Raw genomic sequence first — 64391 nt, forward strand, 5'->3', positions numbered from 1 at the left:
GCGTAGGTGTCATCTACCGATCATGGTGCTCCATTCTATCCTAGCAGACGTCGTGGTGAGCTGATGCGCCTGTCAGCATTCGTACAAGGGTTAGGCAGAACAGCACCAGCATGCCCGACATTGTTCTTGATGTGAATCCTCAGGTATGGCTCGTCATGGCCATGGGTTATGTCGGGGCGTGCTAGTCTCTTCTTTGGTGTTAGAGTTTTGACCTAGGCCCATACGCTTGGACCTGGAGTGGTTGGTGGCGGTATGGGTCTTTGTCGGGTGAGACGAAGCCCACACCCAAGGGGTCTGGCGAGGTAGGAGCCCATGGTCTTGGGGTCGGATGAGGCAAAGCACAAACCCAAGGGTCAGGCTAGGTAGAGAACACAGCCTCAGAGTCAGGCGAGGCGGAGATCATGGCCTCAGGGTCGGGTGAGGCAGAGCCCGCCCCTAGAGGTCAGCGCGAGGCAAAAATTGCGGGCTTAGGGTCAGGCGAGGCAGAGCCCGGCCCTAGAGGTCGGGTGAGACGGAGATCATGGCCTTAGGGTTGGGTGAGGTGAAGCCCGTCCCAAGAGGTCGAGCGAGGAGGAGATCATGGCCTCAGGGTTGGGTGAGGCGGAGCCCGGCCCTATAGGTCGGGTGAGATGGAGATCGCGACCTTAGGGTCGGGCGAGGCGGAGATCGTGGCCTCGGGGTCAGGCGAGGTGGAGCTCGCCCTTGGATGTCAGGAGAGGCAGAGCACATGCACCTAGGGGTTAGTTGGAGCTATAGGTGTGCTCTTGACTGCTCGGTTGAATCAATGTTGATGACCATTAACTCCTCCTCTTTGGGTACCCTAGTATTGGTCCCTGACAGTAGCCTCCAAGCCTATGGAGGAGTAGAATACTCCTTTAGAGACTTTTCTAAATGAGGGACTCTAAGGGCCTTGGCCTTTTCTTATCGCCCACGGCGTGTCCTAGGGACGGTGATTCCCTTTCATCATGATCAGGCCTCTCAGGGGTATAGCCATGAGATTTGGTGGGTCAGAAAAGGTCTTTCCTGATTTTGACCCCTACGTGGGTCTATCATTATGTGACCATGTGTTTAGTCTCCTTACGAGTCCAACTTTCCTTGATCCCCCACACGTAGCAGGGGTTCGGTCGAGGGTCGGCTCGTCTTCATTATCGTCTTCCCTCAAGCATTTTTTTTGATAAAAACGGAGGGGCTAAGCCGTGCCATGATTTTCCTCTATGGATGAGCCATGGTGCTCGGTGAGTTGTTAACAGGCTAGTTCAAGTGGGCCCCCCGACATTGAAAGGTCCTTTGTGTGGTTTTGGTAATTGAGTGACAACCTAGGTGGACTAATTGTGTTTATGTGAGATACACAGGTGATTAGTCCATAGTTACATGTGTGTAAGCAACATATGCCATGAAGGTGGAAATGGCTCGGAGATGTTGCAAAGCTCACACATGTGATGATGAAGGAGCTCATTGCACATGAGACATGACATTGAGCCATGTGATCAAGGTGGAGAAGAACAAGACATGACTTGGCTTTATGGACCAGTTGTAAGTGTGAAGGACAAGTAGGAGGCTTTGGAGCGATGGATCGCGTGGCGGTGAAGCTTGAGCAAGAATTGGCATCGATGGATGAAGGCAACGGTGAAAAGCAAGTGAAGTCAAGATCGATGAACCAATAAGATCATGTGATGATATAAAGTGGATCATATCATTGTTGGTCGTGTTGGTGCATGTGTTGCATCAACATTAGAGAAGATAGAATGGAATACGAAAGGTAAAGGTATAACCTAGGGCATTTCATTTCACCGGTCATAGGTGTGTAGAGAAATTGATGACCAAGTTTAGGATAAATGTCTATACTATCAAGAGGGACAAACTTGTTTACATATCGGTCATCTAGTGCCACTCGAGTGATCTAACTTTGCATCGTCGCTAGGATCGAGTGGCATGGCAAGTTGAGTGGATAATCCTTTGAAAAATGATTATGAAAATGCTAACACACATACACATGGTGGTGTTGGCACATTTACAAAGGAGAAGAAGTTAGAGTTGAAATAGATCAACTCGGTGAAGAAATAGAGACGAAAGGAGGTCACTGTGAGTGACCAGACGTTGGCCTCGGTAGGACCGGCGTGTCCGGTCAGTGGTAGCAGTGAACATGCGGTCTTGGTCGTGTGACCAGATGCTCAGGGTCTGCATCCGGTCAATGCTGACGTACGCTGATGTGGTGGCATGAGGAACAACAGTGATGTGTGGCATTCGGAGAATGACCAGACGCTGATGCTACGTCCGATCGTGACCGATCAGACACGTTTGGTCACAAAATAGAGGCTCGAAGAGCTCTCTAGAAATGACTGGACTCTGGTGTAGGGTCGAGATGGCGACTAGAGGGGGTGTGAATAGTCATTTCTAAAACTTAATTGTGTCAGCTAACCGAAACAAGTGTGGAATTAAAACTATTGTTCTAGCCAAGATTACACCCCTCTATCTATGTTCTTTAGCATCTTGTAAAGATCCTAATTAAGCAACAAAGGTGTCGGGCTAATTAGAGCTCACCTAACCAATTCTAGGAGCAAGGTCACACAAACCTATGCCACTAGTATTTTAAGCAATGAGAGAGCTCCAACACATGCTAGTAAGCAAAAAACCAATGCCAAATGAGAGAGCGCAAATACTTAGCTACACAAACTAAGCAAAGTGACTAATAAGGTTACACAAACCAAATTAGCCACGCAAGGGAGCTACTTCTATGCTACACAAGCAAGAAGGTAACTAGTGAGCTACACAAGCTAACTAATTATAAGAGAAACTACACAAGCACAATGTATATAAAAGTAATCACAAGCTTGTGTAAGGGGATTGCAAACCAACGGAAAGAACAAGGTTGACATGATGATTTCTCCCGAGGTTCACATGCTCAGCCGAACTCCGCCTTTTCTGCTTCACACCGAACACGTCTGGTGTGGCGACCAGACACGTCCGGTCGCTGAGTACGTCGCCAAATACTAGACGTGTCCGGTCACCATACCGGACGCGTTCGGTCACTTTGTAACCGACGCGACTCACTCGTTTTCATCACCAACTTCTTCTCCTTTGTAAATGTGCCAACACCACCAAGTGTACACCACCATGTGTATGTATGTTAGCATTTTTACAATCATTTTTCAAAGGATTAGCCACTCAACTTGCCACGCCACTCGAACCTAGCGATGATGCAAAGTTAGATCACTCGAGTGGCACTAGATGACCGATATGCAAACAAGTTTGCCCCTCTTGATAGTACGGCCATCTATCCTAAACCTGGTCATAAACTTCTCTATGCACCTTTGACCGGTGAAATGAAATGCCCTAGGTTATACCTTTGCCTTGCGCATTCCATTCCATCTCCTCCAATGTTGATGCAACACATGCACCAACATGATCAACAATGATATGATCCACTTCATATCATCACATGATTATATTGGTTCATCGATCTTGACTTTACTTGCTCTTCACCGTTGCCATCGTCCATCGGCACCAAGTCTTGCTCAAGCTTCATCGCCATGCGGTCCATCACTCCAAAGCCTTTGACTTGCCCTTCACGCTTGCAACCGTCCATCAAGCCAAGTCTTATCTTGATCTTCTCCACCTTGATCACATGACTCAATGTCATGTCTCATGTGCATTTAAGCTCCTTCATCATCACATGTGTGAGCTTTGCAACATCTCCAAGCTATTTTCTCCTTCATGGCATATGTTGCTCACACACATGTACCTATGGACTAATCACCTGTGTATCTCACATAAACACAATTAGTCCACCTAAGTTGTCACTCCATTACCAAAACCAAACAAGGACCTTTTAGTCTCTCCCTTTTTGGTAATTGATGACAACTCTATAAAAATATTGAAATTAAGCTCTTTTAGATTCATTTTTTTTGCCCAAGCAATTTTACCATGTGAAAATGATTTTGGACAAGTACCACAAACCCGATATGGTAGTATTAGCTCCCCCTACATATGTGCTAGAGTGTTTGACTTTAAGTTCGCACATATGCATAGATTTAAATTATAGGAGAGTAATTACTACCGAATGATGCTAAGGTGTATAGAATAAACCTTTGAAGCGTGTACCAATCGGAGTTGCATCTTTAAGTTCATCCTTAGCACCATGGTTAGCTAGATATCACTTGGCAATAAAAAACACTAGATACCTTGTGAGATCAACATTAAAAGCACGGTACTAGCATTACTTGAACAACATACCAAGTGTCTAGCTATCATCCTATGCATGCTAGTTATCAAATCATCATTTAAGTTCTACAACTGGCATACACCACACAAGCATGCATATTGAATTTGAAAACTTATGCAATGCAAGCAAGCACATGAATATGCACATATCAAGTGCAATCAATCAAAGTTCATGAGCTTGCTCCCCCTACTTGTGTGCTTCTTCTTTTGTCCAAGAATTTTGATCCATCTTTTTTCTCCAATATTGCTCCCTCTTTGTCTATGTCCATGTCCAACCTCTATTTCTTTTATATCTCATCTCTCCCCTTGTACAATCTTAATCTCTCCCCTATTCAATCAAGCTTTCATATGTTTGTACAATCTCTCCCCCTTTGTCATCAATTTCCATAAAAGGTATGCTTCTTATTGATGCAAAGGTATGCACTTTGGGGTAGATGGTTGAGACAAGAATTTTGCATTTTTGATGGACATTACTTGAATATTGGAATGACACCACATGTAGATACCATTTAAAAAAATGTGACTTGTACTACTTGTATCTTATCATTCTTATGCATGAGTCATCCATTTTATACACTTAAGCTCTTGTAGATGAGGGATGCATTCTTTATTTTATGATCACTTAAAGTTGAGGATCACTTGTGGAACCATCATTTTTTATGATTGATACCAATTGTAGGATACCAATTGAAAGGTGTGATATCATTTTAAATAATTTTCTATTTTGGAACCACTAGTTGGATTTATCAATTTTGATCGTTTTCTTGAACATTTGCTATCTTTATGAGTACCACTTATAGGATATCACTTGTGGGTTGATCTAGACATTACTTATGAATTTTTGATAAAATACTTGAGTCTAGATACCACTTGAAACATTCAAATTAGATATCCATTTGCATTGTTTGTCTTATGCTTGTACTCTTATCATTATCATGAGCTTCTTATGTGTTTTGAACTAAATTGATTTGCTTAAGCTTTTAAGTCCGGTTTGAACCAATGACAAGCTTTTTCACACCTCATGTAAGGGTTATCTTGCCAATGTTGTACTTGTTACTTGTTTAGCAATTCAAATTAAGTCAAGTACTTAGGTTTACTAGCTCATGAACAAATTCATATACTAACCACTAGATCAATTAACCATTTAAGCAATAGTGGTAGGCTATGAATTTAAACATTTCATTTGTTATGCATGATCCTATGAAGCATGTACTATATGCACTAACCGCATACTAGTAAGGGATGAAATGATCATGCACATTACAATGATACCTTTGCAATGTTGGAGTATAGGATAGTCATATAGATTCCAATTCATTACTCCAATAACAATGTGAAGTCCAATTTATAAGCTTGGTGAAGACCAATAGATACCAATTTGAATTTCATTCTTCACCCATATGACATGAATACCACTTATGATCAAGTGCACTTTCTTGTTGTGGTTGACTTACTTTATCTTTTGATCTTTGCTTGCATGAGAGCATCAATTTGATAATACCACTTGAAATATCATGATTAGCTCTCTTTTGGGTGTTGCTTGCTTTTCTTGATCAACCCTTTTGATTGCTTCAACTAAGCATCTCAAATATTTATCGGATCACCACTTCCATGTTAGCCTTCCAAGTACCACACTTGGTTTACCTACACATAGGCGGCAAGCCCCTACACTCGGAAGAAGTGACCTCTCTCTAAGAATCATTCTTGATACTCACTTGAAATGACTTGATTGATTGATCCAAGTGATGGACTTAGCTTGGTGAGTAACCTTGATTACTTCTTTAAGTCCTTTTCTTTCTTCTTGTTTAAGTCCTTTTCTTTCTACCAAATGATTTCCAATAGTCACTAGAACTTAAACTTCAACTTCATCTTGAGTTTGATCTTGATCTTCCTATTTGAGTACCAAATTTATGCAAAATACACTATACAATCAAATGGCCTTGTACTCTTTTCTTGTCATGCTTTTAGATCATCTCAAAACCAAACTTAGGTACATTAAACACTTATAAACATGTTTCCAACTTGAGGACCTTTCAATCAAAGTAACTCTAGATCAATCCAACACTTGTCACTTTTCTGACAGATTTTGTATCCTTCAAAGAAATAAGCATATCTTCCAAAGTACAAATCCAAATACCACAAAATTTGGTGGAGATGTTCTTTACTAAGTTATCTAGCAGCTGTAAAAATTTGAGCTTTATTTGACTTCTAGATTGCTATCAGATTTCAATTCTTCCACCACTGCTACATGCTAAAAACAGCTGCACTATAGCTGACAAGATCCACTCCAAAACCGAAGCATTTCTTATCCAATTCTCATGAAAATTATACAGCATCTTATACCATAAGTCCAGATCATGTACACCAATTTTTATGCCAATCCAATAAGTGTTGATTTCTCAAACATGGCTAAGATCATAGCTCACTCAGATTTTCAATATAGGACAGATTTCAATCACTTGAGCTATACTTCATCAAATATGAATCAAACTTGAAACTAACTCGTTTGAATACTTTCACAAGATATAAATCCATTCAATTCACTTACTAAATGTCATATTATGAACTTATCCAACACAAATCAATCCAAACTTGACTACTAATCAATTATCCGTTCAATCATCTCATAGCAAGCAACATTACATATTTATCCAATTCAATCAACTCGCATGCACCCAAATGAAATAATCAATAAGAAATATACCTTAGTTAGCTCATGATCATCCAACTAGCAAGCTTCAACTCAATTATTTGCAAGTCATCAAATATATTCCAATGAATTACCAACAACCTTAAATATGACACTTGTATGTTGATAGCATTTGGACTTCACTCAATTTGTCATGGCATTGGGATAATGATGTGCACTAAGCTTTATAACTTGATTCAACATATGATGAACAATGTGAGATCAATTGAATCAAGTCTCCAATGCCGATGGTACCTACAAACAATCATCCACTTTTTGATGGTATCCAAACAACTTTGGGTCCTCTCAAGTTAGGAGTAACATACTTAGGCATAGCCTTAGTATGAATAGTGGAATTTTTTTCAATTGCAACCAATGAGGTACCATTGCCATCCTTCCTAAGTATAGAATCATCATCAATTGAAATAGGCTTAGGAGTATTACCTAGGGGACATGAATATGCCATGTGTCCCTTTTCCTGACATGAATAGCACTTTCTCTTTGATTGAGTCTTTTCTTCTTTGCACATGTGGTGCTTCTTATTGCCTTGCCTCTCATAGATTGCTTGAGCCCTCTTCTCAAGCTTGGTAGGACACTTAGAGGCAAAGTGTCCCACACTTCCACACTTGAAGCACTTGATGTGAGCATAATCTTTCTTCTCATCTTCATTCTTGCTCATCATCTTGGCATCTTGAGTTTGCATTGGATGCCTTGCCTTTCCACCCCTTCTTATTTTCTTCTTCTTTATCATCAAATCATCACCATCTTCATGGTTGATCTTGATTTGCTCTTGGGGTGTCTTCTCTTGCTCAACTTGTGGCTTTGGTTGAGGCTTCACTTGTTGCTTCACCAATTGCTTGGTTGGACACATTAAGGTAAGATGACCCCAAGTGCGGCACTTGAAGCACTTCACATGCCTTAGCCTATCTTCTTCTTTCTTCAACTTGAGCTTTTCTTCATTAGGGCAACCATTTGCAAGATGTCTCACTTCATGGCACTTGAAGCACATGAAATGAGAGAGCTTCTCTTGTTCTTGCTTCTTCATCTCTCTTTCATATCTTCTCTTGCCCCATCTTTTGCCCTTGATCTTGCTCTTGTTGAAGCCAATGCCACTTATGTCATTGCGGCTTTCTTGATGACTGACTTTGCTAGTCTTGAAGCCGACTCCACTCTTGTCACCAAAGTTTCTTTGAGTCTTCAACATATGCTCAAAGGTGACTTGAGAGTTATAGCACCTCTCTAACTTGTTGCTCAATTTCTTCACTTCACTTTTGAGCTCAATGTTCTCCTTCAAAATGTTAGTCTCACAAGACATAGAAGTAGAAAAGCATTTAATTGTGAAGAACATGGCATATCTAATAAATCATCACAAGAGGTGGATACATGCTTCTTGCCTACATCACAAGGGTTAGCAACATTTTGCAATTTATCATTTGATCCATGTGATGAGCTCTCATTATTTTTAAGTTTCTTTGTAAACATTTTAATGAGAGAAGCATGTTGTTCTAATAATTCATCATGAGATGCAAGTAGTGTCTCATGATTCAATTTAAGCTCATCAAGTGAAGATTTATATGCATCAAGTAATTTCTTATGTTCTTCACAAGAGTTCTTTAGAAATGAGTTTTTATTTTCTAATTTCAATGTTTTAGCTTTCTCATTTTCTAAAGACATGGTCATGCTAGCAAGTCTACTAACAAGCTCATCATATGAATCAACATGATCAACCACATCATCATTTGATACCTTAGTGTCACCTTGTGACATGAGACAATGTGGTGTGGTGGTTGGGCTTGTAGTAGCATCATCATGGCTTGAGCATGAACCATCATCACCATCAAGTGTGCATGGGGTAGCATCATCACTTGCAACACTTGTGGCATCATCATCAACGTTGTCAAGTGAACTTGTAGTAGATCGATCATCATCACTTGACCGTGAGGTGGAGCAATCTTTCACAATCACCAAATTGTGATCATGCTCGACACCCTCATGCACCTCCTTCTTAGGCTCATCCTCCTTCTTGAATTTGCCATCATCCCATGTGGAGGAATCACCGAAGGTTTCCTTGATGGACTCCCATATCTCACGAGTGGTCCCCTTGTAGTTTACTTGCTTCATCAAATCAAAATGTAAAGCATCCAATAGAAAACAACAAGCATGTGCATCAAATTCATAGAGGACTCTTTGAGCTTTGGTTAGAGTTCTATGATCCACATGGGTGAGACCACTAGTGACAACCCACCAAAATTTAGATCCCTTTGCACGAAAATGATCAAGCATGTGATTTTTCCAAAGTGCAAAGTTTGTGCCATAAAAAATGTGTGCCTCACAAACATTTAGCCCATTAGACGCCATCCTCTCGGGTCGGTGAAGACCACAAATGAGAGACCGGGCTCTGATACCACTTGAAGGGTCGAGATGGCAGACTAGAGGAGGGGTAAATAGTCTTTTCTAAAATTAATCATATCGGCTAACTGAAACAAGTGTGGAATTATAACTATCGGTTTAGCCAAGACTACACCCCTCTATCTATGTTCTCTAGCACCTTCCAAAGATACTAATCAAGCAACAAAGGTGCCGGGCTAGCTAGAGCTCACCTTACCAATGCTAGGAGCAAGGTCACACTAACCTATGCCTCTAGTACTTTAAGCAATAAGGGAGCTCCTACACATGCTAGTAAGCAAAAGCACAAAGTCAACTAAGCTCACTAGCAATGCTCAATAACAAGGCAACCAATGCCAAATTAGAGAGCACAAATACTTAACTACACAAACTAAGTAATGTGACTAACAAGGTTACACAAACCAAATTAGCCACGCACGGGAGCTACTTCTATGCTACACAAGCAAGAAGGTAACTAGTAAGCTACACAAGCTAACTAATTTCAAGAGCAACAACACAAGCTTAATGTATATGAAAATAATCGCAAGCTTGTATAACAGGGATGCAAACCAACAGGAAGAACAAGGTTGACATGCTGCTTTTTCTCCCGAGGTTCACGTGTTTGCCAACACGCTAGTCCCCGTTGTGTCGACCGCTCACTTGGTGGTTTGGCGGCTAATTGGCATCACCCGCCAAGCCCGCACGTCGGCCACCACAAGAACCTACCCCGAAGGTGAGGGTAGCTCAATGACACGCTTTACTAAAGTTGCTCTTTGTGACTCCCGTGGGGCGAGCATAATGCCCCTCACAAGCTCTTCTCTGGAGCTCCACACAAACTTCTTGCGGGCTTCGACGGAGACCACCACCAAGCCATCTAGGAGGTGGCAACCTCTAAGAGTAACAAGCACCACCGGCTTACAACTCGATCACCTAGTGCCACTCGATGCAACCTCACGATGCAATCATACTAGAATCGCTCACTCACACAATCGGATGATCACTATCAAGTGTGTGTGAGATGGAGGGCTCCCAAGCACTCTCAAGCATGGACATAAAGTCCCCCAAGGTGCTCAGCTTCTGGCCCAAGGCCGACCATGGCTTCTATTTATAACCCCACGAACAAATAGAGCCGTTATCCCTTCACTGGGTGTTTTTTGGGCCGATCGGACGCAGCACCGGACGCTGCACCGGACGCATCGATCGTGCATACCGGACGCGTCCGGTCGCTATACCGGACATGTCTGGTAGCTGCCTGACCGCCATGTGTCCGACCGTTGCCTCTAATGGCTCTCTGACACATCGACCGGACGCTTAGCATGAAACGACCGGACGCTCACCTGCTGCGTCCGGTCGAGTCCAGTAAGCCACCATGGCCGACCGAACACGACTATTAAGAATCAACCGGACGTTGAGCCTCAGCGTCCGGTTGAGTCCAGTAAGCATCCTCTATCGACCGGATACGTCCGGTCACACTAGACCAGATGCTGCCAGTGTCCGATCGACTGCTCAGCCGAACTCCACCTTTTCTGCTTCACACCGGACGTGTCCGGTGTGGCGACCGGACACGTCCGGTCGCTGAGTACGCCGCCAAATACCGGACATATCCGGTCACCATACCGAACGCGTTTGGTCACTCTGTAATCGACGTGACTCACTTATTTTCATCACCAACTTCTTCTCCTTTGTAAATGTGCCAACACCACCAAGTGTACACCACCATGTGTATGTGTGTTAGCATTTTCACAATCATTTTCAAAGGATTAGCCACTCAACTTGCCACGCCACTCGAACCTAGCGATGATGCAAAGTTAGATCACTCGAGTGGCACTAGATGACCGATATGCAAACAAGTTTGCCCCTCTTGATAGTATGGCCATCTATCCTAAACCCGGTCATAAACTTCTCTACTCACCTATGACAGGTGAAATGAAATGCCCTAGGTTATACCTTTGCCTTGCGCATTCCATTCCATCTCCTCCAATGTTGATGCAACACATGCACCAACATGATCAATAATGATATGATCCACTTCATATCATCACATGATCATATTGGTTCATTGATCTTGACTTTACTTGCTCTACACCGTTGCCATCGTCCATCGGCACCAAGTCTTGCTCAAGCTTCACCGCCACGTGGTCCATCACTCCAAAGCCTTCGACTTGCCCTTCACGCTTGCAACCAGTCCATCAAGCCAAGTCTTGTCTTGATCTTCTCCACCTTGATCATATGACTCAATGTCATGTCTCATGTGCATTTAAGCTCCTTCATCATCACATGTGTGAGCTTTACAACATCTCCAAGCCATTTTCTCCTTCATGGCATATGTTGCTCACACACATGTACCTATGGACGTATCACCTGTGTATCTCACATAAACACAATTAGTTCACCTAAGTTGTCACTCCATTACCAAAACCAAATAAGGACCTTTTAGATGGCTCCACATTGTGGCCCTGTCCGTCACTGGCGCCATGCGTAGGCATCATCTGCCGATCATGGCGCTCCATTCTATCCTAGCAGACATCGTGGTGAGCTGATGCGCCTGTCAGCGTTCGTACAAGGGTTAGGCAGAATAGCACCAGCATGCCCGACATTATTCTTAATGTGAATCCTCAGGTATGGCCCATCATGGCCACGGGTTATGTTGGGGTGTGCCAGTCTCTTCCTTGGTGTCAGAGTTTTGACCTAGGCCCATATGCTTGGACCTGGAGTAGTTGGTGGTGGTATGGGTCTTCGTCGGGTGAGACGAAGCCCACACCTAAGGGGTCTGGCGAGGCGGGAGCCCGTGGTCTTGGGGTCAGGTGAGGCAAAGCACAAACCCAAGGGTCAGGCTAGGTAGAGAACATAGCCTCAGAGTCAGGCGAGGTGGAGCTCATGGCCTCGGGGTCAGGTGAGGTGGAGCCCACCCCTAAAGGTCAACGTGAGGTGGAAATCATGGGCTCAGGGTTGGGCGAGGCGGAGCCCGGCCCCAGAGGTCAGGTGAGACAGAGATCGTGGCCTCAGGGTCGGGCAAGGCGAAGCCCGTCCCAAGAGGTCGAGCGAGGAGGAGATCATGGCCTCAGGGTTGGGTGAGGCAGAGCCCGGCCCTAGAGGTCGGGTGAGACGAAGATCGTGACCTCAGGGTCGGGCGAGGTGGAGATCGTGGCCTCGGGGTTAGGCGAGGTGGAGCTTGCCCTCGGATGTCAGGAGAGGTAGAGCACATGCACCTAGGGGTTGGTTGGAGCTATAGGCGTGCTCTTGACTGCTCGGTTGAATCAATGTTGATGACCATTAACTCATCCTCTTCGGGTACCCTAGTATTGGTCCCTGATAGTAGCCTCCAAGCCTGTGGAGGAGTAGAATACTCCTTCAGAGGCTTTTCTGAATGGGGGACTCTAAGGGCCTTGGCCTTTTCTTGTCGCCCACAGTGTGTCCTAGGGACGGTGATTCCCTTTCATCATGATCGGGCCTCTCAGGGGTATAGCCATGAGATTTGGTGGGTCAGAAAAGGTCTTTCCTGATTTCAACCCCTACGTGGGTCTATCATTCTGTGACCATGCGTTTAGTCTCCTTACGAGTCCAACTTTCCTTGATCCCCCACACGTAGCAGGGTTCGGTCAAGGGTCGGCTCGTCTTCATTATCGTCTTCCCTCGAGCATTTTTTCCGATAAAAACGGAGGGGCTGAGCCGTGCCATGATTTTCCTCTATGGATGAGCCATGGTGCTCGGTGAGTTGTTAACAGGCTAGTTCGAGTGGGCCCCCCCGACATTGAAAGGTTCTTGTGTGGTTTTGGTAATTGAGTGACAACCTAGGTGGACTAATTGTGTTTATGTGAGATACACAGGTGATTAGTCCATAGGTATATGTGTGTGAGCAACATATGCCATGAAGATGGAAATGGCTCGGAGATGTTGCAAAGCTCACACATGTGATGATGAAGAAGCTCATTGCACATGAGACATGACATTGAGCCATGTGATCAAGGTGGAGAAGAACAAGACATGACTTGGCTTTATGGACCGGTTGTAAGTGTGAAGGACAAGTAGGAGGCTTTGGAGCGACGGATCGCGTGGCGGTGCAGCTTGAGCAAGAATTGGCATCGATGGATGAAGGCAACAGTGAAAAGCAAGTGAAGTCAAGATCGATGAACTAATAAGATCACGTGATGATATAAAGTGGATCATATCATTGTTGGTCGTGTTGGTGCATGTGTTGCATCGACATTGGAGAAGATGGAATGGAATACGAAAGGTAAAGGTATAACCTAGGGCATTTCATTTCACCGGTCATAGGTGTGTAGAGAAATTGATGACTAGGTTTAGGATAAATGGCTGTACTATCAAGAGGGACAAACTTGTTTGCATATCGGTCATCTAGTGCCACTCGAGTGATCTAACTTTGCATCATCGCTAGGATCGAGTGGCATGGCAAGTTGAGTGGATAATCCTTTGAAAAATGATTGTGAAAATGCTAACACACATACACATGGTGGTGTTGGCACATTTACAAAGGAGAAGAAGTTAGAGTTGAAACAGATCAACTCGGTGAAGAAATAGAGATGAAAGGAGGTCACTGTGAGTGACCAGACGTTGGCCTCGGTAGGACCGGCATGTCCGGTCAGTGGTAGCAGTGAACATGCGGTCTCGGTCGTGTGACTGGATGCTCAGGGTCTGCATCCGGTCAGTGCTGACGTACGCTGATGTGGTGGTGTGAGGAACAACAGTGACGCGTGGCATTCGGAGAATGACCGAACGCTGATGATGTGTCCGATCGTGACCGATCAGACACGTCTGGTCACAAAATAGAGGCTCGAAGAGCTCTCTGGAAACGACTGGACTCTGGTGTAGGGTCGAGATGGCGACTAGAGGGGGGATGAATAGTCGTTTCTAAAACTTAATCGCGTCGACTAACCGAAACAAGTGCAGAATTAAAACTATTGGTCTAGCTAAGACTACACCCCTCTATCTATGTTCTTTAGCATCTTGTAAAGATCCTAATTAAGCAACAAAGGTGTTGGGCTAACTAGAGCTCACCTAAACAATTCTAGGAGCAAGGTCACACAAACCTATGCCACTAGTATTTTAAGCAATGAGAGAGCTCCTACACATGCTAGTAAGCAAAAAACCAATGCCAAATGAGAGAGCGCAAATACTTAGCTACACAAACTAAGCAAAGTGACTAATAAGGTTACACAAACCAAATTAGCCACGCAAGGGAGCTACTTCTATGCTACACAAGCAAGAAGGTAACTAGTGAGCTACACAAGCTAACTAATTACAAGAGCAACTACATAAGCACAATGTATATAAAAGTAATCACAAGCTTGTGTAAGGGGATTGCAAACCAACGGGAAGAACAAGGTTGACACGATGATTTTCTCCTGAGGTTCACGTGCTTGCTAACAAGCTATGTCCCCATTGTGTCGACCGCTCACTTGGTGGTTCAGTGGCTAATTAGCATCACCCACCAAGCCCGCATGTCGGGCACTGCAAGAACCGACCCCGAAAGTGAGGGTAGCTCAATGACACACTCAACTAGAGTTGCTCTTCGTGGCCCCTGCGGGGCGAGCACAATGCCCCTCACAAAGCTCTTCTCCAGAGCACCACACAAGCTTCTTGCAGGCTTTGACGGAGACCACCACTAAGCCATCTAGGAGGTGGCAACCTCCAAGAGTAACAAGCACCACCGGCTTGCAACTCGATCATCTATTGTCACTTGAAGCAACCTCACGATGCAATCACACTAGAATCACTTTCTCACACAATCTGATGATCACTATCAAGCATATGTGAGATGGAGGGTTCCTAAGCACTCACAAGCATGGACACAAACTCCCCCGAGGTACTCTACCTCAGCCATGGCTAAGACCACCTTCTATTTATAGTCCCATGGGCTAAACTAGCTGTTACCCCTTCACTGGGCAAATTTTGGGACGACCGGACGCTCTAGTCCGATCGACCAGACATAGGACCTCAGCGTTCGGTCGCCCGATGCTTGCCATGTGTCATCACCTTCAAACGCTGTTCACCCAATCTCAATGGTCAAGTGATGACTGGACGTAGCTGCTTAAGTGACCGAACGCACCAACACCAGCATTTGGTCATTTCCAGTAAGCATCCAGTCACGACCGAACGCGTCCGGTCGATCACGATCGGACGCAGCATCAACATCCGGTCCTTCTCCAACTTCTCTGCATTGCCTACGTCACCATACGTCAACCTAACCAAATGCACCGTGCCAATGTCCGATCACTTTTAGCACTAGCGTTTGGTCGAAGACTAATGCTGCGCGTTCTCTGCTGCCACTGATCGAATGCAGGACTCCAGTGTCTGGTCACCACATGACCAGCGTCCGGTCCACTCTATGAGACCTTGTCTTTTCTATATAGGGCGCTGGTGGCACCGTTGGACTGTCCGCACTCTATGGGTGGACACTCCACCGATGGAGTTTCAAACCGTCTCGCCTCCGTTCCATCGCCGAGTTAATCCACATCAACTCCAACTTTATCTCCTTTAAAAAATGTGCCAACACCACCAAGTGTACACCACCATATGTATGTGTGTTAGCATTTTCACAATCATTTTTCAAAGGATTAATCACTCAACTTTCCACGCCACTCAATCCTAGCGACGATGCAAAATTAGATCACTCAAGTGGCACTAGATGACCGATATGCAAACAAGTTTGCCCCTCTTGATAGTATAACCATCTATCCTAAACCTGGTCATAAACTTCTCTACACACCTATGACCGATGAAATAAAATGCCCTAGGTTATATCTTTACCTTGCGCATTCCATTCCATCTCCTCCAATGTCGATGCAACACATGCACCAACATGATCAACAATGATATGATCCACATCATATCATCACATGATCATATTAGTTCATCAAACTTGACTACACTTGCTATTCACCGTTGCCTTCGTCCATCGGCACCAAGTCTTGCTTAAGCTTCACCGCCACGTGGTCCATCGCTCTAAAGCCTCCAACTTGCCCTTCACGCTTGCAACTGATCCATCAAGTCAAGTCATGTCTTGATCTTTTCCACCTTGACCATATGACTCAATGTCATGTCTCATTTGCAATTAGCTCCTTCATCATCACATGTATGAGCTTTGCAACATCTCTAAGCCATTTTCACCTTCATGGCATGTGTTGCTTACACACATATACTTGTGGACTAATCACTTGTGTATCTCACATAAATACAATTAGTCCACCTAGGTTGTCACTCAATTACTAAAACCACACAAGGACCTTTCAATATCTCCCTTTTTGGTAATTGATGACAACTCTACAAAGATATAAAAATTAAGCTCTTTTGGATTCATGTTGCTTGCCCAAGCAATTTTACCATGTGTAAATGATTTTAGACAAGTACCACAAACCTGAAATGGTAGTATTACCCCTACATATGTGCTAGAGTGTTTGATTTGAAGCTCGCACATATTCATAGATTGGAATTGTGGAAGAGTAATTACTACTAAATGATGCTAAGGTGTATAAAGTAAATCTTTGAAGCGTGATACCAATCAAAGTTATACCTTTAAGTTCATCCTTTGCACTATGGTTAGCTAGATATCACTTGGAAATAAAATCACTAGATACCTCATGAGATCAACATTAAAACCACGGTACTAGCATTAGTTGAAAATCATACCAAGTGTCTAGCTATCATCCTATGCATGCTAGTTTTCATTTCATCTATCAAATTTTACAACTAGCATACATCATACAAGCATGCATATTGAATTTAAGAACTTATGCAATGCAAGTAAGCACATGAATATGCACATATCAAATGCAATCAATCAAAGTTCATGAGCTTGCTCCCCCTACTTGTGTGCTTCTCTTGTCCAAGAATTTTGATCCATCTCTTTTCTTCAATGTTGCTCCCTCTTTGTCCATGTCCATGTCCATGTCCAACCTCTACTTCTTTGTCTCAATCTCTCCCAAAGTTTTCACATCTTATCTCTCCCCCCTTGTACAATCTCAATCTCAAAGCTTTCATATCTTTGTACAATCTCTCCCCATTTGTCATCAATTTCCATAAAAGGTGTACTTCTCATTGATGCAAATGTATGCATTTGGGGTAGATGGTTGAGGCTTGAATCTTGCATTTTTGATGGACATCATTTGATTGGTGGAATGACACCACTTGAAGATACCACTTGTAACCTATACCACTTGTATCTTGTCTAGGGCTTCTTGAGATACCACACATAGGATCTTTGATCTTGATATCAATTTGTGGTACACCTCCCCCTATGTGATAGCATGGGTCATTCATTTGATACACTTGAGCTCTTGTAGGTGATGGATGCATTCTTCATTTGATGATCACTTAATGTTGAGGATCACTTGTGGAACCATCATCTTGCATGATTGATACCATGTGTAGATGTGATACCACTTGAAAGAATCTTTTAGTATGGAACCACTTGTTGGATTTATCAATAAGAACCATTTCTTGAACACTTGCTATCTTCATGAGTACCACTTATGGGATATCACTTGTGAGTTGATCTAGACATCACTTGTAGATTCTTGATGAAATACTTGAGTCTAGATACCACTTGTAACAAACAAACTAGATATCCATTTGCATTGTTGTCTTGTGCTTGTACTCTTATCACTATCATGAGCTTCTATGGTTGACTTGAACTATATTGATTTGTTTAAGCTTCCAAGTCCTGTTTGAACCAATGACAAGCTTCTTCACACCTCTTGCAAGGGTTATCTTGTCAATGTTGTACTTATCACTTGTTAGCAATCTAAATTAAGTCAAGTAATTGGTTTTATTAGCTCATGAACAAATTCATATACTAACCACTAGATCAATTTATCATTCAAGCAATAGTGGTAGGCTATGAATTTAAACATTTTATTTGTTATGCATGGTCCTATGAAGCATGTACTATATGCTCTAACCGCATACTAGTAAGGGATGAAATGATCATGCACATTACAATGATACCTTTGCTATGTTGGAGTAGATGATAGTCACATAGATTTCAATTCATTACTCCAATAGCAATGTGAAGTTCAATTATAAGCTTGGTGAAGACCAATAGACACCATTTTGAATTTCACTCTTCACCCATATGAAATGAATACTACTTATGATCAAGTGCACTTTTTTGTTGTGGTTGGCTTGCTTCTTCTTTTCATCTTTACTTACGTGAGAGCATCAATTTGAGAATACTACTTGAAATATCATGACTAGCTCTCTTTTGGTTGTTGCTTGCTTTTCTTGATCAACCATTTTGATTGCTTCAACTAAGCATTTTAAATGTTCCTCGGATCACCACTTCCATGTTAACCTTCCAAGTACCACACTTGGTTCACCTACACATAGGCGGAAAGCCCCTACACTAGGGAGAAGTGATCTCTCTCCAAGAACCATTCTTGACACTCACTTGAAATAACTTGATTGATTGATCCAAGTGATGGACTTAACTTGATGAGTAACCTTGATTCCTTATTTAAGTCCTTTTCTTTCTACTAATTTGAGTCCTTTTCTTTCTACCAAATGATTTCCAATCATCACTTGAACTTAAACTTTAACTCGAGTTTGATCTTGATTTTCATCTTGAGTACCAAAAGTGTGCAAAGTACACTCCATAATCAAATAGTCATGTACTCATATCTTGTCATGCTTTTAGATCATCTCCAAACCAACTTAGGTACCTCAATTACTCTTAAGCATGTTTTCAATTGAGGACCTTTCAATCAAAGTGACTTTAGATCAATCCAACATTTGTCACTTTTCTGGTAGATTTTGTACCCTTCAAAGCAATAAGCATATCTCCCAAAGTATAAATATAAATACCACAAAATTTGGTGGAGATGTGCTTCACTTAGTTATCTAGCAGCTGTAAAAATTTGAGATTCATTTGGCTTCTAGATTGCTACCAGATTTCAATTATTCCACCACTGCTACATGTTAAAAACTGATGCACTATAGCTGACAAGTTTCACTCCAAAACTGAGGCATCTCTTATCCAATTCTCATGAAATTTCTATAGCATCTCATAACATAAGTCTAGAGCATGTACACAAATTTTCATGCCAATCCAATAAGTTTTGATCACTCAAACATGACTAAGATCACAGCTAGCTCAGATTTTCAATATAGGATAGATTTTAATCACTTGAGCTATACTTCGTCAAGTATGAATTAAACTTTAAATCAACTTGTTTGAATACTTTCACAAGACATAAATCCATTTAATCCACTTACTAAATGTCATCTCATGAATTTATCCAACACAAATCAATCCAAACTTGTTCTGGTTAGCCTTGGCTAGAGAACATAGATAGAGGGGTGTAGTCTTGGCTAGACCGATAGTTTTAATTCCGTATTTGTTTTGGTTAGCCAACATGATTAAGTTTAAGTAATGACTATTCACCCCCTCTAGTCACCATCTTGACCCTACAGGCATCCCATTCGTGGGGGTCTGGCTTGGGTCAGCTGGTGACTGACTCTAAATTCTCAGCGGTCAATCCATATAGTTCTCCGATCCGTTTGATCGGTCCCAAGGGCTCTCTACCTTTCTTCGATGAAAAACCATGGATCGAATCCACCCAAGGCTCGAACATGGGCTAGGATGCCCACGACGCTCGTGTGCCTAGGTACTGGCTGCTAGCGGGCCCATCTCTTTCCACCCTTCACTCTAAAACTATCCGGAGAGGTTGTCGTACCCATCGGTGGGCCAACCTTCAAACTCCTGAGCTTAGACGGGCCATAGGAGTGTTTTCAGCTCCGTATCCCTCTTACCTATGATGGGTCATGGCCCGTTTAGGGAGGCGAAACATCTAGCGCATTTTTTGAGGGGACGGCCATAGGTTGCATGGACACACCCTGCGACGAGACATGATGACAGGGTGTGGCAGGTGTGGAGATCTAAGCAGGCGATTTGTTTCCTCACACTCGTCGCCCCTATAAAACCAAAGGGTTAGCCCTCCGGGTTTCATACGCACGCCTACATCCTTGCCTCTGCAGCCACGCTGTCGTCGCCAATGCTTAGGTTTCCTACCTCCGCATCTCCACCGCCATTGAGCTCGTATCCATCTGCTCCCACCTCCAATGGATCCGTGGTGCTGTTTCGACATCACCTTCCAGCGCATGAAGGGCCTCGTTCATCGTGGTCTTCTTCACATGTGGACCTCGATCGAGGAGTGGTTGTTGCCCGACGATGAGGGTTCGCCATCATCGCCCGATGGCAATGTGGTGTCGTTCGCCCACTTCCATGAGCATGGCCCTGCGACCCCCACCCATAAATTCCTCTGAGGGCTGCTGCACTTCTAGAAGATTGAGCTGCAGCATCTCAATCCTAATGGGATCCAGCACATGGCGGTGTTCGTCGCACTATGCGAAGGATTCCTAGGGATCAGCCCTCACTTCGACTTGTGGAGGTATTTCTTTACCATCAGCCTCTAGAGGAAGAGGGAGAAGGGCGATAGGCAGGAGTTGCACATGCCGATAGGGTGCATCGGCATCCAACTTCGAAATAATCGAGTCAGCGAGTACCTGTCCATGTGGCTCTCGATGTCCAACAAGGGATGGCACTCGCAGTGGTTTTACCTCAAGAATGACGTTGCCGCCCCTCTACTAGAGTTCACCGGGCGCCTGATCGAAGAGGCCCCGGAGCAGTGGAGGAAGTGGGGCGTGCCGGAGAAGGACAAGAAGAAGATCCGAGACCACATCACCGCCATCCATATCCTAAAGGAGAATGGCCTAAAAGGGTCGGGCGTCATCAGGGCCTACCACGCGAGGAGGGTGGCACCCTTGATGACGCGCACGCTCCCGCTATACGCGATGGCGCTCGAGGCGTCGTTCGACGGAACGGCGCTCTCCGAGGGAATGCTCCCCAACTCTGAGATCACGCAATGCATCAAGGAGGCGATGGAGCCTTTGTGGGATGACGCGGGTGCCGCCCTTGACTTCATCTACCCGGTGCCGGGGCATCCTCCGATGCGGTCGGAGCCAGGCTACATCGTCTTCATAAGTTTCCCTTTCTCCTACCTTCTCTTCAATTGATTTCCTGACCCTATGGGACTAACTTTGAGAGGGGCAGAACCAGCCAAGGGACCTCATCCTCACGGATCACCCGGCTCCGCTGCCGAGGGATTTGACCGTGAGGGCGGCGAATCGCACCAAGGGCGAGCAGCTGATGAAGGTGAAGGAGGACAAGAAGAGAAAGAAGCAGCAGAAGTTGTGGGCGTAGGAACAAGGGGAGGACACCGACAATGATGATGACGATGACGATGGTGACGATGATGAGGTGATAGAGGAAGAAGAAATGATAGCCGACGATATTGAGTGGGATAACCTAGAGAACGAGGATGCGCTGACAGGCATCGGTTCGTCCTTGCAGGCATCGGGACCCTTCCCGTCCCATGGAGGGGAGCGTACGTCTGTGGAGCCGACGGAGGCGGGACATACCGTCGACCTACCCCAGGAGCCAATAGAGGCGGGCGGCTCTGCCATAGCGCCCGAGGTGCCAGCGGAGGCGGGTGGCCCCGCTGTCGCGCCCCAAGAGCCAAGGGGAGTGGGGCGTTCCGTCAACGTGCCCCAGGAGCTACCCGGGGTGAGCCCCTCTGCCCAGGAGCAGGGGGCGGGCTCGAAGCGGCCTTGTTCCGACGAGGCGGAGCAAGGGTCGGGGGGTTCGTCCTCCAAACGCATCTGACGCTCGACGACGCCGAGGTGAGTTATCGATTCCTCTGTTTTTCCTGTTTTAGTCGGATTTCATCGTGACTTGTGTTTTTCGTCCTTTGCAGCGTCGGCAGGCAGCGGAATCCCTTGGCGCTGGCGCCGAAGAAGAGCATCGCCCTCGGAGCTCGGGCGAGGCGAAGATCGCGGCCTCGGGGTCGGGCGAGGCGGAGCCCGCGCACCTAGGGGTCAGTTGGAGTTGTAGGCGCGCTCTTGACTGCTCGATTGAATCAATATTGATGACCATTAGCCCCTCCTCTTCGAGTACCCTAGTATTGGTCCCCGACAACAAGAGGTGGTCCTAGGGCCTAGGTTGCCCTTCGCTGCATCACGGACAACGGGCGAGATAGAGAGCGGCTTGTTCTCTCGAGAGGATGAGAGGAATATGAATGTCATTACAGATGACACTATTAATACATGTATACTTTTTAGCTCTTGATCCAAATAGTACTAATAGCTAAGCTACCATTAGTTATCTATAGAGAGGCATTTGACTACATCAACCTATGTGATGTCTCGGCAACAGTGATGACAAAACTGACAAGAACAACTGAAATGTACTACACTATTGTTATTACTTGAGCGTGGAGTCTTTGATGCAGTGGAATCATCGGACAGGGCATTTTTAGAACACAGGAATTGCGCAGAAAATTCACATAAATTAGTTCACTTTTATAGAAAAAAGGCAGGATTTTTTTCCGTGTTCCAAACAGCATGTGAACAGTTGACGAAGTCTTCGGCCCCGTTCGCTTTCTGGAGGAATCTGGATGGTTTAAAGGAATGCTGGATGAATTTGTGAGAGAAAAATACTGTTCCAGATAAAAAAAAATAAACGGATCAAGCCGGATTTAAAGGCACGCGAACGGGGCCTTCGTGTTACACTGTTAGAGCAGTAGGCCTCTCTCCCCCAGTCCCCTGTCCGGCTGTCGTTCCAAAGTTGGGCCGGTGCCATCATCACCCAACACGGGCCCTTCCATGGCTTCAGAGTCGACCATTGCGCACACGTCATGCCAAATTCGCGTGCGCCAGATGAACCCCGGTGAGGGTGAGGCGTGGCGCGGAGGCGGTGACCGCTCCGGCAGAGGGCCAGCCAACGTGCCAAACCAACGGGCCCGTGGCCCCGGCCGCCGCAGCCCGAGCAAGCCCTTTCCGCGACTCGTTTGCGTGCGAGCGAAGCGAGCCTCCGCTCCGCTCCTCCCCTACCCCCGCTCGGGGCTCCCGGGACTGACGATCGGGGCCTGCCCCCGCTCGGCTCCACCGGTCGGTCATCCAAAGCGACACAGGAAGCAGGAGAGGCCGCGGCCGCTGGCGATGCACAGCACAGCGGCGTGAGGGGAAAGGAGGGACCACGCGGCCGCGGCCGCCTCGCTAGGGCTAGCGCGCGGCACTGGCAGAGTGGCAGTGGCATCCACCGCGCCCGCGCGCCTCTCGCGTCCACGTGAACCACACCGGCACCACCACCACCGGCCGCGGCCCCCCGGGCGATGGCACAGCCAGCCCCCACCCAGAAAAAACCCAACCGCCCACCACCCATACCCAGCCCCCGCCTTATCCTCCTCCATCGCCGCCGCCGCCCCCCGCCCCCAGCTCATCATCTATTACGGGGCTTCCGCCCCCCAACTACTCGTCCTCACCCCCACCCTAGTCGCCGCCCGCCCGCCCCCCAGATCTAGATCTGAGCCTCCCGTGACCAGATGATGGCCGACGACCCGCCGCGGCGTCCGCCGTCGGCGCTAGAGAGGAAGAGCGCGCCGGCGCAGCCGTGGTCGCACGTCGAGACCATGCACCTCATCGACGCGTACGAGGAGCGCTGGACGGCGCTGCGCCGCGGACAGCTCAAGGCGCACCAGTGGGAGGAGGTGGCGGCCGAGGTCGTCGCCCGGTGCGCCGCCACCCCGGGGGTCGTCGCCCAGCGCAAGACGGGCACCCAGTGCCGCCACAAGCTCGAGAAGCTCCGCAAGCGCTACCGCACCGAGGGCGCCCGCCCCGTCACCTCGCTCTGGCCCTACTTCCGCCGCATGGATCGCCTCGAACGGGGGCCCCTCGCCGCCTCCTCCGCCTACTCGGCCGCGGGTGGTTCTCCGCCTGCCGCCGACGGCGACGAAGAGGAGGAAGAAGAGGAAGAGGAGGAAGACGTGCAGGAGGAGGAAGGAGAGGAAGAGGAAGAGCTCGTCCCCCGCAACAACACCCGGAGCATCAACGGCATCATCCGGGAATTCGGCACCGGCCTCGCCCCGCGCCACCCGCAGCTGCAGCTCTACCAGCCGCCGCCGTCTTCCATCACGCCGTCCACCGCGCCCCCGCGCAAGAGGGTGGCCTACGAGGCGTTCCAGGCCAAGGCGGCGGTCAAGGCCAAGGACGGCGACAACGAGGCCGTGGAGACGGCCCAACGCGGCGGCGGCTCCTCTGGGCGTGGGGCTGGGGGAGCCGGCGCGCAGCTGTCGGCTGTGCTGAGGGATTTCGGCGAGGGCGTGATGCGGCTGGAGCGGCGGCGCATGGAGGTGCAGTGGGAGATCGAGCGCGGGTGGCAGGAGGCGGACGACCGCCACGCCAGGATGCTCCAGGACGCGCAGCGCCTGCTCCGTGACACCGTCGCCGCCGCCTGCGCCTTGCCGCCGAAGAAGGCCAGGAGGGACCATGGAGACTCGTAGCAATAGCAATTGACACCGTCGGTTAGTGAGCTGATGCTGATGCTAATGCTAGCAGGGAAGGCATCCTATCCCATCCCAACCCAATTGGATGTTCCTTCTTCCTTCGCAGGGAAGGATGTACCCCTAGTAGTGCTAGTTAGTCAGTTCGTATATGGTGGTAGTACTATTTTGCAGCAGCATCTTCTTTTAACTATGACTTTATTTATGTTAAGCTTACGTTAAGTAGCTAGCGATATCTGTGTTTGTGTCGCTAATTATCTGCTGTTTGCTTCTAGAGTCCTTGTGTATGAGATATGACAAAAATTGCATAGGTGCTTGGCATCTCGTGGAACCGGTTAGTGGCGATGAGGCAAGTATCTGACGAAATTGATCCTGATGTTGGACCCGCTTGTCACGACAGTTGTGCTTATACAGCCTATTCGCTTTTGATTTCAGTCAGGGTTTATTAGTCAACCAACAATGTTTTTCTCTCACAACAAACCAGCATCAGCCGGGCTTATCAGCTCAGAAATCAATCAGTGAACAGGCTCGTAGAAGAATTTAAAAAGCTTTGCTTTGATTTCCTCTGAAAACAAAACCCACTTGTTGAGGTGGGGAGAAATTGTCACCATAATGATTCATAAGGAAGCCTACATTACATTACATGTAACGATGCCAGTGGATACCCACTACCCACATCCAAACCCATACCCGCGTTGCTTGGGTAGGGTATGGATTACCCATTCTACTGTGGGTATGGGTAGGATAAAAGCGGATATTACCTCTGTACTGATTCTCTTAGTTGTAGTCAGCGGTAGTTAATGTAATAAAAAAAAATAGAAGACTGCACAGCGGAGGCGTGGGACAAGCGCTGCCTCGTCGGAGATGACGACGTCGGCGACCGGCCGGCTGCGACGCGGCACTGCACCCACGAGCGCGACCGCAATGGAGGCCAGCCACGCCGGCAGCCGGCGGCGCAGGACGGACGCTCCCTCGTCGAAGTCAACGTCGTCAGCATCGGGCTGGCCGGCTGCGATGCGGCGATGCGCTGTGTCCCCGAGCGTGATGGCGATGGAGGCCAGGCAGCCGGCGGCGTGGTACGTGATGCGCCTTGAGGAGCATCAGCACCCAGGCGGTGCGCCGGACAAGTTGCCGCAGCCGACGAGGAGAGCCCTGCTGCTGCTCCATGGCGCTATCGACGGACGGCGCGAGAAGCAGGTACCGGTGGATTACCCATGGGTTATCTGTACCCATTCAATATTATCCACCGGGTAGGGGTACGGGTTACCCATAATGTGCCCAACGGCATCGTTGGCTCTGTTCGATGACGAATGATGCGGATGCTGATTTGTCGTGAGAAAAATGGCTCATAAGTTCGCGAACAAGGCCGTTAATTACATGGTCAGTACCAGCAGAATCTGTGACGTGCATGACATGGAAGAGCATTACCTCACTCCCCAGTGTAAGGAATGCTGCTGTGCGTTGATGGTAATTGCACAAGTTGTTCTTTCTGATATATGCCGAATGTCAATCAATCGCTTAGACATTGCACCGGTTCAGTTTACCTTCAACCTTCTTCGTTGTCCACGTCCCGTGTTTCTGCAGAGTTGTGCTCCTGCCTAGGTGATTCTGGCTGATAAGGGTGTCAGCTTCACTTCTTCTAGCTTGGACTATCCTGTAAAGTGGTCGGTATTACCCTTTCTTTTTTTTGATCGGTATTACCCTTTCTGGTCGTGGAGCATCCTTTGTTCTCGTAGTCATCCATGGATTTGATTGAAGCGTTGCGACGTTGCGTTGCTGAAGAACCAGATAGATACCATACCATGTGATGCTGTCAGTGCCAATTCCCCCTAGGCTAACTTTGGTTTGCGTAAGTCTGGGCCCACAGAAAAGCCCAATGGAGCCGGCCCAGTCCGGTCTCTCCTCTCCAGGACCAGGTCCTTCGTTTCCAACCGGTGGCCTCGCCCGCCCGGCCGCCCCCGGCCACGACATCGTCACCCCCAACCCCAATGCTGCTGCCGCATCCCAGTCCCCTCGCGCCGCGCCGCGCCAGCTCCTCCTCCCCAGCGGCGCGCCTCCGCTTCCGCCTCCCGTTCCTGTGCTATCCTTACCCCTCGCCATCTCCCCGATCCCGATGGCCTCCGCCGATTCGCGCCCACGCGTCCGGTAAGTCGGTAACCCCCCATGGCCACGGCACTCACACACTCTCGGCTCGCTTGCACCACGGTCACACTCACCTCCACCCCCCCCCCCCCCCCCCCCCCCCCCCCCCCCGCACCTCGATCCGTGCTAATCCTGTGGGCATTTCGCAGGCGAGCCGGGGCTCGGCGGTCGCCGCGGCGTCTTCGGCCCCGACGTGCTTCTCTCGGCTGCGGAGCTACTCTGCCTCGCGCCGCCGGCCATCTGCTCGGTGGTCTGCGCCGCGCGCCTCGTCTTCCTGCCGGCTGGCTCCAGCGCTGTGCCGCCGCCGCTGGTGGTCCTGCAGTACGTGCTCTTGGTGGGTGCGGTGGCCATCGGGAGCCTCATACGGCGGAGGCAGTCGGGGCGACTCCGCCCGGGATTGACGGGGAGGGTGGAGAAAGTGGAGGAGACTGTCAGGGGCATGGTGGCGGCCGTTGCTGTGCTCTCGAGGACCGTCGAGAAGCTCGGCCTCAGGTTTCGGGTGTTGCGGAGGACGTTGAGGGACCCTATCACTGAGGTATTGTAGTGCTTATTTTGTTGAGTTCATTGCAACTCCATAATGAAATGTTCAATGGAAATTGTAGTTGTGTTTGAGTTTAATCCTCAAAGTTCTACACCTGTGCACTTCTTGACATCGCCAGGCTATTGCGCAGCAGGACATTGGCTGCAACCTTGCTAGATCAGTTATTGCTTGTCAACTGTTTCTTTTGATTCACAATGCTGGTGTACAGCCTCATTCAACGACCTGCCGGGTCTATGCTGTATGTCTATATGATCATGTGCTTGCACCATATTTAGCTTAGTTCTGAGAAATATTAGATGTGTATAATCCTGTGAGAAAATAAGCACCTGAAATGGTTCATAGAGATGCTTGGTTTCTTCTCTTTCTTGTTCCCCACAGTTATCTTGTTGGAGAAGCTGTGCAGCAAAATGTGTCAGGATTAACTGTTCTGGAGGTAACATGAAAGCATGGCTGTTTCTTCTGTGTATTTGTATTGTTGTAAATAATACTAGTAGCTATGCATCTTCTCTTTGGAGAAGGCAGGTCTACATACGCATGACACCTATGTTTGCTTTTTCAATATCATCAGCTGTTCTCAGTTTGCACAAATTGCTTTGGAAAAAAGAGCATCTCTTTGAGATAACACCAATAATTTGTTTCAGTCATACTTCTTAGTGACACAAATCTTTCTGGGATGATTTGTGATTGTTCCTGAATAAACCATAACTTGCTTGCACTGCTATAATTGCCTCCATTTAGCTTCACCTATTATCGCTTTCTTCCGCAGACAGCGGCTTTAGCGCAGAAGAACTCTGAAGCCACTCGTATTCTATCTGCACAAGAAGACCTCCTTGAAAAAGAAATCGGTGCAATTCAAAAGGTTCTTTATGCAATGCAGGTGATGTATCTTGGCTGTTTGCTTTGACATTTCTCAAAAGCTCAATTTCTTGAGTAATCTTTATTATTAGAAAAGTTTGCTGAGATATATATTGTGGTTCTGCTTTGTATAGTTCATTAGCCGGTTATGGCTGACTGGCAGTATGTTCCATGTTGTGGACAAATAATTGTGGAATTCTTATGCTAGCAACTAGCATACTTTCATTTATATCATTGTACTTCAGTACATTCATATGGTTAGCATAAACGCATGTACTCGATATCTTGAGATAGATATTAGAGTAGGTTTTAGCAAGTTGTCTTCCCCTCCTATTACCTATGATCACATGTATATTGTAGAACCCAGTTCATGATAATACTACAGCGAGATACTACCTGAAATCAATTGGATGTTGGCTAGAGTTTGCCACACAATAGGTACAGGCACACCATTTGGCACAGAAATTAGTTCTTTAAGGTTGGCAACAACTAACAAACAAGATGGATTTGGCGTGTTTGGATAACATCCACACATTGCCATACTTCCTTAAAAAAATTACCTAAGGTGTGGGTGTGGCTAACAATTTGCTTACCACACCTTAGGCAATAATTTTGGCAAAGAGATGACTCTATGACAGTGGGGCTTAGCTGAAAAGGTGTGGCAAGCCACAACCACAACTGTGGCAGGAAATCAAACCCTACGCCAAATCTAATTGCATCACTGGGATATATATTTTCCTCCTTCCAATGCATGATATATCTTACCTTTCCTGCTGAAATTATTCACCCTGAGCAGTATGCGCAACCAGTGGTTTTCGTTGTGTGCTGAAACTCGGAGATAATTGAGTTCTTTTTCCTTTACTAATACTGCAAGGTAATGGTTGCACACCTTAGGCAGAGTTTTTTTAAGGAAGTGTGGCAATTTGTGGATATTATTATTATTATTATTATTTTTCGAAAAACGCAGGAGAGCTGTGCTTCATTATATTAAGAAGAAAGCTGGGTTAAGAACCTTTTACAACACAAACCACACCACACTGTTTGACTGATTACATTCGCGCCCGTGAACTAGCTGTCGAGGCGACCGAACCATACATGCTAACCATCAGGGAGCGGGGCAGTCAGGAAGGACAGCCCCCGAGCACCTGCCATGTACCATAACCAGCGCTCCTACCCTGCAGCGACCAAGGCCCTGGGCCCCTGGCGACGCTAGGTGTTACCCCATCAAAAAACGCACCGGTTTCGGTGATTCCACAATGTCCAGGCCCCAAGGATTATTTGTTTGTGGATATTATCCAACTCACCCAATCCATCTTGATTCCACAATGTCCAGGCCCTAAGGATTATTTGTTTGTGGATATTATCCAACACACCAAATCCATCTTGTTTGTTATTTGTTGCCAAACTTGAAGGAACTAATTTCTGCCCCCAAAATGGTGTGCCTATATTTTTTGTGACATGGTGTTAGCAGATAGTCATCAATGTACCTCGAGTGTTGAGTCTTAATTGTTCTGCCTGTCTTTCAACTCTCAGGAAGTGGCATGATTCATGAACCAACACGTTTATTTACAGTATGCAAGTAATTGTTGCAGGAATTAAAATGTTTTCATCTGGCTTGTGTTCGAACAAGTCTCGTCAAGAAATTGTAGACCTTTTGCATTTGCAGACTTGGTGTTATATCTACCTTTTTCATTTGCACACATAAGAGTTTCTACGCTTATCTAATTGCCTCATTGGAATATTTTCCCCTTCCAAGGCATGACAAATCTTACTTTTGCTGCTGAAATTACTCACCCTGAACAGTGACCATGCGCAATCAGTTGTTTTCGTTGTATGCTGAGGAGGAGATAATTCATTTCTTTTTCCTTTTACTAATACTGCTAGCTAATTTTTGCTGTCTGATAAATAATTCACCTTTGGCTAAAGACCCAATCTATCCTGCAGGAACAACAGCAAAAGCAACTTGACCTAATCCTTGCGATTGGTGAAGCAAGAAGGATACTGGATGGCGATCAAGACTTGTTAGACGTGGACAGTGCTTGATCTTCCAGCGCAAGCCCAGCTCCAGAGCTGGGGAACAAACAAGTAGAAACAGAATCTGAAGCGGCTACAGGAGGAAACAACAAGCCCTGATTTTATCTTCTGAAATGGAAACAAGACGCATCCACAGGATAGACCAGCGGTTTGGTTCCATCCGAGATTGAGGAGCATGAATGAATGGTTAAAGACTTGAAGCGGCACAGCTGGTTGTACGTACTAACCACATTCTGGGCAAATACGGTCCAGGAGGATTGTACAGGGCAAGCTGGTGTATATTCACAAGACTGACATTTCATCATTTCTGTTTGGTCACAGATAGCTTCTCCAGGGCTTTGTACTAACCACATATAAATCAGCCAGCAGTAAATAATTCACGATCGTTTACGGCCTGCCGAACATGCTGATTATTGATTGATACGGACACCGCCGATGAAGGACTAATTTCGTTCAGTGTTCCTGTGTACATGTGTAATGATGTGCAATGATTCAGTGCTGTGCGTTTGCTTCTCTAGGCTTGTACGCCTGTGCCAATGTACCCACTTCAACGTTCATTGCAAGGTCTTGTTTGACAGTAGTATTGCAGTTGCATTTTCTGGTGTTCGTTTCATTTTGGTGGGTGAGCAAACAGTTAGGCCTCGTCCTGGTCTGGAGCATATATGACTGGGGTTATTGCCACTCGACTAACAGTGTAACAAAGACGACCCACGACCGTGCTATCGCCAAAAGTGCGTGGATCCTCGCTCACTTCACAATTTCACATGACATCTGTAGGCTCTACCGAGCTCGTGCTGGTACTGGCACGAGCAAAAGCCTGGACAGTGCTGGTCAACAGGAAGGAAAATCGGCGAAGAGTGATTACTAAACTCAGGCGATGACAATCGTCGTGTTCGCGCCGGCTTATAAATCGTACTTTTTCAGTTAATAAATAAATAATATTTTTTTTTTTACAATAAATCAGCCAACAGTATTTTCAGCTATAATTTGTCAGTCAAGCGAACAGGACAAATGCCATTGCCAGTTTTTGGCACACTTTAAAGGTGCCAGCCACAACCACAGGCTTTGAGTCTATTTCACCATGGGATTGGGATGCCTCTTTAGCCGAGTGCTTGGCTATAAATTAAGTTATAAGAGTAAGCTATATAATAGTTAGTCTTCTATTTATCTATAAAATTTCTTTATTAGTATATGTTTCCATTTTATTTCTTATTCCTCCTCACATGCCTCCATATTGAGACCCACTAGTGTCTACGCTTGCGTGCCCAGCTTTGTGCTTGTATGATTCTTTCTCCTTCTTTCACGTCAGCAAAAATATTAATTGGCTTCGCTATAAATTAATTGTTGTACCTGCTCTTATCGCCCTACTCACTTAACTTATAAGCCATACTTTTTTAAGTCAATAAATAATATTTTTTTAAAACAATAAATTAGTCAATAGTATTTTTAGTCGTGGCTTATCAGGCCGACGAACAGGCCATACGTCTGTTTGGGAGCCGATAACTAGATCCGGTTTATAGGAGAGTACTACTCAGTATGTGTGTACTTGCGCAGCAGCGATAAGCTTAGGATGCCCTACGGTGGAGTGGACACTGGAGGGTGGAATTGAATTGGAGCACTGAACCTGTGGCAGCTGCAGGGAGCCTGGAGCTGGGATTACTAGTACCCGAACCGACGCCCTCCCCATGCCCATGCCCATGCCCATGCTCTTGTCCTACTGTTGCCTTTGACAGCGCCTGCTCAAGGAAATTCATGGCCGGCCGGAGGGGACGCAGAGCAAGAGCAGGCACCCGTCCGTGTTCTCATGCCGCCAGTGTCAGCAAGCTCTCGCTCGATCTCGATCACTCGATGGACGATGGCAATGGCAATGGCAATGGCAATGGCAATGATGCGTGCGTGCAGCGTTTCCGTACCTCTGCTTCTTCTCTGGACGACCGGCCGGGTTGGTTCATCATGGCCACACCATTATTTACCACTGGCTGCGAGTGCGACGCCACTGTTGCATTAACTGGCATTTAACACATGCTGAGAGATGTGTCTGTCCCTGTGCGTACGGTGCTCCGTCGTGACTCTCGTGTCAAGAGTAACTACTCCTACCACCTACCAGGGGCGAATATATAGAATTTTGTCTAACGTTTGGCCGCCGAAAATATTTCATATACAATTCGGTAAATTTATTTAAGTAATTCAGTAATAATTATAAAATTAACAACGTGATTCGATATATATGCACTAAGTAACACAATAAGTAACCCAATAAAATTGACAGCGTGATTCGGTATTCATGGATTAAGTTCAAACCATCCGCTAAATATAGTATAAAATAGTTCAAAAGCCATATCGATAATTGAAATATAGGCATAAAAGAGAACCGAAGACTTACAATGCTATTTTTCTGACTATCAGCTTGTTCGTTCGGCTGTAGTTTGTCGTAAACGACCGTAAATTTTCAGCCGGAACAATATTTTTCTCACACACAAACCAGCTAGCAGTACTTCTTCACAAACCAGCAACGATACAAACCAGCCAACCAAACAGGTTGTATTTTATTCGACGCTTTCGAATGGACATAAATGTCTTAAGATTATACATCTTCATCAACTTCAAAGAAAATATACCGCTCAATGAAAGTGACTAGACAATCATCCAAAAGACTATCTCACATCTTATTTCTTAACTTTGTTTTTACTAAAACTATTGCAGAAAATACCCTTTTAACACTTGCCGTTGCCACGGATAGAAGCAATACCAATTTGAGGAGCTCATAAATCATATCATACACTTTGTACCTCTTTGTTTGAACAAGCTTAACTGAGAGATCAATAATATTGTCTAGACCTTTGAAGCTATCATCCTGTCTCATGTCATCAATATAATTATGTAGTTGTAATTTAAGTTTGAGTAAATTATTATTTGAGAACTCTTTTGGGTAGAACTCAGCTAGTCTACATAGCTTCTGTGCATCAAAAAAAGCAAATGAATTGGAAGGACTGAAGGCCGACATACAAGACAACAACTCCATATTAATCTCGTCAAACCAATTATCAAGTTCTTGACTTATTTAATCAATGACACCAATATATACTTCTCTTCTGAAGTGGCCGTCATTGGTTTGCTTTTGGGCACGAGCTTTCCTTTGCTGATTTTCCATAAGGAACATAATCATCATCCATAGCAGGAACTTCAACACTATGTTTATCGTAAAATGAAGTGACCCGCTCAAGAAAATTATTCTAGCCATCAGACCTCAATTCATGCATTCTTGTCTTTGCCACATTAACAAGTGATATTGCATTAAGAATATCTTAGTCCCTTCTTTGTAAACACTCGGATAACTCATTTGTATATCCAAAAATAGTATACATTAAGTGTGTAAAGAAAACAAACTCAAAGGTCTCAAATGCTCCAATCACAAAATGTATTTTGGTCCAATCATCCTTATATGAAGGATCATCCTCAAGATCAACCAGTACATCATGGATTGCTTCATACATGGTAATGATGTTGCATACCGTTTTGTAATGAGATCCCCATCGAGTATCTCTAGGCCTAGGCAAACCTATCTCTTAATGTAATCCGGTTCCAGATTCAATTTCACCATAGTCAAGTGCTTTCTTGACATTCTCAAGCCTAGCATTTCTAAGCATGTTGTGACGCTTACAAGAAACTCCAACAATATTCAACAAGATAGATATTTGATAAAAAACACTTGCAATCAGTATTTTTCTTGGCAATAGCAACAAGAACCAATTGAAGTTGATGAGCAAAATAATAAATATAATAAGTAGAACGTGATTCTTGCATGATCAATGTTTTCAACCCTTTAATATCTCCTTTCATGTTGCTAGCCCCATCATATCCTTGTCCACGGATTTGAGTCATACTCAAGCCATGACTAACAAGTAAAGCTTCAATTACATCCTTAAGTGATAAAGAGGTAGTATCATCTACATGAATAACTCCAATAAAATGCTCACATGGCCTCCCCAATTTATCAACATAACGCAAGCAAAAAGCTAGTTGTTCTTTATGTGATATATTACTAGACTCATCAGCTAAAATTGCATAGGGCTCATCACCGAGTTCTTCAAAAAAAATTTCAAGTTTCTATGGCACAACAATGATTAATTTGCTTTTGTATGTCTAGGCTAATTAAGGTACAGTTATCTAGAGCATTGTTCAAAACATACTTTTTCACTTCTTCACTATTTTCGGCAAGAAACTTCAAAAGTTCAATGAAGTCCCCTCTGTTCCTAGATTCTTCACTTTTATCATGTCCACGAAATGCCAACCCTTGATGCAAAAGAAACTTGATACACCTAAGTGAATAAGTCAACCTTTTCTTATAAAGACGAAGATCCTCGTCACTCCACTTCTCAATATCACAATCAATTGCAACCTTGGGATTTTTAAAGCTAATGTATCTCTCTTGAGCTGCAATATATGCCTTAGAACCCACATGTTTGAGAAGTGCTTTCTCTTTTGTGTTCCAATTCTTCCAGCCATCAACAGTAAATGTGTCTGACCCAGTACCCTTCTTAAACAAGTAGCGTATAAAGCAAAACACATCATCCTTCTTAATACTATACTCAAGCCAATCATGATTGTACATCCAACAATAATTGAATCCCAGATCCTTGTCTAAAATCTTTCTTTTTGGGAAATCATGTGCAAAAGGTTTGAATGGACCTTTAATAATATATGCTCTTCGAATTGCATCTTAATCATTAATAGGATATTTTAGAATGGGACGTCTTTCACCTAGATCATGTGGAAGACGATTGATGTCATAAACTAGTGACAGTGAAGACGGTTGTGGCGGTGGCGATGGCATATGATTTATAATTTCCTCAATTATCTCATAAGTTTGCTCTTCCACCACAGGTTCAACTGGATCGGGGGAATGATTAGAAGCAGCAGCAGCTGCCGCCACCTTTTTTGCTTGATGCTTCTGAAAAAGAGATGCAATATCCGAGTTTCTCTTCATAACTGCATAAATATTAAACAATTTGTTATTTGTGATGTTAGCACATAGCTATGAAATTAGACAATAATTTTCTAAAAAAGACGAAGAATAGAAGATTAAATTTTACCTAAGAGAAATAGCGAATCGACGAGCCTCCGTGACTGTGCGCCCGTGCAAACTGCAACTATAAATGCGTGATCGGTAAACGGAGGGCAGCAAGGCAAAGGCCAGAGAGCACCGGCCACCAGGACCAGGGCGTCACCGTCCGTTACGCCTCACCGCGTCGGCATCGGTGTCGGTGTCAACTATCAGGGCGTCGTCGTCGTGAGTTCGTGACTCCTCAGCCCTGATGAACAGATCCAGATTAGAATACCAAAAGCCAAAAGTGAAACATGTATCCTATAGACGTGTACGTACTTGCCGCGTGGGCCGCTTCCTGGGCTTCTAACTTGGGGCTTCCGTGATAGCGTGATCAGGTGAATATTTTTTATTTTTTTTATAAATAGAGATGTGTATAATACTTATATTATATTGCACATTTGCCGGTCAAATAGGGTGGCTTAGGGTGGCTCCACCACTGACTCCTAGGCCTCGTTCGGCTTACCCTATATCTGTTTGGGTTTTTTTTAGTTGAAACCGTTTTTTTCTCTCATAATATTTCAGCTATACCAGTGTTTTTCAGCTAATTTCACTCAAGGCCTTGGGTCCAGTTTAGTTTGCAAAAAATTTTGCAAAATTTTTCACATTCCCCGTCACATCGAATCTTTGGACGCATGCATGAAGCATTAAATATAAATAAAAAATAAAACTAATTACACAGTTTAGACGAAATCCACGAGACGAATCTTTTAAGCCTAATTAGACTATGATTGGACACTATTTGCCAAATAACAACGAAAACGCTACAGTAGCCATTTTGCAAAATTTTTTGCATCTAAACAAGGCCTTGTTTAGTACAAAAAAAATTTCCAAAAAAAATGCTACAGTAGCCATCACATCGAATCTTGCGATACGTGTATGGAGCATTAAATATAGATGAAAAAAAGCTGATTGCACATTTTGGTTAGAAATCGCGAGATGAACGTTTTGAGCCTAAATAATCTATAATTAAATATTAATTACAAAATAAAAACGAAAGTACTACAGTAGCCAAATTCCTAAATTTCGCCCAACTAAACGAGCCCCGAGATTCAGCCGAATGGAGCCCTACTCGAGTGCAGGCAAACCACTGTCATTTGTCAATGATGCCCGCCCCTAAGAATCGAATCCTGTAATCCATACGGAACAGTGCATTTGATGCTTGCAACTATCCTTACAACTAAGGGGGTGTTTGATTCCTATAGGAAAATTTTAGTCCCTGTCCCATCGGATATTTGGACACATGCATGAAGTATTAAATATAGACGAAAAAAATAACTAATTGCACAGATTGTGGCTAATTTGCGAGACGAATTTTTTAAGCCTAATTAGTACATGATTTGACAATGTGGTGCTACAGTAAATATGTGCTAATGGCGAATTAATTAGGCTTAATAAATTCGTCTCGTAAATTAATCTCCATCTATATAATTAGTTTTATAATTAACTCATATTTAATTTTTCTAAATAGCATCCGAACGTCCAATATAATATAGACTAAAATTTAGTCCATAAACAAACACCCCCTAACGTTAACTAGTACTGTATCGTTCGCATCGGTACGTCCTTCGGTCATTGCTGTATCGTCGAGAGCTACTACTACAGCTACAGTACTACTCTGTCCGAATCAGGATGTAACCGTATTCCTAATCAAACTCTGTAACGATGGGCCTAATCAAACTCTGTAACGACGTTTTAGAGGGTGTTTGGTTGACCTCCTAAATTTTAGTCGCTGTCTTATTAGATGTTTGATATATATACAGAGTATTAAATATAGACTAATTCAAAATTAATTACATATTTTGTGACTAATTTGCGATACGAATCTTTTAAGCCTAATTAGTCCATGATTTGATAATGTTTGCTACAGTAAGTATGTGTTAATGACGGATTAATTATGCTTAAAAATCGTCTAGTGGAATACTGACGGATTATATAATTTGTTTTTTTATTAGTATCCGAACACTCAATGCAATATCCTCTCAACACATCTTCTAAATTTTAGTACCGAATCCAAACACCTCCTTACTAAAGTTTATAGTATGAACGAGCAGATGGGAAGCTATATTTATGTTTAACAATGTGTTAATGCAGTTCAGACTTGAGAGGCTGGAGGCTATGAAGAGCGAAGAAGAGCAGGCACCTAGGCTATGTTTAGTTCACCCCGAATCTGAACTTTGACATTATGCAAAAGGAAGATTTCCTATTTTATTAAACTTGTGGTACATTTATGGAGTACTAAATATTGACGAAATTAAAAACTAATTATACAGTTTAGTTGTACTTTGCGAGACAAATATTTTAAACCTAATTAATTAACAATTAGATAAGTATTACTAAATATAAACGAAATGCTACCGTACCTACGGAATTCAGTCGGCGCCAAGTTTGGGTGCGACTAAACGCGGCCCTACTATACTCGTCTGCGTAGGAGTACATGCGTCGTGTGCAAGCTTGGGCGGACGAGGCCCGAGAGTGGTAGGGCTGCTGGCACAGGCAGCCGTAGGCAGGCAGCAGGGGGTCGTGGAAGACAACTGGCTCTGGGCGCTCTGCGCCATGGATGATGGATGTGGTCACGTGGATCACACTATCCATGGCCGCAGTCTTGGAAAAGAAGAAAAACTATCCACGGGCATGGGCCATGGCCGCCCGGAACGGAGCGTGTTGGAGGCAAGGGCCTGTTCGCTTGTCTCTGTTACGAAGGAATCTGAATGGTTCGAAAAAATACCTAATAAATTTATAAGAGAAAAATACTGTTTTAAATAAAAAATAAGTGAATTAAACTGGATTTAAAGGCATGCCAACGGACCCGGCGGTTTACCTGCGGCCATGAATGATCGATCACGAGGTTTTGCTGACATGCTTACTCCCATTCCGGACGGAGGAGTATATATATAAAAAAAGAAAAAAAGAAAAAGGACGGGAAGTACTAGTGTACCGTACCACACGCAGTACAGCCCCCCTAGTCGCGGCCCCACAAACATGGCCATCCCCAAACGCCATGCCCATCAGCCCACTGCAGCAGGCAACAGGGAAGGGAAGCTTGCGAGGCAAGCGGCCAAGCGTGAGCCGGGTGCCAAGGCATTGCTGCACAGGCACAGCGCAGAGCGCACCCACGGACACGGACCCACCCACCCAGCAGCTCTGCAAAGCGGCCACTGCGCGTTCACGCGTCGAGCGAGTGCCATGGCATGGCAGTGGCAAGTCTCGTCGGATGGGGGCCGGGCCGGGCCGGGCCAGCCAAGCAAGTCCGTCCGTGCAGCCACGGCCCACGGGACGCCTTCCGTACGGCACGGCCCCCCTCGGCCTTGTTGTCCTTCCTCGCGCGGGGAGACGCCGGGGTCAGCAGGCTGCAGCGACGGGCAGGCACGTCTGTCTGCGCCTCTGCCCGCCAGAGCTGGCGAGTAGGCCGTGGCCGAGATAACCGCCGACTTGTGTAATAAGGCTGTATTTAGTTCTAAAAAAGTTTCTCAAAAAGTGTTACATCACATTAAATTTTATAAAGCATTAAATGTAGACGAAAAAAATTAATTACACAGTTTAATTGAAAATCGCGAGATAAACGTTTTAAGTCTAATTAGTCCATAATTAAATACTAATTACTAAATAAAAACAAAATTACTATAGTAGCCAAATTTCTAAATTTCACAAACTAAACACACCCTAGAAAAAACAGAGCACGTGAGAGCAACTCCAGTCCTCGGAGTTGAGACGCGATCGAGTTAAGGCCCGAGTATAATCAACGAGTCAGAGAGTCAGCAAATGAATCGATGCAGCTGTATAAGGCCATGTTTAGTTCCACTAAAATTCAAACTTTAGCACTATACAAAAAGAAGATTCTCCATCACATTAAACTTGTGGAACATATATGGAGTACTAAATGTTGACGAAATCAAAAACTAATTGCACAGTTTGATTGTACTTTGCGAGACGAACATTTTGAGCCTAATTAGTCAACGATTGGACAATTATTATCAAGGCCTTATTTAGATTGAGGTTAGAAATCAGTATTTGGCACTGTAGCACTTTCCTTTGTATTTGACAATTATTGTTCAATCATGGCCTAACTAGGCTCAAAAGATTCGTCTCGTAATTTACAATCAAACTGTGTAATTAGTTATTTTTTTATCTACATTTAATACTTTATGCATGTGTTCAAAGATTTAATATGATGAAGAGAAAGTGAAAAAACTTACAATCTAAACCAGGCCCAAATACAAATGAAATACGATGGTGCACTACAGTTATCTGAATTCCGCTCTCTAGTCAATCGAAACGCTCCGAGAATGAAGGGATTCCAAGCGAGGACTCGGCACGAGAAAGACAGCACACGAGCAGCTAACTCTGAGCATAATTGACCCAAGACCGAACTAATTGGGATTAAGACTGAAGTGACGACCTTGTTTAGTTTCAAAAAGTTTTCTCAAAAAATACTACAGTAGGTATTACATCGGATCTTGTGATACGTGCATAGAGCATTAAGCATTAAATATAGAAAAAAAACTAATTATATAGTTAGGTTGGAACTAATTGTATAGTTAGGTTGAAAATCGCGAGACGAACGTTTTAAACCTAATTAATTCATAATTAAATACTAATTGCTAAATAAAAACGAAAATTCCACCGTAACAAAATTCCTAAATTTCACCCAACTAAACGCAGCCTAAGATTTGAGGTTTTTGGCCACTAGTTGAGTCCATGCTGCCAAAACTTTGGGTAAGCGAACTTTGGGCCTGGTTCACTTTGCAAATTCTTTGAACCTGATGAATAGTATCATTTTCGTCTTATTTGATAAATATTGTCCAATCATGAACCAACTAGGCTCAAAAGATTCATCTCGTGATTTCCAACTAAACTGTGTAATTAGTTATTTTTTTTACCTACATTTAATACTCCATACAAACAGCTAAAAATTGATGTGATGAAGAGAGAACGAAAAAAACTTAGAATTTGGAGGGCATCTAAACAAAGCCTTGATTTTTTTTTTTTGACATTATGGCCCGTAATAGTGGTTTTCATTTCAAGCGGTGACCACGAACGAAATGGATATGTACAATGTGAGCACCACACGAGAAACCGTACACCGTACACCAACACCACCACCACCGACTCGAGCACCAAAATTTCCAACTTTAGCACTATATAAAAAGAAGATTCCCCGTTATATCAAACTTACGGTATATTTATGGAGTATTAAATATTGACGAAATTAAAAACTAATTACACAGTTTGATTGTACTTTGCGAGACGAACGTTTTGAGCCTAATTAATCAACAATTAGACAATTATTACCAAATACAAACGAAATGCTACAGTACGCTACAGTGCGCTACAGTGCTACAGTCCATCCGGCGGCACCAACTCCGGCAGCAACTAAACGCGCCCTAGTAGTCTAGTACACGTCTACACGAGCGGCGTGGAGCACTGCGCCGTGGCGGGGTCCCACATGGCGGGCAGCAGGAACCTGCGCCCAGCCACCCCGACGGCGTTGTAGCTAGCGCCCGTGGCGGCGTCCACGCGCACCTGGCCCGGGTAACCCGGGTACGCACCGGCGCCGAACACGCCCGCGCACGCCGACACGGCCTCCAGCGGCGCCTCCGCGGGGCCCTGGAAGAACCCGCCGCCGTACGGGTTGGTCACCGCGCCCGCCAGCAGCGTCGCCAGCGTGATCACCGCGCCGTCCATCCCCACGTCCGCGTTCGGGGACACCAGCGGAGCCGGCTGCTGCGGGCCGTACGGAGGCTGGTGGAACGGCCACGCGCACTCCCCCGGGCACTGCTCCGCCGGGTTGCCCACCCACGCGTACGCGAACCGCCCACGTCCCCCGTGGCCACTGCTGGCGGGCGACGGGGTGCTCGCCGACGCGTGCAGGCCGCAGCGGGAGAGGCAGAACCCGTCCACCAGCACGTCCGGCGCCGTCACCACCACGGCCATGGTGCTGCGGTGCGGGCCCAGGCGCGATGCCAGGGACGCCAGTGACGACTCCGAGAGGCGCCGGCCCAGGGACAGCGACGTGTCCAGCACCTGGCGGCCCAGCGACAGCCGCGCCGCGCCTGGGTGGTAGCGCGCCGTGGTGGCCCACCACGCCGCCACGGACGGCGCGGCCGAGCCGGAGGCCGACCCAGACGCCGTCCCTGACCCCGAAGGGGAAAGGGAGAGGATGAAGTCGGCCACGACGGCGCGCTGTGCCGGCGTGAAGCGCCCGTACCAGAGCAGGTTGACGGAGTAGTTGCCCGTCAGCAGCTGCCCGTGGTGATTGGTGAGCGTCACGGGCGGCTGGCTCACGAGGAACAGCTGCCGCGGGGTGGCCGCGCCGGCTCCGGTGGCGGCGGCCGCGGCGAGGAGGAGGAAGGGGACGAGGCTGTGGGGCATGGCTGTCATGGATAGCTTTGGTGGGATGAGATGGGAGGGAGGGAGGGACGGACCCTGGCAAGCGGCCGTGACTGGCCGAGGGGTTTTATAGTGGTTTACGGAGGGGAGTAGGAGTACTGATATTAGCTAGCGCCGCGCATGGGCCCGGGCCAGTCCGATGTGGATGTGGCAGGGCGGAAGGAGGACGGAGGGCTTGGGTGGGCGTGGTCCACTGGGCCGGGCGCGACTTTTCACGGCTTTTGTTTCCTTTTCCATTTCCTCGCTCTTTTTTTTTCTGTGGGCCGGACACAGACAAATCATTTTTTGTCCTTGCGGTGGGCCCCTGGGTGCTGCGGATGGGGCCTGCGTCGTCAGGGTTCCTGGCGTGGGAAGAGGCGTGCGCGGGTTTTGAAAAATTTCAGCTCATGTTGACACGTGACACCGCTATGTCACAGTCACTACACTGGCGTATTGTTGGTGAAGTACTCGTACATAGGCGCACCGAGGCCCTGTTTAGTTCCACCTTATTTTGCCAAATTTTTTAAGATTTTTCGTCACATCGAATTTTTAGACACATGTATGAAGTATTAAATTTAAATAAAAAATAAAATTATTACACAGTTTAGACGAAATTCAGAAGACGAATCTTTTAAGTCTAATTAGACTATGATTAGACACTAATTACCAAATAACAACGAAAACGCTACAGTTGCATTTTATAAAAAAATTCGGATCTAAACTGAGCCCGAGATGGTCGGCAAAATGGTGCTCATCTCATCTCATCGTTGCTCCTGAAACTAAGGAGAGAGAGCGAGGAACAGCTAGTACAGTCGTGGCTTGCGAAAACAACGGCGGGCATGATTACATCCATGTCTTGCAAAAGGATGGACACTGTGACGTCACCGGAATTCATGACCGGCGTCACAGTCTCCCGTCCGTCCTCTTTATCTATGCCTCGTTTAGATTGCGAAAAAAAGTGAAGCTGATGAATAGTATTATTTTCGTCTTATTTGATAAATATTGTCCAATCATGGACCAGCTAGGCTCAAAAGATTCATCTCGTGATTTTCAACTAAACTGTGTAATTAGTTATTTTTTTACCTATATTTAATACTATATGCAAACGGTTAAAAATTGATGTGATGGAGAGAGAATGAAAAAACTTGAAATTTGGATGACATCTAAACAAGGCCCTACTCATAAATCCGACCGCATGGCCCCGGCCGAGAATCTAGGCTTTGGAAAACAACACGCCAGCCCAATCAATGTTTTATTAGACGGTCTCCAATAACGTTACCTAAATAGTAGTTTGGGTAGCCAAATACATGGTCCAACAGAAGATCCAATTAGCGAACCTATTTTGCCTAGCACCCGAACGAAAACGCAAATAAGCGTTCTCGACAGAGATGACGCAAATCTTCGGCCGCCGCGGACGCGCTCGCCCTGCGCCTGGATGGGCGTCACCTGCGACGACGTCGGCGTGGGCTCGAGCTCCGCCGGCCGCAGGCTCCGCCGAGCGTGGGCGCGACCTCTGTCGGCCGTGGCCTCCGCCGAGCGCGGGCGCGACCTCCGCCGGCCGCGGGCTCCGCCAAGCGCGGGCTCGAGGTCCGCCGGTCGTGGGCTCCGCCGAGCGCGGGCGCGACCTCCGCCGAGCGCGGGCGCGGGCTCCGCCGGATCTGGCCGGGAGAGGGGTCGGCCGGGGAAGAAGAAGGGGAGGGGCGCCGGCGGGGCTCTATGTTTGCGTTTGACGGTTGGAAAAGGCAAGTTTTAGGTGCTCTCTCTTCTCACTGTGCGTGACTCAATAACTGGAATGGGTCTCGTGTTTGCCTTCGTGCTGTTGGAGATAGTCTTAGGCTATCTCCAACAATAACACCTAAAATACAAAAGCCATTCATCCTTTGGATAGCGCTATAGGCAAAAGGTTTAATACCTATTCGGCATCTTCTCCAACAACAAGATACAAAAGAGAATCCTTTCTGCAAATGAGTTTTCAGGAGAGATGATACTTATATTTGGGTTGTGCCTCTCAGGCAACCTAAAATATGTCTCCCATATAGGTACTCTATTGGAGGCTGATTTTGGATCTCTTGCTACCTATTTTGGGTTTGGGTCTCCTTATTGGAGACAGTCTTAGAGCAAGTATAATAGCCGACTGGATGCTAAGTGGAGGAGATAGAAGAATAGAGAGAAGAGAAGTGGCCTGTAAGCTTACAGTCGGCTTAGACACAAGAACTGAGAAATTTTATAATAGAGACAAGTGAACCATTGTCGGTGTTTTATAAATTGGGCTAGTAAATTCATACCATTGTCGTCCTGCTTTAGGAAAACAATGGTAGTATCTAAAAGACACGAGTGTTTATACTGGTTCAGGCCGGAACACTACGTCCAGTCTCAGAGATGATCGAGTGCATGTTCCTCGTTTGAATGCTTTGAAGTTCTTACAATTAGGGTGTAAGAATGATGGAAGATGCAGGAGAGCTAGAGCTAGGAGATAGGTTATCCAAAGGAAAGCTTTAGTAGGCCTTCTATAGTGTAAAAATGAGTGAATGAGAGTTAGGATCTCCAAGAAGGGTGCCCTGGTTGTCCTTATATAGAGTCCGAGGTCAGGGCATGTACAAATCAGAAGGTTCTCTCAACCGAAGGGTCATAAGCCTAAGGAAAGACCTAGCTAGCTTGGCTTGCAAGCTACGTCGTCTTATGGTGCACGTCTGGGTGTGGTTGTCGTCTTGGTCTTGTGGCCACGTCGCGGCATGGTGTGACATGGTGCTACTATGCCGACTGTGGTGGGACTGTAGGCATGGTGGTGGTTCGTCAGCCGTCCTATGCGGCATGGTCTCCACCGTGGTCTTCGCCATCGTCTCCTAATTTCCTGGGGTGTCGTACAGTAGTTGGTAGCCGCCCATAGGTCGTTGATCACTAGTTGGCCTATGGAGCTGATGGCCATGATCCCGAGAGTTGGGGTCATGGCTCCCGTTGGTCTAGATGGTCACTAAGTCAAGACCCTCATCGTGTATCCCATCTCGTAGTGGGTAGAATCATATATGCGTCTGGTCAGGCCGTATCCGGTCGGTGGGCACCGTATTGGCCGTCACCGCTTTGGGCGGTGTTGTCTAAGCTACATGGAACATGGGCGACGTCTGACCGGACCGAGATGACCGATGTCCCCTCGGTCTTTGCGGCATCAGTATGGCGTGCCTACTCTTGTCAGAGCGGGCACGTTTGGCTGGGCTTGACCTCTCCCCGTTCTTTTGAGACGGCGGAGAGGTTGTAAGTCTCATGCGCGTCGTGCAGCTGGACAGAAGGTGGGGTCGCGGCCGACCCTAGCCTTGGCGTTAGGCTTGTTCAGCTTGGCTTAGCTGGGCCTCAGTCGTTTGGGCCTTCGCTAACTATCATGTCATGGGCAACTTGGCCTACTAACTAATTGATGCCATGAGACACCCAGAGATTATAATCCCAACAATCATGTATTAATAGTGAAGAGCTAACTACTATATGGGTGGGCTACAAAAAGGATGCAATGATTCGACCAGCCGACCAACCACTACCCTAGCCATTTTTCCTGTGACGGCCATAACCGTCAGGGAAAATGGCGAAAACCATCAGGGAAGACTATCCATGATGGTACCCATCACAGATAGGTTGACAGAGAAAGTGGACCTTCCCTAAAGGAAAACCGTTAGTAACTATTTCCTGACAGCTTAAACCATCAGGAAAGACCTAGCCTGATAGTTTTTGGACACCCCGTCTAGAACTATTTCCTGTCAGGTACAAAACCGTCAGCGATGTTTCTAACTTTTCGTGTCGGTTACTTTACCGTCAGGATATATTCAAACTTTCTCTATCAGACAGTAACTAATGGAAATGGGGATCCCGATCTTTCATCAGGTAGAGGTAACTATCGTTGTGGCAGAGAATGACATACCAATTCGGCTTCAGATCAAAAGATCGAACCCTACAATCTTAGCACCATAGCTCCTCTGGTCATCAATCAAGTCACGGACTAGGTTGACCTCACCAAGAAGGCTAATCCCTACCTGCGCAACGAAGAACACAAACAAGAACAAGAAAGAACACAACTAAATTATAGATGAATGATTAATCTCACGAAGTTGGGGTCTTACAAACTGATGAACGACGAAACTATTCTTGATAGAATAATCTAAGCAAAACCCAAACCCTAATGGAGGGGCGGCGGCTAATTTTGAATTAAAGAATTAATTCATAAAAGCAAATAGTAACCTTTAATGATTTAGGTTTTGTTTGAATTTTTGGATTGAGTGATGACCTTGGGTCATTAGTTGGTAATGATCCTTGGCAATGGAAATAAGTGTTATGAAAAAAGGTTTAGTTAGTTTTGACTTATAACTGTACCATGATGAAAAGTTGTATTCAAGTTTTTAACTTTCGCATCCATTATCAAGCATCACGTTTTGTATCTCGCATCTTGTTAAAACATGGCATTGTTACTACGTGTAGTGAACGAAAGTGAGCACGTGGTAGTTAATCAAGTTGAGGAGGAGGTTAATCCGTCAAGTTGAGGAGGAGGTTAATCCGTCTGTTGAGGTCAGATTTGATATCATTGGGACAACTTCGGAACCTGACTTTTCTACCAATCAAGGCAAGCCCCGGATGCATGTAAACCTACCTTGTGTTTTACAAATTTATATTGTTTTTGCTTTTCAATACTGCATTAAGTGATTAGGAGTGAGTGAAAACCTAATTGGTGCATTACCAACCTTGTTTTTTCATATCTACCTTGTTACCAGTTTTACTTCGTAAATACCTAGTTATGCTTAGCCATGCTTAGACAGATAAAAGTCGGATAATTATCTATCACCTGTGAGTTTTAAATGGATCTTTGGTTACGTTCGGTTACTTATGTTATCATGAGATATGAGCATGTGGAATAATAAATCTAGACCGGGCGGACTAGGTGTATGAGAGCCACAAGACATGGATGTCTTGTGAGCGAGTTCTTTTCGTCTATGTCGATTGAGACCCGTCCGTTGTTGAACTGCTTGAGATAAGACTTTGTAGTACTAACCACATACTCTGGTAAGCCTTAACTTGGCGATTCTATTACGAGAATGGCTACTCGCGCACTAGGAGTGGAGAGCTGATGGGAATAGCGTGTACCCACGTGGCAATAGGCTAGATTAGTGGAGTACTGTATTCTCGGGTGGTGCGGACCTGTTCTTGTTTTAGAGGACCTGATGGTAGGTTGGTATATGTAGGTCAGAGACCTACATATGTCATGTGGTCTGGAATCCCCAGCTGGGTTTTAATCGGTTCGAATCATCGTTGCTCCTCGATTATGGAGACTCAACTCATTGTTCATCATCGTAATTTAATAACTGGAACTTGAGTAAGGTTTGAGAAAGTGTTGGATATGAAGTTTCATGATCTCATCACGAATCATGTCAGCTTTGTATATGATCTTTTTAAATGATAAAAATGTTGATATAAAGAATCTTGTTAGAGAGCTTTTACGTAAAAGAACTTTGTTTATTGCTAAAGCCATACCTTGAATCCCTGAGCCTGCATTCCTAAGTCTTCTCAATTTTATTTTGGTTAAGTCTTGTTGAGTACTTTTGTACTCAGGGTTCGTTAACCCTTGTTGCAGATGAGCCTCATGAGCAGGTCTATCTTGGACCGTGCTGCATGACTGTTGTTCAGGTCGAGGATGATAAGTAAATGTGTGGCCCTTGGGCAGGGCACTTTCTTTGTGTGTTATGTTTATGTTAATTATGACACTCCACTACTATGGTTTGTAATAATAATCGTACTTAGTTTGTAAAACAACTGTTTTGTAAATTAAGTTATTGTAAGACTTTCACTATTTTACTCTGATGTAGATATTTGAATAAATGTTGTAATACTGCAATGACTCTATAATGGGATCCTGCTCGGAAATCATGGATGATTCGGGGTTTCCCAAGGACACCCGACAGACTTCTTAAGTTACTAGGAATATATGCATAGTTGTTAGAGGTCATTGGACAGTGACAGTTGTATGTGGGCCCTATAATTTAGGAGGTTCTGCCACACATAGCCAACCTAGAGCAGACCTTCACGAAACTCTGAGCAAACGACATCAAACTCAACACCGAGAAATGTGTTTTCGAGGTCCCAAGGGGTATGCTGCTGGATTTTATCGTCTCCTAGCACGGCATCGAAGCCAACCCGAAGAAGATCTCAGCCATCATGAGGATGAGCCTGATTCAAAATATAAAGGGGGTATAGCAAGTTACAGGGTGCCTCGCCACGCTCAGCCGCTTTATCTCTTGCCTCGATGAACGAGGTCTCCCCCTCTATCAGCTTATGAAGAAAGTCGACCATTTTGAATGGATGCCCAAGGCCCAAGAGGCACTTGATAAGGTCAAGCATCTCCTGACGAAGGCCCTAATCCTACCCCCCCGATCGACAGGGAACCGCTCCTGCTCTATATTGCGGCCATCATGCAAGTGGTCAGCGTCGCCCTGGTGGTAGAGCGGGAAGAAGAGGGACACGCCCTCAAAGTATAGCGTCCTGTGAACTTCATTAACAAGGTCTTGTCTGATTCCAAGACTCACTACCCCTAAATCCAAAAACTCCTATACGTCGTTCTGATTGCCTAGAGGAAGCTGCCTCACTACTTTGAGTCACACCCGATGACGGTTGTGATGTCCTTCCCTCTCGATGAGGTCATCCAAAACTAGGATGCCATTGGAAGAATCATAAAGTGGTCACTCGAGCTGATGGGACATGGCATTTCGTATGCCCCTTGGACGGCCATCAAGTCTCAAGTGCTGGTAGATTTTGTTGTAGAATGGACCGAGATCCAAATGCCGCCAGCAGCCATTGACCAAGAGTACTAGACGATGTACTTTAACGGATTGCTGATGAAGAAAGGCACCGGCATGGGGCTGGTCTTTGTTCCACCCCTCAGGGTACGCATGAGGTAATGGTTCGCATCTATTTCCCTGCATCCAACAATGTGGCTGAGTATGAGGCACTCATCAACAGCCTACATAGCGCTATCGAGTTGGGCATCCAACGGCTCGACGTCCGGGGCGACTCCCAGCTGGTCATCGACCAAGTCATGAAGGAGTCAAGTTGTCACAGTGCCGAGATGGCTACGTATTGCTAAGAAGTCCGCCAGCTAGAGGACAAGTTAGATGGCCTCGAACTCAATCACATCCCGAGATGGCTCAACGAGGCGACCGACACATTGGTGAAAATGGCGTCCGACCAAGAGCCGGTGTCGAAGGACATCTTCGCCAGCGATCAGTACAAGCCCCCGGTCCGCTGCGAGGAGCCAGAACAGGCCGGTGATGGGCCGCCTATCCTGGGCTTGGGGGCTAACCAACCATCGTCTTTTTTCGACCCCAAAGTCATGGAGCTTGACGAAGATCCAGCAGTAGAGCTCGACCCTCTAGCCGCCTATCCAGCAGTAGATCCACCAGGGTCTTAGGTGCGGCATTAAGGGCGAGCTCTACAAACGAAGCCACACCGAGATCCTACATCGCTGCATCCCCATCGAACAAGGGAAGCAGTTGCTGAGAGATATCCATAGTGGGGTCTACGGGCACCATGCCGCACCTAAGACCTTGGTCGGAAATGTGTTCCGACAGGGCTTCTACTGGCCAACCGCAGTAGCCGACGCTGAACAAATTATGCGCACCTGCGAAGGGTGTCAATACTACCCTCGGCAGACCCACCTACCGACCCAAGCACTCCAAACGATCCCTATGACGTGGTTGTTCGTGGTCTGGGGGCTCGATATGGTCGGACCTCTCAATACAGCGCTCGGGGGCTATACGCACTTGCTTATCGTCGTCGATATGTTTACAAAGTGGATAGAGGCTCGACCGATCTCTATGATCAAGTCCGATCAAGCCGTGTTGTTCTTCCTTGACATTGTCCATCACTTTGGAGTCCTGAACTCTATTATCACGGACAACGGCATGCAGTTCACCAGGAAAAAGTTCCTCCGATTCCATGATGAATGCCACATCCGCGTCGATTGGGCCACCGTGACGCACCTCCGCATGAAAGGGTAGGTCGAGCACGCGAACAATATGGTCCTATAGGGCCTCAAGCCTAGGATCTTCAATCAGTTGAACAAGTTTGACGGATGATGGGTTGCGAAGCTCTCCATGGTGCTCTGGCGCTTTAGGACGACCCCCACCCATGCCACCAGCTACACACCATTTTTCATGGTCTACTATTCTGAGGCAATCCTCCCGACTGACCTCGACTATGGAGCGCCGAGGGTTAGGACGTACGACGAGCAGGGAGTCGAGGCATCCCTCGAGGACGCCATGGATCAACTCGATGAAGCGCGCGACGTTGCCCTCCTCCACTCGGCCAAGTACCAGCAAGCGTTGCGCTGGTACCACAGCCGTCGGGTGTAGGGTCGGGCCTTCAACGTCAGGGACCTAGTGCTCCGTCTCGTCCAGAGCAACAAGGATCGCTACAAGCTCTCTCCGCCGTGGGAGGGATCGTACGTCATCGTGGAGGTGCTCCGACCAGGCACCTACAAGCTCAAGACCATCGACGGCGAGGTCTTCGTCAATATCTGAAATATCGAGTAGCTACGTCGCTTTTACCCCTAATCTATGCGCATACTTACAAAAATTAAGAATGACGTTTCTGAAATGAAAAACACTTTCTCTTATCGATTTCGCTGTCGTTTCCTCGATCTTTAGTGACACCTGACCCCAACAATAGCAAAGGGTCAGCCCTTACTCGAGGACTGATAAGAGTATATCTGCCGATCCTCTCCTATGTTAAGATTTAGAAACAAGGGTTGCAGAAACAAACGCTGAGTAAAACTGATCGGACTGTAAGAAATCTACGCCCTAGCGGCTATAGCGTTTTTCGTCACCAGTGTGATCAGAGTTTTTTAGTCTACACCTTGAGCTTTAGAGCCTTAACAACGGAAAGAGTCGGAACTGAAAGGATCAAGATGCCCAAGAGGGGGGTGAATTGGGCTAATTCTAAATTCTCTTGCAATAATCAAATCCTACGGATAGCCCAATTAACCCCTTGTGCCTAGAAAAGTGTTTATATCAAACTAATGCACAACAACCTCACAACCTAAGTTCCAAACTTACTCTAGCAAGCAATTCTATGGATGTAAAACAAGTATTGAATTGCTCAAAGTAAATGCTCAAAGTAAGTGCTCAAAGTAAATAGAGAGAGTAAGGAACGCGGCGATGTTTTGCCGAGGTATCGGAGAGTCGCCACTCCCCACTAGTCCTCGTTGGAGCACCCGCGCAAGGGTGTAGCTCCCCCTTGATCCGCGCAAGGATCAAGTGCTCTCTACGGGTTGATTCTTTGACACTCCGTCGCGGCGAATCACCCAAAGCCGCTCACAACTTGAGTTGGGTCACCCACAAGCTCCGCTGGGTGAACACCAAACTCCCAATCACCACCAAGCCATCTAGGTGATGGCGATCACCAAGAGTAACAAGCATGAACTCTCACTTGACCACGCGAAGCCTAATGAGAAGATGGATGCACACTTTGCTACTCTTGATTTGCTAGTGAGGCTACTCTCTTGGATTCTCAAATCACAAACACCTCACTAGGACCTTGCTCTTCTTGGCACTCACAAACGTGTTTCTCAGCTGTTGGAATGAGCAAAAGTTACTCCACTCACGAGTGGAGCCTCTATTTATAAGGCAGCCTGAAAAACAAACCGTTATGAGCTTCTGCGGGATGACCGGACGCTCCGATCATTTTGACCGGACGCTCTGGTCAGTTCAACCCGCGAACAGTTTTCAAATGATGACCGGACGCTGTCAGAGTCCGGTCAGTACCAACCAGACGTGTCCGGTCGCTCTTGGATGCTTACTGTAAACGACCGGACGCTAGATACTCAGGGTTCGGTCACCACTGACCGGACGCGTCCGATCACTCTTTCCCAAGTCAGGACCCTTACTGGAGTCGACCGGATGCTAGCCCTCAGCGTCCGGTCACACGACCTTCCAGCGTCCGGTCACTCCAGACTTGTTCTTCACGGTCAAATGAACTGACCGGACCCTACGGCCAGCTTCCGGTCGCACCGGAGCCAGCGTCCGGTCAGTGTTTGACCCTCCATTCACTTCCAACATTCGAACATATGTGAATGAAGTTTGCTCCATAGGATCTTAGGCATTCATAGGAGCTACCTAGAGCTAGTTTAAACAAGTGTGCACCACACCTAACTCACTAGACTCAACTAGGTCAAGCTACCCGTTCATACCCCCCTTCATAGTACGGCCAAAGGAAAAACAAAGTCCTAAACTACTCTAAGTGTCTCTCCAACTCCAATCAACACTTAGAACTAGTTATCCTTAACCTTGCCGTCCATCCTTTAAAAACCGAAACAATTTCCATCGTAGGGGCATGACAACCTCGATTGCCTAATCGATCTCCATTACCATGACCTAACTTAATTGCCTCTGCAAAACACACGTTAGTCATAGTAATCTTGTATTGACATTAATCACCGAAATCCAACTAGGGGCCTAGATGCTTTTAATCTCCCCCTTTTTGGTGATTGATGACAATACTACCTCGAGTATGTTGTGGAGTGAGGTTTTTGACGGGCTTGGTTCATATAAGCTTTTGTCAATAAGAACAAAAAAGTTAGTCAAACTTATATGACCCAAGCCAACACAATGTACTCAAAGGATATGAATTAAGCATGAGTACAAATAACAAAGCTCATCTGCTTCGAAGTATAAACGCGGAAGCAAAAGGCAAATGAGCATTACACAAGTGATATGACATATAGATAATGCAAAGTAGAAATCACACATGTCAAATATCACAATCACGTAGATAGCACTATCACATATATATAATAGTATGCATGAAAGTAAACACATGAATGCATAAGTAATAGTATATCACACAAATAAAACTCCAAATGTATATAATAAGCTAATACTAGATAACTAGCTCCCCCTAAACTCGCTCCCCCTAAGTCTACATACTCAAACCCTCTCCCCCTTTGGCGTCAAACACCAAAACCTAAGGGTCGGTCGGCGGGGCTGCAGCGGACGAGTCGGGCGCTGAAGTACGAGGAGCAAGATGGAACTGGGTGCCATCATCATCGGACCTTGAGCTCTGAACTGACTGACCCTCTAAAGCAGGAAGTGTCGCTGAAGCGGTCTGGGTCTGAGCTGGGGCTGGTGCTGCCTGTGAAGCTGCAGGTATGTCTGTCGTAGGATCTGATGAGGCGATAGACGAGGGGAGCCTCTGAGTAGTCATGATAGCTAGAGCTGTTGTAGACGGACCGACAGTATGCATGTGAGGCGGAGTAGGCATGCCGGTCAACTCGCTGAAAGATGCTCCAAGACTCCTGGAGACTGACGTGTCAGGCACGAATAGCGAGGAAGACTGCTCTGGTGAGAAACTAGTGTGATAAGGAGTGAACTGCAGGGCTACACCAGGTGAGGCTAACCACTGGGACACCTGTACAGGAGGTGAAGTAAACTGAGCTGGAGGCTGTCCCTGACTCTAGAGCCCGATGGGCTGTACTGCTGGAGTCGTCGAAGTGGTAGGAGGCTGTGCAAGCTGGGGCGAAGTCTGTGGCAGTGGGATCCCAATGGCTGTCACTACATGCTGCATGAATCCCATGAGCTGCTGCTGCATAAGTAACTGCTGGTGCTGAAGGAGCTGCTGCTGCCGCTGAAACTCGTCCTGACGAGCCTGAAACTATGCGAAGTTGGTAGCTGTCTCCTGTGCCTGTCATGTCTGATCCTGCTGCATCCGCTCAAGAATAGCTATGAGAGTGGGGTCTGTCTGCGGAGCAGGTGGTGCAGAACTGGAGCTACTGGCCTCTGCATCATGTCTGCGTGGAGGCATCTGAGGTATAGGCTGGTAGTCATCGTCGGAGCTATCACTATACTTGCTCAACTCCTGTTGTGCCTCTAGCTCCTCCTCCTTAGTGGCTGCAATCCCTCTGATAATCTCATCCTGCTGAGCTACGGACTCTAGCACGTCGGGACGACGGCTAGGCTGTCTGGGTGCCTAAGGAGTGGTGTGTCTGATCCTCTGTGATAGGTTGTAGGCTGGGAACTTTGTAGTGGCACCTGTATACTCATCCATCATGCTAGGGGGCTTATCAAGCATAACTCTGTGGATGAGGAACGTGATCCAGTGAGCATAGGGAAGCTGCCTACGACCCTTGAATCCCTCAGCTATAGTATCCTCCATCTCTAAAAGAAGGAGGTTCCAGATGTCAAATACTGTCATCTACATGATGGCATTGAGAAGCCAGAGCTGTAAGCGAGTCAGGCCCTCCCTGTATCCCAACCTGGGAAGCAGTGTCCTCCTGATGATGGCCTCTAGTATCCTCGCTGTAGGAGTCAAGTCACTGGGGTTCCTACTCGACCCCTCTCCAAATGGCTCCTTGAAGCAATGCCGCACTAAATCTGTAGGGGGCACCTGCCCTCCATGAGGATGCCTGGGAGGCCCCTGCTGTCCATAACAAACCTCATGCATCTTTATAGGCTGCTCCTATAGCCTCAGTATCTCTCTGGCCCTGCTACTTGTCACTCTATAGTCTTTGCCTCTAAAAGCAAAGTGAATAAATCTGTGATGTGGATCGATGAAGAGTGAGGCATAAAACTGACGGACCTAAGAAGGTACATATATCCCCATCCGTCCAATCAGATCTGATAGTCCTAGCAAATATGACAAGTATGGCCGAATACTCTCTCCGGCTACTGCCACAATAGACTCTATCTGACAGACCCTCTAAGATCTGAACACTGCCCCACTGTTGAGATATGTATTGTAGAAATCCTCTTGCAGTGGCGTGTAGAATCCCTCAGCTGCTCTCTCATCCCTCCTCAGAGGAAACCAGACCTCAAACTCAACAAACCGCAGCTGCTGAACCTGCCTGGCTGTAGCAGCCCTCAAGTCGAGGTGAACCATTGGAGACGAACCCTGTGGTCTGGGCGGAGGGCGTGAACCCCTGCGCTGTGTAACTGGCCTCGGTGGAACTGCAGCACTGGTACGACTCGAGCGGCGTAGCTGAGGTGCCGGCTCGGTCTCCTGACTCTCCTGAGTCTCCTGGGCTGGCTGAGGCTCTGCTGATGGGGGCTGCTGCTGTGCTGACGGACCCTCCTCAATGGCGACCCGTCGTCCTGCAAACGTGGCAGTCCCAGCTGGACTACCGTGACGACGCTCAACCTCCTCAATCGCAGCTCTGGCTGCGGGTGAAACTGGCTGATCTGCAATGACAACTCCGCTGCGGGTACCACCTCTCTCGGCACGCTCTGCGGCCTCTACAACAGCTGCTGCTCTCGCTGTCTCTGCATCGGGGTACTTGCGCTTCTTAGATGTCAGCTGCTTGGTTGACTTGCCCTTAGATCCGGCTGGCTGGCGAGGCGGGGGCCTCCGATCATCATCACCTGGGCCACCACCAACATTCTTGGTGCGAGCCATCTGAACTGACAAGATGGTGAACTGTCGCTGATGAAGATCAACTGTCAAACTATCGCTTTCGAGGCTTGGCCTCGATCCTTACTCGCGAGCTTGACTCCGAGTTGACTACCAACTGCCAGACGAAACACAACAGAACCAACTCGCTGCACGATAGAATAGATGGATATACAAATAAATACCATATGTCTAATAGATGCGAAACCCTAATAGAGAAAGCAATGTAGATGCGAATTTGAATCGTATGGCTTTCTACCTGACGATCCGCGAACCGAGAATAGATAAGATGTCACACGGGGGATCCTGAGAACCAGGCTAGGGTTAGGGTAAATGTCCTGAATGTAATGGAGAATCAGAGACTGCAAATCGATCTAGGTCACCATTGAAGATCAAGATTGAAAAATAAAGCTTGCCTTACCAATCAAGGGGATGGTAGGGCTAGGGCACTTCGGCGTGAAGACGGACAGCCTTGGCGACGGTGGAGCGGTGAGCTGGGGCGCGAGGAGGCTAGAGCACGACGTGGTGCTGAGCAGGCGCGGTGGCGCACGGGACGGCGGCGCGTGGCTGCGACGGGCCGGTGGAGGCGCGCGAGGACGGGGCTCGTTGCTCGGCTGCGGGCTCAGCTAGAGCGCGGCTGGCGAGCGGGGGCCGAGCGCGGTGGCGTGGCAAGGCGAGGGCACGGTGGCACGGGCACGAGGTGACGGGCGCAGGTGGCGCGCGGCTAGGCTGTGGTGGCGGCTTGGGCTAGGTCACGGCGGGTGACAAAGGACGCGGGTAGGTTAAGTAATCCCCCAAATCGTGACAGAAAAGGAAACGGGGAAAAGAGTCCTTAAGACGCGCAAGATCCACTGACCGGACGCTCCGGTGGTAGCGACCGGACGCTACCACCCAGCGTCCGGTCGATTCCAGAGAGGTCCAAATCCTCTAGAATCGGGACTGGACGCGTCCGATGGTCCATGACCGGACGCAGGCAGGGTCCGGTCAGTACAACTTGATCATCCTTCGACCGACCGGACACTGAACCCTTCCTGACCGAACGCACAGACGCAAGCGTCCGGTCACTCCTTCAGTAGCAGTTCACCTCCTGTGAACTGACCGGACGCTGGACAGCAGCGTTCGGTGCAGCGTCCGGTGCACCTTTTCCAGCAAACCTTCAACCTTCCTTCGCGCTTGCCTGTTCCCAATCAAGTCCCCAACTTGAATAAGATCCAAATAAACACCAATTGGGACTGATGTGAGTGACCTCTCTCAAACCCTTATATTTTTCAAAATATTTTGCCTTAGGCTATAATTCTTTTAAGAAAATAGGCAACAAGAGGGCAAATGGAATAAAACGACAAACAACATTCATGCATATGTAGTACTTGTAAGTAAATCTAGTTGCTTGTCAAGTTTGATCCAAGGTTAAGCTTCTTCACATGCTTTTTCGGCGGTTATCTTAACCATGTTAGACAAGCCCTATATGCATTGCCATAAATTAAACATGTTGTATATTACAATGAATGCAAGGGACAACACAAGCTCAATTTTTAGTGAAGTTACTAAAATCAAGTACATTAAGCTCATTCCGCAATCTACAAAAAGTAGCCTCATCTAGCGGTTTAGTGAAGATATCCGCTAATTGATCTTCGGATCTTACACTTCTAGTGATATATTATTTTTAGCTACATGATCTCTTAGAAAGTGATGGCGGATATCTATATGCTTGGTGCGAGAGTGTTGAACCGGATTATTTGCAAGTTTTACCGTACTTTCATTATCGCACAAAAGAGGTACTTCTCTAGAACTACTCCATAGTCTAGTAAAGTTTGTTTCATGTATAATATTTATGCACAACAAGCGCCCGCGGCAATGTATTCCGCTTCGGCGGTGGACAAAGCCACACTATTTTGTTTCTTGGAGGACCAAGACACAAGTGATCTACCAAGCAAATGGCACCCTCCGGATGTGCTCTTTCTATCAACTTTGCATCCGGCGTAATCCAAATCGGAATAGCCAATTAATTCAAATAAAGCTCCTTTGGGATACCAAAGGCCAATGCTTGGTGTGTGCTTAAGATACCTAAGGATTCTTTTTACGGCAATTAAATGTGTTTCCTTAGGACTAGCTTAAAATCTAGCACACATACACACACTAAACATGATATCGTGCCTAGATGCAGTTAAATATAATAAGCTACCAATCATAGAATGGTAGAGAGTTTGATCAACCGAGTTACCTCCCTCATCTAGGTCGAGATGTCCATTAGTAGGCATTGGGGTCTTGATTGGCTTACATTCATCCATCTTGAATCTCTTGAGAAGATCTTTTGTGTATTTCTCTTGAGAGATGAAGATGCCTTCTTTCATTTGCTTGACTTGAAAACCAAGAAAGAATGTAAGCTCACCAATCATTGACATCTCGAACTCCTTAGACATCAATTCACTAAATTCTTTGCATGAGTCTTCATTTGATGATCCAAAGATGATATCATCAATATATACTTGACAAATAAAGATATGCCCATCAACCTTCTTGGTGAATAGTGTGGTGTCGACCTTCCCAATGGTGAAGCCCTTCTCAATAAGAAAATCCTGAAGGCGCTCATACCAAGCTCTTAGGGCTTGCTTAAGCCCATATAGTGCCTTAGACAACCTATAAACATGATTAGGATATCTAGGGTCTTCAAACCCGGGAGGTTGATCAACATAGACTAGTTCATTAATAAAGCCATTTAAAAATGTACTTTTCACATCCATTTGATATAGTTTCATTTCATGATGTGATGCATATGCAAGAAGGATACGGATGGCTTCTAATCTTGCAACCGGTGCAAAGGTTTCTCCAAAATCTAAATCTTCAACTTGAGAGAATCCCTTTGCAACTAGTCTTGCCTTGTTCCTCACAACAACACCTTGATCATCTTGCTTGTTGCGGAACACCCACTTTGTTCCAATGACTCTTGCACCTTTTGGTCGCTCTTCAAGATTCCAAACTTCATTGCGAGTGAAGTTGTTCAACTCTTCATGCATGGCATTGATCCAATCTGGATCTTTAAGAGCTTCTTCTACCTTGGTAGGCTCATAGCAAGAGATAAGAGTGATGAGCGATAAATGAAGTAAGTTTTTGAGATCGAGTCATTACACCCTTTGATGGACTCCCTATGATGAGATCTTGTGGATGATCTTGTAGGAGAGGTGTATTTCTTCTATTGACCACTTGAGGAGGAGGTTGTGGAGCATCAGCATCTTATGCTTGTACCACCATTTGCTCATGGGAGATATGAGTATCTTCATTTTCTACTCTCCCATCTTTTTCACCATCTTGTGCTACATTTGATGAAGAAGGTTGGTTAATGACTTGTACATCATCTTCATCATCTTTTGGCTTGATGTCTCCCACCGGGATATTCTTTATAGCCTCCCTCAATGGTTCATCACCTATATCATCAAGATTCTCATGTGCTCCTTGGGAGCCGTTAGATTCATCAAATTCCACATCATATGTTTCTTCAACCAAGCCGGTGGCATGATTGAATACTCTATATGCTTTGGACTTCAATGAGTAGTCAACAAGAAAACCTATATCACATCGTCTTTAAAACTTCCCTAGGTGTTGCCGCTTCTTGTAGATGTAGCACTTGCAACCAAACACCCTAAAGAAGGAGACGTCTGGCTTTTTCCCATTGAGCAACTCATACGGTGTCTTGACAAGGAACTTTTGAAGAAATAGGCGGTTGGATGCATAACATGCAGTGTTGATTGCTTCCGCCCATAGAGCTTTGGGGGTGTTGTACTCATCTAGCATTGTCCTTGCAAGAGTGATCAAAGTCCGGTTCTTCCTCTCAACTACACCATTTTGTTGAGGAGTATAGGTTGTGGAGACTTCATGTTTGATTCCGACTTCATCACAATAAGCTTCTATGTTTGTGTTGTCAAACTCTTTGCCATTGTCACTTCTTATCTTCTTGAGCTTCACTTCAAATTCATTTTGAGCTCTCTTGGCAAACTTTTTGAAACAAGATGCAACTTCGGATTTGTCATGAAGGAAAAACACCCATGTATATCTTAAATAGTCATCCACAATCACAAGGCAATAGAGATTTTCTCCCAAACTCTTGTATGTTGTTGGTCCAAATAAATCAATGTGTAGGAGTTTCTAGCACTCTTGTGGTTGACATGAAAGCTTTGGTTGGATGAGTGTTTGCAACTTGCTTGCCGGCTTGATATGCACTACAAAGCTTGTCCTTCTCAAACTTCACATCCTTCAACCCTCTCACCAAATCATTCTTCATAAGCTTCTTGAGTGAGCTCATCCCAACATGAGCAAGTCTTCTATGCCATAGCCACCCAAGTGTTATTTTGGTGAATAGGCAAGTCTTCAAGTTTGCATCTTCAGAGGTGAAGTCAACTAGATATAAGTTGTTGTATCTAAATCCATTGAATATCACTTGATTGTCATCTACTTTGGATACAACAACCTCCTTCTTGGTGAATAAGCATTGAAAGCCAAGATCACACAATTGCCCAACAGATAGCAAGTTGAAGCTCAATGAAACAACATAGAGCACATTGGAGATTGAATGATCATTTGAGATTGCCACTTTGCCCAATCCTTTAACCTTGCCCTTTGAATTATCTCTAAATGTTATTTTCTCTTGTCCATCTACCTCTTCATCTAGTGAGGTGAACATACAGGGATCACCGGTCATATGTTGAGTGCAACCACTATCAATAACCCAATAACTTCCATCGGTCTTGTAGTTCACCTACACACAAGAGATTCAAGCTTTAGGGATCCAAGCTTGTTGAGGGCCCTTCACCTTCTCAACAAGTGACTTAGCCACCCAAATTTTCTTAGGCCTACTCTTGTTGGGGGGGCCTAAGAACATGACTTTCATCTTTCCACTCGAATCTTTCTTAAGCATGTAGTGAGCATTGAAAGCAAAGGGTCTAGCATACTTGGGCAAGGGTTGTGGTGGTGGAGTTTGACACTTATGAGTAAAGTGGCCTTCTTGTCCACACTCAAAACATCTCTTTGGCTTTGGCATTGGCTTTGATTGTTGGTGTTGAGCTTGAGCCTTCTTCTTCTCTACACTTGCCATATATCTAATGCCACTTCTATCCATCTTCATAACGGTATTCATGAGTAGCTTACTTTGGAGATGCTTGCCTCTAGCAAACTTGCTCAATCCCACCTTGAGATGCTCTTTCTCCATCTTGAGCTTCTTGTTCTCTTCCTTGAGAATATCATTGTTCTTCTCCTCCTTGAGTTTCTTGATTTCTTCTTTTAGCTTCTCATTCTTAAGGATCACCTCTTTGTCATGATCAAGAGTTTCTAGCACGATGGTGTTATGACTTTTCATCTCTTCAAGATCTTTCATGAGCTTCTCATTGTCACTCTTGAGCTTGACATACTCATCATAGTCATTGCACTCAACCACTTACTTGCCCTTGCTACTAGATCCATGCTCAATGCTTTCATCAATTAAATCATCACATGAGGTAGCTATATCAATCTTAACAACATGGTTAGTAGCATCATGTGGCTCATTTGGTAAGAATTCTTGTGCAATAATAAGGGTATCATAATCGATCTTTAGAGTTGTATATTCATCTTTTAGCTTGTTGTGACTAGTGATAAGCTCATTGTGCACCCACTCAAGTTTATCATTTTTATCTTTAAGCTCTTTCTTAGAAGATTTTAGCTCCTTGAGTTTAGATGATATAGAATCATTTGTTTCTTTGAGCTCATCATTAGCCTTTTCTAATGTATCACACTTAGCTAAGAGTGAATCATTTTTAGCATCAAGTTTTTCATTTGTAGCTCTACTCTTTCTAATGATCTTAGTATATTTTCTTAATATTTTGACAAGATCATCATATGTAGGTGAGTCATCATCATCACTATCGCTATCATCATCACTAGTATGTTCATCATCACTACTATCATCACTCTTAGTTACCTTACGTTCACCTTTGGCCATAAGGCATAGGTGTATAGAGGATGATAGCGATGATGGCGGTGAAGATGCAAGATCAATAGCAATGGCGGCCACCTTTTCATCGTCACTATCATCATCGGATGATCCACTTGATGAATCAATGTCCGTGAGCCAATCACCGACAATATAGGCCTTGCCACTCTTCTTCTTCTTATAGAACTCCCTCTTTTTGCCATCTCTCTTCTTGTATGGCTTGTTCTTCTTCTTTTCATCTTCATCGCTTGAATCATCTTTCTTGTCCTTATTCTTGAACTTGTCTTTCTTAGGCTTTGTGCATTGATGAGCTAGGTGGCCAAGTTCGCCACAATTGTAGCAATCCATCTCGGAGATTGGCTTTTTTCTTGAGCTAGTGAAGAACTTCTTCTTCTTGCCATCAAACTTGATGCCACTCTTGTTTAGCCTTTTTAGCATCTTGGTGGTCTTCTTCACCATGAGGGCAATGCTTTCTTCATCATCTTCATCACTTGAGCTCTCATACTCAAGTCTTGCTTTGCCCTTGTCTTGGCTAGCTTTGAATGCTAAGTCCTTCTCTTTCTTCTTTGTAGAGGATGAGCCATCTTGTGGTGTGATGTGCATATACATCTCATGAGCATTGATCTTTCCCAAGATTTGTGTCGGTGTAGCGGCGGAAAGATCACCTTGATGTAGCACGGTCACAATATGCCCATATTTGTCAATGGGGATGACACTTAAGATTTTTCTCACAACGTCGGATGGTGATATTTGAGTGAGTCCAAGTCCATTGACTTCCTCTACAAGAACATTTAATCGAGAATACATCTCATTAGCACTTTCTTTGGGAAACATCTCAAAAGAATTTAGCTTTTTAATCACAAGATGATAGCGTTCCTCACGCTCACTCTTGATTCCCTCATGGAGCGCACAAACGTCCGACCATAGTGCATGGGCGTCTTTGTGGTTCCTTACACGATTGAACACATCTTTGCAAAGGCCTTTAAAGATGGTGTTGCGAGCCTTTGCATTCCATTTTTTATAATTCACTTCATCACCTTGAAGTTGTGCGACATTCCTAGGTGCTGGGAACCCTTGAGAGGTGGCTCTTAGAATTCTAACATCTAGAGCTTCTAAGTATGCCTCCATGCGGATTTTTCAATATGGAAAATCATCTCCCTCGAAGATAGGAGGAGGTCCATCCCTGTGAGACATCTTGCTCTAAGCGATTAAGCTTAAAAACGTGAGCACGAGGCTCTGATACCAATTGAAAGGATCAAGATGCCCAAGAGGGGAGGGGTGAATTGGGCTAATTCTAAATTCTCTTGCAATAATCAAATTCTACGGATAGCCTAATTAACCCCTTGTGCCTAGAAAAGTATTTATATCAAACTAATGCACAACAACCTCACAACCTAAGTTCCAAACTTACTCTAGCAAGCAATTCTATGGATATAAAACAAGTATTGAATTGCTCAAAGTAAATGCTCAAAGTAAGTGCTCAAAGTAAATAGAGAGAGTAAGGAACACGACGATGTTTTGCCGAGGTATCGGAGAGTCGCCACTCCCTACTAGTCCTCGTTGGAATACCCGCGCAAGGGTGTAGCTCCCCCTTGATCCGCGCAAGGATCAAGTGCTCTCTACGGGTTGATTCTTCGACACTCCGTCGCGGCGAATCACCCAAAGCCGCTCACAACTTGAGTTGGGTCACCCACAAGCTCCGCCGGGTGAACACCAAACTCCCAATCACCACCAAGCCGTCTAGGTGATGGCGATCACCAAGAGTAACAAGCACGAACTCTCACTTGACCACGCGAAGCCTAATGAGAAGATGGATGCACACTTTGCTACTCTTGATTTGCTAGTGAGGCTACTCTCTTGGATTCTCAAATCACAAACACCTCACTAGGACCTTGCTCTTCTTGGTACTCACAAACGTATTTCTCAGCTGTTGGAATGAGCAAAAGTTACTCCACTCACGAGTGGAGCCTCTATTTATAAGGCAGCCTGAAAAATGAACCGTTATGAGCTTCTGCGGGATGATCGGACGCTTCGATCGTTTTGACCGGACGCTCCGATCAGTTCAACCCGTGAACAGTTTTTAAATGATGACCGAACGCTGTCAGGATCCGGTCAGTACCGACCGAACGTGTCCGGTCGCTCTTAGATGCTTACTGTAAACGACCGGACGCTAGATACTTAGGGTCCGGTCACCACTGACCGGACGCGTCCGGTCACTCTTTTCCAAGTCAGGACCCTTACTGGAGTCGACCGGACGCTAGCCCTCAGCGTCCGGTCACACGACCTTCCAGCGTCCGGTCACTCTAGACTTTTCTTCACGGTCAAATGAACTGACCGGACCCTGCGGCCAGCGTCCGGTCGCACCGGAGCCAGCGTCCGGTCAGTGTTTGACCCTCCATTCACTTCCAACATTCGAACATATGTGAATGAAGTTTGCTCCATAGAATCTTAGGCATTCATAGGAGCTACCTAGAGCTAGTTTAAACAAGTGTGCACCACATCTAACTCACTAGACTCAACTAGGTCAAGCTACCCGTTCAAACCTCTCTTCATAGTACGGCCAAAGGAAAAACAAAGTCCTAAACTACTCTAAGTGTCTCTCCAACTCCAATCGACACTTAGAACTAGTTATCCTTAACCTTGTCGTCCATCCTTTAAAAAACGAAACGATTTCCATCGTAGGGGCATGACAACCTCGATTGCCTAATCGATCTCCATTACCATGACCTAACTTAATTGCCTCTGTAAAACACACGTTAGTCATAGTAATCTTGTATTGACATTAATCACCGAAATCCAACTAGAAGCCTAGATGCTTTCAGGAACATATTAACCTTTTTATACGGAAAAAAGAAGAAGAAGAGATAAAAGTCTGTTCGATCCTAACAAAAGTTAAGAAATTGCCGATCGCGTGCCTGGCGGAGGCCTCCCTTTTGAAAATGAAAACCAACGAGCAAACGTGAAGCACGCGGGGAACGGAACGGCAAAGATGATGATACACTACTGCCTGCTCGGCAGCGGCAGCTTTTCGAGTGGATCGATCGCTATCTAAAGGCAAGTTGGAGTGGACACACCCTGGACTGCAGCCCACGCAACGCAACCATACTGGCACTGGACGATTGCTTTAATTTGCCGGAGAACGAGTCTTGGTGATCGCCGTTCGTTGCAACACAGCAAACGGTTGCAAACGTGCTAAGCATCCACGTTCTGATTTCTGTCTCGTGCTCTCTGCTTCGTAAGTAAGAGGGGGGAAAAAGCTATGGCCCAAGAGAAGAGGCCAGGAAAGCCCGAGGAACGGGAAGGCCCAACCTCCCATTAATAGAGGCCTTGTAATG

General features: G+C 46.0%; 3 protein-coding genes across 4 annotated transcripts; 2 read left to right on the forward strand and 1 right to left on the reverse strand.

The window, feature by feature from the left end:
- The first annotated feature begins 23208 nt into the window (after nt 1–23208).
- LOC136472631 (trihelix transcription factor ASIL1-like) lies at nt 23209–25002 on the forward strand. The gene has a single exon (XM_066470341.1). It carries the CDS (start codon nt 23692–23694, stop codon nt 24646–24648), a length of 957 nt encoding a protein of 318 aa, XP_066326438.1. The 5' UTR covers nt 23209–23691; the 3' UTR covers nt 24649–25002.
- A 1593-nt stretch (nt 25003–26595) lies between these two features.
- Nucleotides 26596–30819, forward strand: LOC136472632 (uncharacterized). Of its 2 annotated transcripts, XM_066470343.1 has the most exons (4): nt 26596–26793; nt 26940–27325; nt 28098–28208; nt 30131–30819. In XM_066470343.1, the coding sequence occupies exons 1-4, from the start codon at nt 26637–26639 to the stop codon at nt 30227–30229; spliced, it is 753 nt and encodes a 250-aa protein (XP_066326440.1). In that variant the 5' UTR covers nt 26596–26636; the 3' UTR covers nt 30230–30819. The 2 variants fall into 2 exon arrangements, with proteins under 2 accessions (XP_066326440.1, XP_066326439.1); XM_066470342.1 differs by lacking the exons at nt 28098–28208; nt 30131–30819 and adding an exon at nt 27710–28089.
- A 9675-nt stretch (nt 30820–40494) lies between these two features.
- LOC136472633 (protein EXORDIUM-like 2) lies at nt 40495–41736 on the reverse strand. The gene has a single exon (XM_066470344.1). It carries the CDS (start codon nt 41703–41705, stop codon nt 40728–40730), a length of 978 nt encoding a protein of 325 aa, XP_066326441.1. The 5' UTR covers nt 41706–41736; the 3' UTR covers nt 40495–40727.
- Between the last annotated feature and the right edge of the window lie 22655 nt (nt 41737–64391).

The sequence above is a fragment of the Miscanthus floridulus genome, chromosome 8 (assembly GCF_019320115.1).
Source record: "Miscanthus floridulus cultivar M001 chromosome 8, ASM1932011v1, whole genome shotgun sequence".
Taxonomy (NCBI): domain Eukaryota; kingdom Viridiplantae; phylum Streptophyta; class Magnoliopsida; order Poales; family Poaceae; genus Miscanthus; species Miscanthus floridulus.

Bases quoted from the DNA above. Each gene is read 5' to 3' on its own strand.
- LOC136472631 (XM_066470341.1), top strand. From the start codon at position 23,692: ATGATGGCCGACGACCCGCCGCGGCGTCCGCCGTCGGCGCTAGAGAGG.
- LOC136472632 (XM_066470342.1), top strand. From the start codon at position 26,637: ATGCTGCTGCCGCATCCCAGTCCCCTCGCGCCGCGCCGCGCCAGCTCC. The intron at 26,794-26,939 runs GTAAGTCGGTAA...GGCATTTCGCAG, and splicing joins GATTCGCGCCCACGCGTCCG to GCGAGCCGGGGCTCGGCGGT. The intron at 27,326-27,709 runs GTATTGTAGTGC...TGTTCCCCACAG, and splicing joins TGAGGGACCCTATCACTGAG to TTATCTTGTTGGAGAAGCTG.
- LOC136472633 (XM_066470344.1), bottom strand. From the start codon at position 41,705: ATGACAGCCATGCCCCACAGCCTCGTCCCCTTCCTCCTCCTCGCCGCG.